Here is a 72,089-nt window from a genome sequence, read left to right on the forward strand (position 1 = left end):
ATGTTTCCTATCCCGACTCACTAAGGTACGTGCAATATACTCAGTGGACGTAGGTAACACTAGTATTGTTGGTGGACACGTTGAAAACTGTGATACGATCAGAAAGTTATCAGACGATGCATGCCTAAATTCTGCAAAGTAGTACGTTAACCACACAATTACAGTAACCCACACTTGTGGATTGAATCCATATGTCACACACTGTGGAATCACTCTCTCGAAGCATTTGACCACTATCATTAAACACCTCCCACCTTAGAAAGAGAGAAGTGCGTAACAACTGCCGGTGCTACAACTTTTTTTCAATAAAATTACCAGGAAATTGCTAATGCTCTAAAGGCGGAAGTACAGAAAATCCTGGTAAGCTAAGAAGTCCTCTCAGACATCACAGAAAGGAACTACCGCATAAATCATACTGAATCGGCATCACCATGTGGTGGAAAATTACAGTTGGCCAGCTATCTCTGTACCTCCTACTTCACAAACTCGACTACACTATCCTTGCTGGATACTGACATACGGGTGACGCAAACGCAAGAAGGGCTGACAACTAGGCGTCCCTGTCACGTTAGGTCTACAACTTCGCTTCTGCCGTTTCTCCTGAAAGTTAGAGACTTCATTGTAAAAGTCGTGCAAAATAATAATAATAATAATAATAATAATAAGATTCAAAGCACTGGGCATCGCTGGCCACTACTTTCTCCCATATTACGAGCAGCATACGAAACCCACGGCGGAAGAATTAGGAGCCTTTTGAGAGAATATATGAATCGATCCACTTGTGCACTTTTTCATACGACCGTAGGTTCTAGTCCAGGCCGGGCGCCATCCATCGAAAATGGCGGTGGTCAGAGGGAGCAATATCTGGCTGTGGTAGGACTCGACGCTTCAGAGTTTCCAAGTAAGTCTTGAAGGGTTTTGCGACGTGGGGTCGAGCTTTGTCACGCAGTACAATCACCTTTTCATATCAAGTTTGACATTCAACGCTCTGCTCAAACGCATCAACTACTTTCGATAACGATATCCTGGTGATTGTTTCCGACGGTTACAGTAGTTTCGAAAACCTTCTCTATTCCACCACCATGCCGGTCTTCGGCTACAAAACCGACGTTCTCGAACATTGAAACCATTCTTTGCACGTTCTTTTACTAATACATATTTCATCATAGGCTTCACCCAGCCTTTCATAAGCCTCAGCCGCAAATTTCTTCGTGTTAAAGTAGAAAATGAAAACTTTCCGCAAATAACTAGAACAGGGCTCCTAAGCTGACATTTTCAGTCGACAACCACTTTATTATGCAATCACTAATCGACTACTGTATTGGTGGCATTATGTTTACAAATGCCTAAGCTTACAGTATAACACTTACGACCTACCGCCTGCACCACCATTTGCCCTGCAGCTATCCATTGCAAAACGGCGGAAGCAAACTTGAAGACCTAGTATCAGTACGATGCTTTCTATACACGGTCGCCATAATAAGTGACTCGTTATGACAGACGAAATAGAAATAAAGCGGATTTCAATAAAATTCATCCGGTTTCACAACAGTACATCTTCAGAGTAATATCTTGGCTTACACATAAAACCCAAAAGTTACAGTTTGACACTATGTAATACTACAGCTGTTATGTTTGCCTGTAAGGGCCTGGCTGCTGCAGCTGTTTTCTGATTCACAAACAGAGGCAGTCCCTGAAAGTCCAAGGTACGGACAGGGACTGCAGCATTGCAGCAACCCAAATGAAAGTTTCTGTACGGACGTAGAGGTGGTTTGCGCTTGAAGACCGCGTGTATCTTGCAAATTATGTCACTGGTTTGTTTATGTAGAAACTATCATCATCAATCATCGTTAGCCATGACAAATTGCATCAGATACCAATAAAACTCACTAAATAACTCATTACAATACGTAACAATAACGTTTGATGCCTGCACTGGCTGCGAAGTTCGCAGCGGAGCGCTCAGAATTATACTGAACGCTTATTGGCTGTCGAAGTATGCCTAAACCCAACCAACTTCGTTCGTGACTCCAGTTGCACTGAAGAGAGAAAGGAACTGGTGCAAATGTATAATATCGTGTAGGGCTCCCGCAAGCACACAGAAGTGCCGCAGCACGACGTGGCATGGACTCGACTAATGTCTGAAGTAGTGCTGGAGGGAACTGACACCATGAATCCTGCAGGGCTGTCCATAAATCCGCAAGAGTACGATGGCGGTGAAGATCACTTCTGAGCAGTGGCGATTGGTGGCCAGCGGAAGTGTTCAAACTCAGAAGAGTGTTCCTGGAGTCACTCTGTAGCTATTATGTGGGGTGTTGCATTCTCCTGCTGGAATTGCCCGAGTCCGTCGGAATGCACAATGGACACGAAAAGATGAAGGTGAACAGATACGATGCTTTCGTACGTGTCATCCGTTACAGTCGTACCTAGATGGGTCAGGGGTCCCACATCACTCCAACGTCACCTGTCCGCAACTCATGCTTTCGCGGTCGCGTTCTCGCTTTCCAGAGCATGGGGACCCGTGTTCGTTTCCCGGCGGGTTCAGGGATTTTCACCGGCCTCGAGATGACTGGGTGTTTGTGTTGACCTCATCATCATTAATGAAAGTGGCGAGATTAGACTGAGCAAGGGTTGGCTCTCATAACCGCGCAGTTGAGCGCCCCACAAACTAATCATCATCATCATCATCATCATCATCATCATCATCATCCATCGTCACCCGTCCCACACTACCAAAGAGCCTCCACCAGCTTGAACATTCCCCTGCTGACATTCAGGGTCCATGGATTCATGAGGTTGTCTCCATCCCCGTACATGTCCATCGGCTCGATACAACTTTTAACGAAACTCGTCCGACCAGGCAGCATGTTTCCAGCCATCAAGAGTCCAATGTCTGTGTTGACGGGCCCAGGCGATACCAAGAGTCTTCTGTCGTCCAATCATCAAGGGTACACGAGTGGTCCTTCGTCCCCGAAAGCCCATATCGATGAGGTTTCTTTGAATGGTTCGCACACTGACACTTGCTGATGGCCCAGCACTGAAATCTGCAGCAATTTGACGAAGGGTTGCACTTCTCTCACGTGGGAAGATTTTCTTCAGTCGTCGTTGGTGCCGTTCTTGAAGGATCTTGCGATGTGGGAGATTTGATTTTTTACCAGATTCCTGATATTCACGGTACACTCGCGATATGGCCGTAAGGGGAAATGCCCACTTCATCGCTACTTCGGAGATGCTCTGTCCCATCGCTCGTGTTCCGACAATAGCACCACGTTCAAACTCACTTACGTCTTGATAACCTGCCATTGTAGCAGCAATAACTGATTTAAAAAGTAGGCTAGACACTTGTTGTCTTCTATTGGCGTTGCCGACCGCAGTGGCATATTCTGTCTGTTTACATATCTGTATTTGAATACGCCTGCCTATACCAGTTTCTATGGTGCGTCAATATATATCTCGCTCGTTCATTGTCGAACGTGTGCAGGGCATACATGGCGATGACACATATGTTTTGCGGTCCTCCTTCCAATAGATGCAATTGGAGGGTCCGGCCTCAAGAATGGATGTCCATAACTTACATAGGCCTCAAAGGTCGTCAGATTCCATCCTGCGCGCGCGCGCTGGTGTGTGTGTGTGTGTGTTTGTCTGAGTGCGTGTGTTTTCTTCATACTTTTTTCCTTGAGATATTGTCTCTTATGGATTCCATCTATGTGCATCCGCTTCCAACATCTTTGAATGAACAGCAAAGCCACATATGTGAATATAGTAATTCCAGAAACGGCCGAAAAAGTGTGGGACGTGTTTGATTGTAGTCTGGAAGTTTAACGTGCCTACAGAGGAGATCACATTGAAAATTTTAGAAAACCAAAGGAAAAAAATTGATCCAATGCGTAACTGTAAGATGCCATTAGATTGCATCTGCATTTTTTAATACTCTGACTGCCATGCAGTTTGCCCGGGTTCGATTCTTTGCCGTGGCAGTGATTTTCTCTGCTCGGAGACTGGGTGCTGACTTGTCTTCATCATCGACACGCAAGTCGCCCAGTTGGCATTAACTGAAATGACTTATATCTGGCGGCTGAAATTCCCCAGTCGTGGAAGGCCGACCATCAATGACTTAACGAACATTTACTTCTTTTTATTTTCAATTCATGTCGCCTTCATAGTACCTTAGTGGTTTGTGCCATTGTGACTCCCGCCGATGTAGTGGTACTAAAATTACCAAATATAGTGTTCTAAATTTACGTAGTGATGAAAATTTTTATTTTATGTTCAGTTTCAGTAAAAACTTCGGATGTCAGGGGACACTATAAATTAATACTCTCATCCTGCATGCAGAAAACATATACTGCACTGAATTAAAAGATTAACAGTTTTTCTTGCTTAACAAAAGCGACAAAGCTTTCAGTCTTCTCCCCCGCCTCTTGATACAAAGACTCTACATGATTCTCTTGGCTGGTGCGATACGCTACGAAAGTTAGAACGACATGAAACAGAGAGGCAATTTTGTGAGTGTAAAGTGTCGTGCTGATCATTGGACTTTCAACAGCGCTGCGACACAGCACAGTGCAAGCCAATGAAACTCGAAGTCCAGCCAGAAGCTGCTTTATCCAGCCATTCGAAACGCCAAGTTCTGTACGGTAATCCACAGATAATGAGAATGCAGTGTGTGAAGCACGATGACAAACAAATTTCAGCTTTTAAAAGGGACTCTAAAAAATAAAGCACCGGCTGTTTTTCCGCAACGAGAGAATCTCTCTGGTGCCTCATTTTTTTCCCCCAAGCTTTCAAAGTGTCAGTGCAGTACAATGCGTCTGCTGTTAGTCGCTCGCATTTCAGTCACTGTCACCCGTAATCGTCTTTCTAGATTGCTGTCTGTTGTGTCATCGCAACGAATACACACGAGTAGGTGGTACATATGTTGAAAAGGATGTTACTCAGTTCTCTACACCGACGCAAAAATTTACTTTCGATCGTATTGTACGCGTGATACAGACAATACAGAAAATATTAACTTGCAGAAGGACCACAAGTATTTCGGATTTTTGTATTTTTTTTATTTATGGTACGTGAAGTTCAGAAATGAATGATACATCTACCAAAACAGTTCTATGCAATTCTCAAAAATTCACGAGAAAATCTACATTGAATCTTTCCAGCTATGTTTATTTAATACACTAAAATAGTTTCCTGCGAGCAGTACGCCTCCGTGGTAGAGTGGTAGAGTGATTGTTTGTTGTGTGGCGACCCGGGTTCGATTCCAATTGCTATCAAATCTTCAGATAAATCTGCATGTTCAATGAGTATTTCCGTGAAACGTAGAACATATAAAGCGCACGAGACCTAATCACTACATCCAGTCTCATTTCTATCATTATTTATTTTCGTTTTTTTCCCTTTCAATTCGATTACGTACAGCAGTTAAATATAAAATTCAACAAATATACGCTAATTAACACGTCTTGCTATCATGTTTATGAAACATGCACTGTCTTCTTATTTCTAATGATATACTGCACACAAAAGTCTAGTTTTCATTGGAATCAAAAATTCATAGTTACTGATCTTTTTAAAAGATGATTAATTAAAGTTTATCATTAAAAAATTACAGATTAAATTTTTCCCATTCTTTTGTATTTTAGATCTTACGTAAATTCTCATAGAAAATACATCTTGTGTAAAAATTTGTTTCCGGTGATATTGGAATACAGGCCCCAACGTATTTGACGAGCACTCTACCACATAGCCACGACGCTTGCAACAAGAACACTAGTTTTCCAAAATAGATTTTCTCGAGTATTTTTGAGAACTGCATCGAACTGCTTTAGAGAAGGTATATTTCAGCACTGAGATTCACAAACCATAATATACAAAATTACGAAAATTCGATTGCCCTGTGACCCCTTGGTATTTTTCCCCACTTTTATTTAACACTTAGTCGTGTCTTACTGGTGCCGGCTGGTCCAAAATAGTCCGGCAATATGTCACCGAATGGACAGGTGTTTTTTTTTACAATGATTTCAAAATGACAAAATTTCAGAATGACAGTGACTTAGATGGCCTTGGGTTAACGAGTAAGATAAGGTTGATTCATATACCTTTGACTGAAAACGTACTGAAGGAGGGAGCTGATATCAGAATCAGTTACGTTCGCTAAACCTAGAGCTACAGCCACACCTATAAAACACAGGGTGTTTCGTAATACCGTGCAAAAATGTAATGGGACATAGAAATGTTCCACTGAACAATCTTAGGTAGCGAACTTCGGATCGAAGAAACCAGCTTAACGTAATATGGAACCCAACTGGTTTTTCACTTTGCCGCCGGCCTCTGTGACCGAGCAGTCCTGGGCGCTTGTCTGGAACTGCGGTGCTGCTACTGTCGCAGGTGGATGTGTGTGATGTCCTTAGGTTGGTTAGGCTTAAGTAGTTCTAAGTCTAGGGGACTGATGACATCAGATGTTAAGTCCCACAGTGCTTAGAGCCATTTTTCCCGCCTTGCCTAGTATTACTGTTTTACTGCTTATTTACAGCTAACAAGTGTACGAGTGTAAACGTACTGTGCTGTTTATTTACATGTGGGAGACAACCTCTTTTCGCCATATTTTCTACCTGGCAGTACTTGAGGTTCGCGCTATTCATGAGAGGATGTGGGCACAACATGACGGCGCACCGCCTCACTTCAGTGTGGATGTCCGCAACCATCTCAGTGCTGTATTTCCAGGTCGCTGAATTGGAAGAGGAGGTCCACGGCCTGCGTCGTCACCTGACCTGAATCCCCTTGATTATTTCCTATGACTATATCTAAAGTCATTTGTGTATTTGAGATCCCAGTTGGTACGCAGATGGAATTAGTTTCCAGAATTGTAGCTGCCTGTGATGTGATTCGAAACAGACCAGGGTGTGTCAGAAACCTGTTCGCCGATGTCATACTTCCATTGAAGTTGATGGCCGTCAGTTTCAACACATTTTGTGAGATATACAAATCCTACCTTCATTGTTTATTTGCAGATAACTGTAACTAATGTAAGTAAAAAAGTACACAGAAATGTGATTTTATTTTTATTGTCTCTTTAAGCTGCCTTCTTCGATACCGTGTTCCCTGTCTCATATCGTTCAGTGGAGCTTCCTCGATGTCCTGTTAAATTCTTCCACGCTCTTACGGAAACAGCCTGTATACTACGAAACGTCTGTCCTACGCCATTCTCGTATAGATCCAGGAAAAAAATGACTATGTGTATGTCCTTGTAAGATAAAGTTTAGCGTTCTGAACGTAGAATGTCGAATCGGGCCAGACCTCTGCCAGTGGCGTCATCGGATGTGGCATGGAGGGATACTTCGTCAGCACACCGTTCTCTCGATCATTGTTAGTCTTCTTCCCCTTGGAACTAATCGGTAGAGTAGCTCCTCAGTTGGACCCACAAGTCTGAGTGCAACCCGCACCCCCACCAGTCAAGCAACCAAGAAAAAAGTATCTAGTAGTACATGGAATCGAACGCGGGTCCACCATTATGGCAATCACTGTCGGTGACAGCTCAGCTACGGGGGTAGTCATCTGTATTTCTACACGTCCTAATATATCCTATCTTCTGTGAATTTCTTCAAATACTGGTTCTCGAAATTTACACAGTAAAGTTTGACGAGTGCAGCGTTGCCTGACCTCCAAAGATAGTATACAAATCCACGTCTCTCCCATGACTATCTGTTTACTGGAATATTATCCCTCCTAAACATTCATGGCAATTATAGGTGACTTAAGACTGGAACAAGATTGGCCACATCCCTGTCATAAAATACCTGCCAATAAATAACACACTGAGCTGCTTACGATATAATAGGCTTAAATCTAGGAAGCAATAACATTCCACCCACCTAAGACTTGAAAGAACATTGGCGATCAGAATGGGTATCTTTTCATAACCAGAACCACACGGTCTAGACAGTTCCCACAGAACCATTTCCAACAATGATTCCACATTGGAAATCACAGAGCCGTTTGCAGGAAAGCTATGTGTTTCTCAAGTGGAAAATGACTGAAAATCTCCAATGCGACTGTGGCGCTCACACATGAAATTCTAAGGGACGTGTGAAGATCAACAAGTGAAGCACTGTTTGGCTGAATCCACTGGATACCACAGCGCAACAAAACTACAACTAAAAATGCTTTTAATTCATTATTGTTTAAATACTGTATTCACAGTAAAACATCCACTAAATTTTACATTTTATTCATAATATGCATTTGTTTCTACTAAAGCAGAATAATTCTAAAAGGATAAATGTTTTATATTTAAATCTATGAAATCGATTACTTCTGTAGACGCCACATGATAAATAAATATAGTTCAAGTTTCCCAAGCAATTCTGTTACACTGTGGAATAAGATGCACCGACCAGTTACACGCTAGCAGCGCACATGTAAGTAAGCCCGATGAGTGTTGTCATGCCTAATTGATAAGGACTTACAGACTCCATACGCTCATTCAGTTCTCTGGAATTAGTGAAACTGGTGGCTTTTTTTATCCTTCAATACTTGGTCCTCAAACTGTTGGTTAATACGCATGTAGCACTGTGGTTGCAGTTAAAAAAAAAAGCAAAAAAACCATTGACAAAGGTTTTGACTAAACTCTGTTAACTCCGTTATTAAAGAACTAGAACAGTGGCTGTTCCTGCTGTATTGTATGGCTGCCAGCCTCAGGGATGAATCCTTGATGTAGCACATCAATAAGGAACTACGTTTTAATTCCCCAATAAAGAAAAGCAGATGAATGGTAAGAGAATGAACCGAAATGATAATTTATCGAACTCGATTTGGAACGCTACCTAGGTTTATGCATAATCAGAAAAATGTAATGGTAGACATCCTTCCTGAACATTAGATCTGTAAGAAGCTGATGATTAGTTGTTGATTATGATGCACACATTGAGTACTTTTAAATGTGTGTGACGCAGACGAGTACTTCGACTGTAATTCAAGAATGTGCGTTTGAAGGGTTAAACATTACAACTGAGAGTGGCTAAAAACCCGAAATGGCGCTGTAGGGAACAGTATAACATCAAATGATAGTTTCATTCTTACAGTAACAGGTAACTTGACAAATTATTGTTACTCAATAAAACTGACTGGAGGAGGCATGACAAGACAAATCGCGGCACTTGAAGATACAGCTGCGTTCGTCGTCACAACATCGCACAGAAAAATGGAATCCTAGAAAAAATCGAGTTAGAATCAAAAATAACACCATTAATAAACAACGCTGAAAGACCGTGAGAGATTTCTAATTGCGCCGTGCAGTTCTGCCCTGTGCGAATTTTAAAAATCCCGACACCTGACGTGCGCGGCGCTGCCTGTCAGTCTGACGCTCCCTGGCGGCCGTTTTCGTGAGCCGTACCCAGGGAGGAAGGCCCTTCTCTTACGGAACTAGAGAGCAGTATGAACCGCCTATTGCAGTCGCGGTGAAGCTTTCCTCGTAGTATCAAATGGTTCAAATGGCTCTGAGCACTATGGGACTTAACTTCTGTGGTCATCAGTCCCCTAGAACTTAGAACTACTTAAACCTAACTAACCTAAGGACATCACACACATCCATGCCCGAGGCAGGATTCGAACCTGCGACCGTCACGGTCGTGCGGTTCCAGACTGTAGCGCCTAGAACCGCTCGGCCACTTCGGCCGGCTCTCGTAGTATCACCGAGGAGTTCAGTGTCGTATTTAGGTGTAGATGTGACACGCTTTCCATCGCACCGTTACGGGCAAAGTCGTGGCGTTTTGTTCTGTTTGCCAATCTTCTAAGAAGATGAAGTGTTCCTAATAGTTTGTCCAGGCGTTCCATCATTGTTACTAATTTTTTCGAATGTTAGAAGAATCGTGTTGGACCTTTTCTTTCTGATAGGTGTTCTAAGTGTTTGTTTTGTATGTTTGTTTTTTTTAACAGACGGGATAGCTGACGTCTTCGTGGTTTCGCGATCACTGTAGTGTGTCCTTGTGTTCCTAATCAACCAGAAATCACGCTGTTTGAATTGCATTTGCTCTCTTGTGAGTGACTTAGAAATAGGAGTATAATTACTGATTAGGAATACGTGATATTTGCGTTGAATTCGAGTTACGAGTAGGTATGATCTTTGACACTTGTGGGTCTCATGTTTTGGACCAATGAGCGTTCCAGCGCGATGTACCATTTCCCATGAGATATTGCCTTTGCCATCCATGAGAAACATCTCGAGGTTTAACCCTTGAAAATTTATTTCCGATGCTTGCTTGGTACTGTCAGCTGTATATTACCTGGCTTGCGCTATCCGATTGAAACGCTGTATTCGGTTTGTACAATACTAATTGCGTCATTCGTGTAGCGAATTCTATCATGTGCAACAAATATGGGTATAGTTAGGGGCCATGTGATACGTCTTTCGAAGCGAGAGTGTTTTTTAATTTTCTTTGGTGTCGTTTTGGTTGATTACTGGGTTGTAAAATGTGCAAGTACTCGTGAGCTTCGGTTATGTTCCATCAGCACCAGGCCATAGACTATTTCCTGCTGTAGGCACCGAAAATCGATGGTCAAAATGTGGTTTTTATAGCGTATGAGTTCTTGATCTAACATGAATCCCGTGTTCTGGAAAAGGCTATAGCTCCATAGTGAGTGGTTCCGCTGGGAATCTGTTCCAGCGTGACGTGTGATCCGTGATTAAGCACACATGACTCATGTGTTTCGCCAATCCCACTATGCAAAAGATCAGTGGGGTTGGGATTGCTTATTTGGGGGAGAAGACTAGACATCGAGGTCATCGCTAGACATAGAGGTCATCGGTTTCATCGGATTAGGGAAGGACGGGGAAGGAAGTCGGCCGTCCCCTTTCAAAGGAACCATCCCGGCATTTGCCTGGAGCGATTTAGGTAAATCACGGAAAACCTAAATCAGGATGGCGAATGCGAGAGAAGGATTGGTGGCTTATGGTGGTCTTTCTGGTGTCTTTTATTACTTGCTGTGTTGAGATCTCGCTGCGTTTGTTGAGATATGATTGATACCGAATGTTGGTGGTATGATACGAGTAGTGTTCATTGATGAGCAAATAACTTAAGCATGGCGTACGGGAGGACGCCCGGAAAGGCTCATGTTTTTTTCTGACAGAATATGGAGTGACTGAATTAAGACAGGAGACATCACTGTGCGTTAGACGGATATCTTGCTGTGTTGTCAGATTACTTTGCGTTAGCAAGAATCGTGTTTTGCAGAGCTTTAAATTTGACTGAAGTGTTTTATTAATTTGTTATGATCATGAACGAGCATAGGGGTGTTGAACTGTGTCGCCGACACGTGCGCTTCATGTGTTCCTCTGTATTTGTTGTCAGTGTTCCCACTGCGATATCGGTATTACTGTCCTGTTTATCGCCGTGTGGCTTCAGTATTGCCGTTGTGAGTTATTTTAAGAACCTAATTCCGAGTGGATGGTTGTATGGTCGTTTTCTATATTGCTCCGTGTTGCTTATTTTACGGACTTGCCCGTATTTGTTAAACTGAGCCCACGCAGTACGTAAGGAAAAACGGACGCGTGTTAGATATCACCGTGGTCCACTTTCACAGCAGCCGTCTTAGTGTCTTACGCTGCTAAGTCCTACACCGGGAATTGTTGTGATTCTGTAGTAATTAATTACCAAAAGGTGTTGCTTATCATGATAGCTACCGCTGTAATGCGGATTTTACTGTTACGCTAGTGCCTGCTTGGTTCTGAAGGCGTTAGATCTTACGAAGGGGTTAGATCCCCACCATTAATTAAAGAGCTAGTTTAAGGTACGGCTAGTGTCGCTCAGCGTAGTGATAATTTATCATAAGGACTTCCTGGCATACTTATAAGTGACGCCAAGCTGTTTAAAGTTAGCTGTTAGTGAGCGATCTACTTAAAGTAGTTTGGGAATAGTTATAGCGGCCGTAACCCTATTTTTAATGTCTGGTGTCCCTTGTACTAATTGACTACATGCAAAGATGATAAATATACCACTGTTTCAGGCTGAAGCTCGTTCCTTACGCACTACCCCTTTAGTGTTCATGTTTAATATTTATTCTTTTAATGTTCCTCTGATTATTTGATGGTAAAGCTGAACCGACTGTTTTTAGTGCGTTTTTAAATTTCGCCGGACAGTGGTGTTGTTGCTTATTCAGACATCTGCTACGGAGCAAGAAAGTTCCACTTTCCATGCGTCTTGCTTTTCTGGCAGTATATGGGGTCGTTGCCACAGACGCCACGCTGGTCCTGCGGGTACAGGTCTTCACTTGTGACCCCTTGCTCGCTCAAGGGACGTCGGCCTTCCCAATACGCGATACCTTCGAGGAACTGTTCATGGAATTTGAGAAAAGGAGAAAGAAATATTTTAAAAGAAGTGTGAAAAATAAGTTGTCAGCCCGAAAGCACCTCAGTCGCAAACATCCAGCGCTCCACTCCCATCCTACGGTCCCTCCAGTTTTACTAATATATTCGGGGATGAGCTACAATATTATGACTCTGCACAATGCAGTGTTGTTCCACCTTTGGAACGCAATAGAGCAGCGATTCTGAGGAGCATGGATTTGCCATGTCATTGGTCGGTTTCGTTAGGTATGTGGCACTAGACTTCTAGTAATAGGTGATGCAATTACTTTAAACTACGGGCAGGTGATTAATGGGCGCAGACCTGGCATCCGATAGCGTCCCAGATGTGTTCCATTGGGTACATATCAGACAAATTTGGTTGCCAAGACAGTAATGTGAGTTCACTCTCATGCTTTGCGAACCATTGTATCACGATTCTGACATTGTGACATGGACAGTTACCCTGCGGGAGGTGTCACTGCAAGGTGTCGGGGAAGATACCAAGCATGAAAGTATGTAAGTCACCCACGGTAAAGTTCACGGTAGCTTCGATTCCAACCACAGGCTCCATGGGAGCCCACATGAACGTCCCTGCCACCACAGTAACCACAGTACACACCCCTCACCCAAACTCACCACCCTGCGTAGGTGGTACGGCGCATGTTTCAAGCAACCGTTTGCTTCGCTTGACAGCTTACCTGAACGTGAACATCTGTACATAGTTTAACAAGAAACATGACTCATCTGACCAGGCTATACATATCCAGTGATCCACGGTGGAACCTCGGTGATCGTGTGCCCACAGCAATTGTATTTTGATGATACTGTTGGGTCAGCATGTGAATGCATGAGGTTCGTCTTCTGAGGAGCCCAGTGTTGAATAGTGTACTCTGAGGCACCAGCATGGCACCAGAATTGTACTCTGCCTTTAGATCTACCACAAACTGATGCCTACCCTGCCTTACAGAATGGAAAACCCTTCGATTTCCTCGTTCTAAAAAGTGGCTCTGAGCGCTATGGGACTCAACTTCTGAGGTCATCAGTCCTCTCGAACTTAGAACTACTTAAACCTAACTAACCTAAGGACATCACACACATCCATGCCCGAGGTAGGATTCGAACCTGCGACCGCAGCGGTCGCGCGGTTCCAGACTGTAGCGCCTAGAGCCGCTCGGCCACCCTGGCTGGCCCTATTGTCACAGTCAACAGCCTATCACAATTAGGTAACAGCCATGTCTGCAGGTATATAAGAAACAAAGTTCTCTCATTCAGCACAAACAAAACTATCCTGAAGGAGGTCATTTGCAACAGTGACAGTAGTTTTATTTACTGACAATACGGGCACAAATCAACAAGAATTTTATTGATTATTTAACATTAACAGTTGAAGATAAACTGAAATGAAGAGATTTATCCGAAGTGAATGCAGTAGGGGTTCGATCACGAACCGCACTGCACGATCGTGTGTGCAGAGCAGCAGTCGCAGCCGTAGCCGCAGCTGCAGCAGCGCACTTGGCGCCCAACGCGGTTTTCGGCGCACATAAATATTCAGGCGCGTCCTTCCGGCGGCAGGCCGTCATAATGCGGCCTCCTTCCGGAGCGCCGGCCGCGCCATCGTCGCGGGCTCAGTTCAGCCACCAACAATAACGCCGCGCGCGACGTCCGCCACAGGCACTGTGCGCCGAGCGGGCTGCCGACTTGCAGGCGCCGCTAACACTACCCGATTTAAGCATTCGCCAGCTAGGCCTGGGCGCTTGGAGCCGACAGTAAAGGAGCACTTAGAGACCTCTACCGGCGCTAGCGTTTTTGAAGCCTTAGTTAAAAACATAAATACAAAATTAGAGCTGCCTGTAATTTGAAACATGGATGGCAAATATGGGTGTCGTACGTCTTGTACTGTAAGAGATTCCCCATAGTTGTCGGTTATACATTAATTCCGTACAGTCCTTGTGCGGGCCACTAAAATTACATTATTTAATATTTTTACTCTACTTTCACTTGTTCGTGTAACTCATTTGGCATTATTTCAGAGTTGTGTCATGTGTCGAAATTACATCAGTGTTATATCTCTCTGCTCCAGGAGTTCCCACGCTTTTCCTCAGACGTAACACTTACACAATTACGATACATTGATGGATACCTTCTTTATTTCTAAGGTTATTAAAATTTTGTAAAACAATGAGAAATACTTTGAAAAGCTACGACGATATTTAACGATGCTTTAAATTAGCCAATACTAAGGGTGCTTCAAACTAACGGCAGTTACCCGTAAGCTGTAGGTATCAATCTTTGACAGTCGCCTGCCGTGGTGGCGGAGCGGTTCTAGGCGCTTCAGTCTGGAACCGCGCGACCGCTACGGTCGCAGTTTCGAATCCGGCCTCGGGCATGGATGTGTGTAATGTCCTTAGGTTAGTTAGGTTTAAGTAGTTCTGAGTTCTAGGGGACTGATAACCTCAGATGTTAAGTCCCATAGTGCTGACACTTAAATCTATAGTCGATGTTAACAAATTTCTCTTCTTCACAAACGCTTTCCTTGCCATTGCCAGTCTACATTTTATATCCTCTCTACTTCGACCATCATCAGTTATTTTGCTCCCCAAATAGCAAAACTCCTTTACTACTTTAAGTGTCTCATTTCCTAATCTAATTCCCTCAGCATCACCCGGCTTAATTCGACTACATTCCATTATCCTCGTTTTGCTTTTGTTGATGTTCATCTTATATCCTCCTTTCAAGACACTGTCCATTCAGTTCAACTGGTCTTCCAAGTCCTTTGCTGTCTCTGATAGAATTACAATGTCATCGGCGAACCTCAAAGTTTTTATTTCTTCTCCATGGATTTTAATACGTACTCCGAATTTTTCTTTTGTTTCCTTTACAGCTTGCTCGATATACAGATTGAATAACATCGGGGAGAGGCTACAACCATGTCTCATTCCTTGTCCAGCCACTGCTTCCCTTTCATATCCCTCGACTCCTTTAACTGCTATCTGGTTTCTGTACAAATTGTAAATAGCCTTTCGCTCCCTGTATTTTTTTACCCTTGCCGCCTTTAGAATTTGAAGGAGAGTATTCCAGTCAATATTGTCAAAAGCTTTCTCTAAGTCTACAAATGCTGGAAACGTAGGTTTGCCTTTCCTTAATCTTTCTTCTAAGATAAGTCGTAAGGTCAGTATTGCCTCACGTGTTCCAACATTTCTACGGAATCCAAACTGATCTTCCCCGAGGTCAGCTTCTATCAGTTTTACCATTCGTCTGTAAAGAATTCGCGTTAGTATTTTGCAGCTGTGACTTATTAAACTGATAGATCGGTAATTTTCACATGTGTCAACACCTGCTTTCTTTGGGATTGGAATTATTATATTCTTCTTGAAGTCTGAGGGTATTTCGCCTGTCTCTTACACCTTGCTCACCAGATGGTAGAGTTTTGTCAGGCCTGACTCTCCCAAGGCCATCAGTAGTTGTAATGGAATGTTGTCTACTCCCGCGGCCTTGTTTCGACTCAGGTCTTTCAGTGCTCTGTCAAACTCTTCACGCAGTATCGTATCTCCCATTTCATCTTCATCTACATCCTCTTCCATTTCAATAATATTGTCCTCAAGTACATCGCCCTTGTATAGACCCTCTATATACTCCTTCCACCTTTCTGCTTTCCTTTCTTTGCTTAGAACTGGGTTTCTATGTGAGCTTTTGATATTTGTACAAGTAGTGCTCTTTTCTCCAAAGGTCTCTTTAATTTTCCTGTAGGCAGTATCTATCTTACCCCTAGTGCGATAAGCCTCTACATTCTTACATTTGTCCTCTAGCCATCCCCGCTTAGCCATTTTGCACTTCCTGTCAATCTCATTTTTGAGACGTCTGTATTCCTTTTTGCCTGCTTCATTTACTACATTTTTGTATTTTCTCCTTTCGTCAATTAAGTTCAATATTTCTTCTGTTACCCAAGGATTTCTACAAGCCCTCGTCTTTTTACCTACTTGATTCTCCCCTGCCTTCACTACTTTATCCCTCAGAGCTACCCATTCTTCTTCTACTGTACTTCTTTCCACCAGTCCTGTCAATTGTTCCCTTATGCTCTCCCTGAAACTCCGTACAACCTCTGGTTCTTTCAGTTTATCACCGAGCGAGGTGGCGCAGTGGTTAGCACACTAGACTCGCATTCGGGAGGACGATGGTTCAATCCCGTCTCCGGCCATCCTGATTTAGGTTTTCCGTGATTTCCCTAAATCGTTTCACGCAAATGTCGGGACGGTTCCTTTGAAAGGGCACGGCCGATTTCCTTCCCACTCCTTCCCTAACCCGAGCTTTCAATGCGTCTCTAATGACCTCGTTGTCGACGGGACGTTAAACACTAACCACCACCACCATCTTTCAGTTTATCCAGGTCCCATCTCCTTAAATTCACACGATTACATTTTTATAATATGGAGTCTTAATTTTGTCGGTCAATACTAAACATATGGGAACCAAATACGTGGAAAGTAGAAAAGAAACGAGAAATACAATGGCGGACAGCGACAAATATCTGGGCTAGGACACCGCCATCGTCAAACCCGGCTATGATCGCAACTGCAGGCCGTAGTGGAAAGGGGTCTGATGCGTAAGAGAAATGCTATCGGCATCCATAACAGATCCGCAAGTCCGTCACTCGCAACCACGGGTATGATAATGGTTTAAACACTTCCGCGTGTTCGTAGCTGAGGTGGTAGGTTTGTGCTCGGCCTCAGTTTTCGTCTACTTACGTCAGTGCTTGAAATTCACATTCCATTGCTACGCAGACAGAGATCGAATATCATCAAGCGTTGACTTTCCGTAAGTTACAGTTTTCTGTAGTAAATACTGAAACAGATTTTGAGAATTTTTGTACAGAACATTTCCTGAAAAATCGATAGTTCGAGGAAAATCATTAAAGCTGATACACTGTCAATTGGATACTGTATATGGTAGCTCATTTACGAAAATTATGTTAATTAAACTCTTCTCAATATATTACTCTTTCCAATGTAATAATCGTTGCAATGTGTTGTTTGCTTGCAAATATATTTCGGAGAAATCTTCATACATTTTGTAATATTGTACTGTATACTATTTACGTCGTTTGTGAGACACAAACGGTAGTTAGAATATAAAGGGTTCGTTTCCTAACTAGAAGTGTCCTAGAACAACCTTCAGTAGCAGTTTTTAATGCAAACGAAACGTCAATGACTAAGAAATAAGCCACGTGCTGGTATGACGGAAAGTCTCAGACATAGTGGCGCTTCACCCCAAAAGGGTAATGATAGTGACTTAAAAGAATCCTTGCAGATGTTGCATAAACCGACGTGACCAGAATACGGGAAACTGTACTGAGATGTCGATTTGTCTTTTGCCGCCGATGGTGTACAACAGAGACCTCCATGACGATGTCCAGGAGTCAAGTGGAATACTGGCTGTGGGGATCAGAGGGCGCAACGAGGTCACAGGAAGTAGCGATTCTTCTGTGACCAACTTGTAGGTAATTGCCGAAGTCAATATGTATGCACGCCAGTGTGTGGCAAGATTGGCAAAGCCTATTGACACGTCCTTAAGGGCCAAGATACCAAATTGTTTGCTATTGCAAGATGGCACATCTAAGTTCGCGTACCAAAGGTCTTGAGGAACTGAAGTATAGTGCCGCATCGGCACCGTAGTGTGTCGTAGCAAGCCCAGTTTTTTCTGAGGCTCTCATCAGATACTAAAATACACACAAAAGAGAAGATCACTTTGTTGAGACTTGAACAATATAAAATACTTAACTTGGAAATAATTCATGTCCACAGGCATTTCCCTGTTCTCGTACTTGTTACTGTCGCCGAACACTGAAACTTATCGCTTGCTAAAGCACAGAATTATAGTCTCATCTCTCTCTGTACAATTGACCATTAACTTCTATACTTGTAGTAGAACTCGCGCTTTTGAACCTGAAGGAAGACGATGCTCTCGTCGTAAGTGATGATTTCAGAGTGGTGTGAGGGCATTGCGCTCAGATGTAAGTGATGATCGACAGTGGCCGCGTGTGGAATCTAGAGAGATCTTGTCTCCACCGATATCTCTCAATCGTTGCGGCTTCATATAGCGACTGTCCTTACTTGTGGTTCCATCGCGAGGTTCCAACTACGACTTGGGACCTCGTTATTCGGGCGACACCGCAATACTGATCCTTGACTTTCCTAGTCCGTCATGTCTGGGATTCGATGCGATGTATATACTTCATACCAGCCTCCAACCTGCAATCACACACATTTGTTTCACGCAGAGCAAAGAATTCCTCAAGATGGGTTTCGCAGGCTTTTTGCCTCCACGGCTCAGTGTATTCACTTGTACTTCACACTGATGTTGTTGGTCGACTTCAGTATCGAACTACATGAAAGTTTACTCACTTAATACGCTATGGGACGAACATCTATGCAGAGGTAACTAACTGAGAGGTCAGGTCCAGAGGACCGCATGGTGCCGATCCACTCCTGTGACATACTCCGTCCTACGATATGGCGTCATGCACCCGTTACGAAGGCTCACGTGGTCAGCACTGGCTTTCCCTGAATTTGTCTGCTTTCCATGTCTTGGTGTCGCTTTTTCTCATTCAACTAGCTCCTCACTCGGCATCACGAGAGTGAATGGACCCCATTCCATTTATTTCACCAAAATAAAATCCATGGTGATACTGGGATCTGAACCCCTAACGTCACTCAGCTACGCCGACCATGCACCTACAGAAATATCTTAACAAAGTTTGGTAAATATAGGACAGGTGGTTCACTGTGTAACCATTTCCACTTACCTCCAATGTATTTGTATTCAGGAAACAGATGCGGAGACAGTGGAGTGCAGCGGAGGCACCATGTAAATGTGGCCAAGAATGCGAGGGCCCCGGCCCTACGACCTGCGTTTGTCGGGCGCGCTGTCCTCGCCGTGGCGAGGCCGCCCGGGGTTGCGTGCGGCTCGTGGGCGCGCGCTTCATTTGCATAAGCCCCGCGGGAGCGCGCAGCGGCGCCGCAGCCAAGTTTTGACAGCGCCACTAGTGTCGCGCCACCAGCGCCACGAATCTCGGCGCCAGCCCGGGGGCACGGCGCGCCCCCGTGACACGCAAAGCCGCCACCCGCGCGACCTTGCCGCTGCCGGCGTCTCCGGGGCTCACCACTCCCCGCCAGTGTTATTGTTTACTCAGCCAATAGCAGATGCGAGCGGCCATGCGCACGTACACGTACACGTGGACGCACGAACGCTAGCGCCCGCGCGCGCGCGCACACACACACACACACACACACACACACACACACACATACAGAAAAAGTAGTTAGGTAAAAGATAATACCTTGACAGGTGTGAGATTGTCAATAAGGAAATGACGGAATGACAAAAGACGCAGTAGTAGAGGACCAGGAGAGGAAAACAAAATACGGAGAGCAAAACTCTCGAAATCTGCGTAAGGGAAGAATGTACCTCCTGTCCCACCGTGTTGAATTGACCACTTCCAGCGTACCATTTCTCGGGAAGTAATAACAATAGAGAACTGAAGATTTTTTCATGTTTATTCACACTTTTTGTTAGCAGATCGACACATTTTCTTGAGAATAATATTTTAAAATTGTAACTTTTAATTTCTTTTCATGCAATGAACCGCTTTTTGCGCAAAGTAAACAGGTCATGGGTCCTTTATAATACAGCTAGAAAGCAAAAAAAGTAATAACATTTTATGTATGTGTAATGAGACAAATGACTTCTAACTTTCATTGCTGGTTTCAGAAAAGGTGTAAGGTATACTAGGGTATACAAAAGAGTTTCTGGGAATTGACTTTAATGTTTTAATGCACGTACAGTGTCCTTATACATCCCTGTTTTTTGCAATTTGAAAAGAACTTCTTGCTTCTGAAACTACATTACTGTCTAGTACTACATTTATGTCCCAGTTTCAGAGTTTTCTGCATCATCACTGTATGTAGAAGGACCGGAAAATATTTTCCTCGTAGAAGAGCTGTAAGCGTAGATACTCCCAATTGGTCAGTATTCACAGGAAAAGAAGTATCACCTAATTCATAATGCACACTGTCATCAATAGATAAAATATTGTCAACGTCTTGTGTATTTATAATGTTTATATCCGCTGTTTTCTTTCTTCCAAGTTCTACAGAAAAATAGCCGCGCGGGATTAACCGAGCGGTCTAAGGCGCTGCAGTCATGGACTGTGCGGCTGGTCCCGGCGGTGGTTCGAGTCCTCCCTAGGGCATGGGTGTGTGTGTTTGTCCTTAGGATAATCTAGGTTAAGTAGTGTGTAAGCTTAGGGACTGATGACCTTAGCAGTTAAGTCCCATAAGATTTCACACACATTTATACAGAACTTTTCTTGGAAACGTTAGTGGTGATCCGGACTTTTTTTGCTCAGAAACATAAAAAACACACGCTACGCTATTACTATAGGAAACAATAGAATGCAAGACAACAGTGTAGCCAATAGCTGAAAGCACAAACGAACGAAAAAAATGTCGGTGAGCTTATGGATTCAAATACAATAGCAATAGAAGACATAGCGCAAAAAATTGACTTGTCTCATTCTGCAAGGCGCCATTTAAGCTGACGATTAGAACCTTCGATAGGGGTTTGATGCAAATTACTTTTATTTTTGCATAAAGCATGCTTCAAACCATCATGATAAACAATAATTTTTTCATATTTTCATGTTTCTCATTTTACTGTCTCCCCTTAAAGCGTGGTATCTTTTAGTGACCCACTATGTAGTTCATTATTAGTATCTTCGTAGTGTTTCACATGATAACAAATAAGGTAGTTCATCGAATAATAGATGAGCAATGTGAAAAACTATAAAGTGAAGGGAAAGTAAATGTGTTAAACTAGCGGAGTGTAAAATCCACGATAGTAAAGCTTTAATTGCAAAAAATTGTGGAGGAAGATATATTCGAATATATCCAATAAATCATCTTTGTCGTTGGATGTAATTATTACTCAGAGAAGAAGAGTTAGCTCAGTAGAAGAATTTGTTGCAGTCTGCATCAAGACACTGACCCCTCCATCCCTTTAGTCTTGTTAGAACGAAATGCAAAGGCAATATAACTGCAGCCAGAGTCATAAAAAATTTCACATAAAATCTCCAGTATATTTCGTCATACCGTCGTAATACTTTAATGGAACTAATAAAACAGTGGATGGCATAAAAACAGCTATTTCATGACAGAACCAATGGTACAAGCCACTCACACATTACAACTTTCGTCCAGTCAAATTGACCAGGAGTCGTGAGGCCCCAAAAATGTCAACAATTTTCTTGCTATTGTTTCGTCCTCTCCAGTCCCCGGTAAACCAAATGCTTCCCTCCTATCGGCATACGTAATAAATCACGTTAAAACATGCTGCATAGTGAGTGTAACGCGCAGTATCATAGAACGGAAAGAGGAAGTGAAGAGAGATCAAATGGCAGATATGACGCTGCGAGAAGAATTTGTTAGTGCACTGAAAAAGTGAAGTCGAAGAAACAATGAAATTGGAGTAGACGACGTTACCTCGTAGTTATTGAGATCCTTGGGAGATCTAGCAAAATAAAATTATTCCACTGGTGTGCAAGATATGTGAGAAAGGCGAAATGACCTCCGACTTCAAGAAGGTAATAATCTAAATTCCACTGAATACAGTTTCTGATGGTAGGAAATACTAACAGTAAGCACTAACTAGTCCTCAGTTTAATAAGTCACGGTTATTTACGGAAGAATGGAAGAAACTAGTAGAAACATACCTTTGGGGAGATCAATTTATGTTTCAGTGAAATGTGGAAAAACACGAGTCAACATTGTCCCTACGACTTAACATACAAGGCAGCTTTTATAAACCGTTGAAGGACATGAAAGGGAAGCAGTGGCTCAGAAAAGACTAAGACAAGTTTGCAGCCTATCCACGATGTGGTTTGCCCTGTACATTGATCAAGCAGCAAAGGAAATCAAAAACATATTTGCCAATCGAATTGAAACTAAGGGACAAGCAAAAAAAATGTTTTAGGACTTTGAAAAGCAGTCGAGCAGAACAGAAAGGTCTTGAAAAAAGGTTGTGTGATGACCATGAAGTGAAAGAACGGTAATGGAGTGTAGTCAAATTAACTCAGATCATGCTGAGGGAATTGCATTACAAAATCAGAAAATAAAAATAGTCGATGAGATCTGCTATTTTGGCAGTAAAATAACTGCATATGGGTGACTTCGGGAGGGTAGTAAATTCAGACAGGGTGTAGCAAGAATATCGCTTCAGAAAAAACGATTTTCTTGCTACACCCAGTCTGAATTAAAACCCTCCAGAAGTCACCTATATTCAGTTATTCGGAAGCGAAATATGGACAGCTAACTGTGTTACAGACGAATGCTGAAGACATGAGTAGATGGAGTAATTAATGAGGAGATAGCTAGTGAAAAGAAATACGAAAAAAGAAATTCATAGCACAAACTGAGTAAATGAGTGGAAGCATCAAAAAATAATAATTTCACGATGGAGGGAGGTGTGCGTGGTAACAATTTTGCAGGGAGACCAAAGTTTGAATACAGTAAGCAGGTTCATATGGGTGTGGGTTACAGTAGTTATTTGGGAATGAAGAGCATAGACCAGTCTTCAAGCCGAAAACCGCAGTAACGACAACAACATTTTTTTACAAAAACACACGGTAAAATAGTTCTGAATATTCTTCAGTATTACTTCTCTTGATGATAGTCTCCTGTTTTTTGGCTAATAATTGTTTTTACAGCTCACCAGCTACTGAGGGCTTCAGCAGTTTATTTCACTTACGATTTTGAGTATCTGCTTTGATGGAACTGTATTTGCTTGTTCGTTACAGCCCAGTACGTCATCGGCATTTGAACACACATTCCGCTACATACATTTTGCTGTTTTACAATCTTTTTATGCGTGTATACAGTGCGTATGTTTACAGCCTGCGCATCCTTCTGTCGACTTTTTTGTGTTTATATGGCTTTAGGGAGCTCTGTTTTCATCTGCTTGAAATTTTGTGTGTGTGTGTGTGTGTGTGTGTGTGTGTGTGTGTGGTAAAATAAAAAAGACATGTAACTTTTTAATAAGGAAGGAATAAGATATGGAGATTAGAAGTGATGTATTTTAGTCCAGAATAACTTTCTCCACATCTCGCCATGTTATTGTTTCAAAGGTGTAGATAACCATGCAGTTACATCTTATGGTAACCGTTATTCAGTACTTTCTTTTCTACACTGGAGAGCCACAGAATCTGTTACAACTGCCAACTGTGTAGAGTCGCAGCGAGCACGCAGAAGTGCCGCCACACAATCTGTCATGGACTCGACTAATGTCTGAAGTAGTGCTGCAGGAATTCAACACCATGATTCTACAGGGCTGTCCATAAATCCGTAAGAGTGCGAGGGGGTGGAGATCTCTTCTGAACAGCACGTTGCAAGGCATGCCAAGGATGCTCAATGATGTTCATGTCTGGGGAGTTTGGTGGCCGCAGAAGTGTTTAAATTCAGAAGAGTTCAACATGGTTCAAATGGCTCTGAGCACTATGGGACTTAACTTCTGCGGTCATCGGTCCCCTAGAACTTACAGCTACTTAAACCTAACTAACCTAAGGACATCACATACAGCCATGCCCGAGGCAGGATTCGAACCTGCGACCGTAGCGGTCGCGCGGATCCAGACTGTAGCGCCTAGAACCGCTCGGCCACCCCGGCCGGCTCTGAAGAGTGTTCCTTAGGCCACTCTGTAGCAATTCTGTGGGGTATCGCATTGTCCTGCTGGAATTGCCCAAGTCCATCGGAATGCACAATAGACGTGAATGGACGCAGATGAGCAGACAGGATTCTTACGTGCGTGTCACCTGTCAGAGTCGTATCTAGACGTACCTGGGGTCCCATATCATTCAAACTGCACACGCTCCACACCATTACAGAGCCTCCTCCTGCTTGAACAGTCCCCTTAGACATGCAGGGTCCGTGGATTCATGAGATTGTTTCCATAACCATACACATCCATCCGCTCTATACAATTTGAAACGAGACTCGTCCGACCAGGCAACATGTTTCCAGTCATCAGCAGCCTAACATCGATGATGACGGACCCAGGAGAGGCGTAAAGCTTTGTGTTGTGCAGTCGTCAAAGGTACACGAGCTTCCCTCCTGCTCCGAAAGCCCACGTCGATGACGTTTCGTTTAATGGCTCGTACGCTCACTCTTGTTGATGAACCAACATTGAAATCTGCCGCAATTTGCGCAAGGGTTTCACTTCTGTCACGTTGAACGATTCTATTCAGTCGTCGTAGGTCCCGTTGTTGCAGGATCTTCTTCCGGCCGCAGCGATGTCGGAGATTTGATGTTTTACCAGATTTCTGCTAATCAAGGCACACTCGTGAAATCGCCGTACGGGAAAATCCCTACTTCATCGCTACCTCGGAGATGCTGTGTCCCAATGCTCGTGAGCGGAATAGAACACCACGTTCAAATTGATTTAAATCTTGATAGCCTGCCATTGTAGTAGCAGTAACCGATCTAACAAGTCTACCAGTCACTTGTATTATATAGGCGTTGTCGACCGCAGCGCCGTGTTCTGTCTGCTTACATATCTCGGTATTTTAAAACGCATGCCTATACCAGTTTCTTTGGAGCTTCAGTGTATATGGGAACTCTCCTAATACGTTAGCAGCTTCATGTTGTATGTACTCATTATGATCATTCATACCTTGTTCCGTACGTGATACTTCTTGATTATGCCTTTTTTAGCAATGACAATTTTCTTACATAGATAAGTCTTTTTGTCCAAATAAATACACCTCAACAGGGCAAAAGTTCCACGAAGCACGCGTCATGTAACACATACTTTCGAGCTTTCTGCCAGATAATTTATTCGCACTGCTACTAGACCGTTACAGGTATTACGTTAAAGATCCCACAAAATTTTAGACACAAATTAGGACAGTACTCTAACAACGCGCAATTGTTACAGGGACTGAGACTAAATTTTAAACCAAAAAACGAAACAAAGTGGTAGTTAGCATACTAGAATGAACGGATGAAACATGTCTCACATGAATAAGTGTCGGTGATGAGGCAACCTCTTCGCTTCTCAGAGAAACTGTACATGCACAGTGTCAGAATCTTGGGATGAGGAAACTGCATGTGAGTGGGGAACTTCAGCGTTATACTGCGAAATGTTTAGTGTGGACCATGCATAATCACAAAAGGGTCAATTTTCCTTCAGCAAAACATCAGTAACAAGAACTTTTTAGAGATATTGTGGCACCACAAATACATGACCCTTAATAAACATACTCCAGCAAGCTAGTACACCACTACATTACGAACTGCATGTTTGCGACTTCCTAAATGAAAGACTTCTTGGTTGGTGGACGGTTAAAACATTTGAAATATATTGATTAATATTAATTAATTTACTATTTTGACAGATTTTGGCTACTGTGGATTGGCAAGGAGTGTCACAGTTCACTGGCTACCTACTTCACCAAGTAGTCTAGTAACGTTATTAGATATGTTGAAGATACATCTAACGAACAAAAGGTGGGGACCGAACTGAAAGCTTTATCGATGATTTTGACACTTCCATATCAGTTTGCTACAGTGATCATGGCAAAATGTAGTAACTAGTAACGTTTAACGTGGCATCTGAACCGATCTGGCAGCAGTGCGGGTAAATTATCTGAGAGAAGGGTCGAAAGCTTATTTTAGGCGATCGGCGTTTTCCACAGATGTTCTAGGCCATCCACTCTTTCCATTACCGAACCCTGTCCCTTTCTCGATAAATTTCTTGGGCCACGCGCAGATTTATGGACGCTATGCTGGACATCTTGCATACTTAGATCTAAAGTTTCTCTCAGTGTGGAAGTCCGATTTTCTTTCAGATAAACAACCTGTGCCTTTACTTTAGCAGCAGATATTTTGTAGAAAGTTCGTTTCACAGTAACTCATCCATCAAAAAAGCACCTATCCGTAACACACAAATAGATTGTGATAAAAAACTCTGATAACAGAGCGCACAGTACAAATAGGACGAACATATCTTGTAAGCATATTGTGATATCGCTGGTTTAGTTGTGGAGTATCTTTGCGGTCAGCCGCGTGTGCGGAGAGTCGAGCACGGGACACGAAACTATTATGATGTGTAGTGTAGCTCTGCATGTAGAAGCATTGTTAGTATTCAGGTTGAAGTGTTGCTACAAGTGGTATTATAGTAAAGTGATGACGTATTGAAATGGTTCAGAGGAAAGTGCGTCAAGAAGTAATTGAGAATGAGCAGTGGCGTTAATAACGTATTTATGTATCCTCTCGTTGCGTGTCGCATAGCATCGATCATCCGCGCCGTGTTCGGTCTCCAAGAATGAAGAAATGTGAATCAGTACTACTATTTAACACAAAAGAGTGCAATCAAGTGCCAGTGATTTGTAGCGAGCGTGAGAACGTGCGTTCAATCATCGCGTTCCGCATCATCAACAATCAGCCGCGCCGCGACGGTTACGCTCACGCTCGTACAATTGAGAACTGAAAAATAAGCTTTACGAACAGAGATATATATCATTACTAGTGACAAGGAGGACTATTACCAGATATCTGTATGTGTGACGAGCCTAAGAACTTCCGCTCGATCATTCGGATTCCGCATCGTCAACAATCACCCGCGTCGTGTCGGTTACGCGTATGCTTGTCTGAATTATATTTTGGACTGTTAAGCATCAAGATTGTTAATTGGGATAAACATTTACGATTTAGAGTGTAAACAGGCAACCTGTGGTTTCCATATCGTCTCAGAATATAGATGTTCATACCAGACATAGGACAGTTTTGTGTTTAAACGTTGAGTGGCTCCCCTAAACCCGCTTGCATTTTTTCGATAGATAATTTCAGGCAAGCCAACAGCCAGCTGTGGAGCAGAACAATACGACCGCCGCGGGATTACCAGGTACGTGGTGTGGACAGGACGCACGGTCAAGAAACGGTCACGAAACGAGAAGTCAGTTTAAAGTACCCCACCCATTCGTACTCCCGGGCGTGTTACAATCTTACCAATTGTTTCTGTAATATTTCTGTTTGAAAATGCCAGGATACTTTATGGACACACTTTTACTTTACCCTGACAAAGGCTCAAGTTACACGGAGAAAGGTTTATAAGGGGGGGGGGGGAGGGGGGATGGATGATGCTCAATGAATTTGAGATCAACTGCTACGCCACCACTGTAAGCTCCTCATCCTCTGGACGGAAGTCAGCCTCGAGCCGAGTGGGTAATTACGTTTCAGTCCCCGATCCAAAATAAATACAGCCGTTTTGTGTGTGGGTGATGAATAATGCAAATTACGTTTCCGAAAGCGGAGCGGGCGAGCACGTACCCCCCTGCCGCGCAGTTAATATATCTGCGGCAGGGTGCGCGACAAAGCCGCGTCCATTTTTCGCCAAACGCGCCGCTCCGGCAGTCGGCAAATAGCCATCTATCAGCGGAACCGTCCGATTTGGCACGTCCCCCGCAGCCGTCGTGTTTGACGGCGGCGGCCAGTGGTCGGTTTGTCTCTCCGTGGGAGGGTGGGGCCGTGTGGGGAGGGGGGCAGGCGGCTGGGTTGGTGCCGGGAACACGGCTGGTGGCGCCGTTGTGGCCAAATCGCCACCGCTCCAATATCGCACTCAATCACGTCGCATGATGACGTCCACAGCGACCAATGTGCCCACTACACTGCGTGTGTGTGTATGTGTGTGTGTTTTCGGCGTTGTCCGCAGGGGACTCGTCAAAATATTTGTACTCGTCGGCAGCCAGCGTCGGCTAAGAGACGTCCTGCAGCCATTGACCACGCTGATCGAGTGCAGGTGTTTGCCAGCCACGAGCTGCCGTGATTAAAGCTGAAATTTTAACGCAGTCCTCGTGTGGGTCTTCTTCAGTTATGAACCGATATTTGGAGCGCGACAAATTTCCTGTCTCTCCCCTATCCACACCAGATATGTCCTGCTCGAGATGCCGAGAATGGAACCAATTATTTTCAACACATACGTCATCTACTCGCGTAACATGTACTAATCAGCAATCTGTTTTAGATGAATGTGAGTATTAGGGGCACAGAGTTTATTCACAATTCTTGTTATATATTGAATTATCCATCTCTTTAATAACCGAAGGATTATAAAATATGCTTAAACCTTGAAACTGTATATATAGGGTGAATATTAATAAAACCGACATGCAGGAACAGATTCCTGACTGGAAATGCAGGAAAAAATGTCCTATGAACATGTGTCCGGAAATGCATGCCATGATAACAAATCGTCCCGGAACATACCGCATAGCTGCATCGAATTCACGTCACAACACATGTTCAAACTGGCCTCCATGGTATTTGGAGGTGACAGGGATAGTAGCGGCTGTCATGTGGGATACAAATACCGTACTTTGGCTTACTCCATGTTGGCGGGGCACTTTCCTGGAGCTTATCTTAAGTTCAAAAATGGCTCTGAACACTATGGGACTTAACATCTGTGGTCATCAGTCCCCTAGAACTTTGAACTACGTAAACCTCATTAACCTAAGGACACCACGGACATCCGTGCCCGAGGCAGGATTCGAACCTGCGACCGTAGCGGTCGTGCGGTTCCAGACTGTAGCGCCTAGAACCGCTCGGTCACTCCGGCCGGCCAACTTGTAACAACTCAGTACAATACCTTTCTTTCAAACTCCTTAGATACAACACACCCCAATAGTTGACCTAGTTTTAATAATTAAAACAAAATTCTCTTTTGAATAAGTTGGTTGCAATGGATTTTATAGTCGAATTGACCAAGGTTTCGACTCCTAAACTAAGGGAGTCCTCATCAGAATTTATTTTACATACGTAAAAAGTTGAGCGTTACAGCTCTCGTCATACAATTTTAACACCAAAATGGCCACGTCACATAATAAAACATGGTACGTAAAAGTTTTACTGTCATTTTTAGTTAAAATTAAGGATTGCCGCTAAGGGTTGCTTGTGTATACTGAAACAGGTGGCATCAGTATATGACGAGAGCTGTAATGGTCAACTTTTTACGTATGTAATATAAATTCCGATGAAGACTCCCTTAATTTAGGAGTCGATACCATGGTCAATTCGACTATAAAATCCATTGCAACCAGTGGGCTGTGTTTACTAAAAAAAAGGATAAAAACCTAAAATCGACCTTAAAATAATTAAAAAAATTAACCAAAATGAGATGTCTCAGGTTGTGTCCTATCAACCGATCCCTTCTTATAATCGTGTTTCAAATTTCTTGTCTCTCCAGTTCGATACAGTACCTCCCTATTAGTTACCCATCTAATCTGCAGCCTCCTTCTGTAGTACCACATTTCAAAAGCCCCTTTTCTATTCTAGTCCAAACTGTTTATCGTTGACATTTCACTTCCACAGATAGCTACACTCTAGACGAATACCTTCGGAAAATATTTCCGAGCACTTAAATCTACATTAAATATTAACAGATTTCTTTTCTTAAGAAACACTTTTCTTGTCATTGCCTATCTACATTTTATATCCTCTCTATTGCGGCCATCATCAGTTATTTTGCTGCCGAAACAGCAAAACTCATGTACTACTTTTAGTGTCTCGTTTTCTAAACTAATTCCCTCAGAGGTGTCTGATTCAGCCGCTTAGGATTAGCCGCGCGGTCTAAGGCACTGCAGTCATGGACTTTGCGGCTGGTCCCGGCGGAGGTTCGACTCCTCCCTCGGGCATGTGTGTGTGTGTGTGTGTGTGTGTGTGTGTGTGTGTGTGTGTGTGTGTGTGTTTTTGTCCTTAGGATAATTTAGGTTAAGCAGTGTGTAAGCTTAGGGACTGATGACCTTAGCAGTTTAAGTCCCATAAGATTTCACACACATTTTTTTGTCTGATTCAATTAAACTACATTTATTATCCTTGCTTTGCTTTTGCAGATTTTTCATGGTATGTCCTCCTTTCAAGACGCTATCCACTCCGTTCAATTAATCTTGCAAGTCCTTTGTTATCTTTCATAGTGTTACACTGTCAGCGGCAAACCCCAAAGTTTTCATTTATTCTCCATGAGCTTTACTTTCTAGTGTACATTTTTCTTGGCTTCTTTTTTTACTACTTGCTCAATATACAGATCGAATAACATCGAAGGTAGGTTTCAATTCTGTCACACTCCCATCTCAGTCATTGTTTCCCTTTGATGTCCCTCGACTCTTATGATCAACGTCTGGTTTCTGTACAATTTGTAAATAGCCTTCCACTCCCTCTATTTTACTCCCAGTATTGTTGTAACTAATATTGATCAGGTTGCCTAGTAGAGGTTCAAGATCGGACTCTTCTTAGAAATGGGATTAAAGTCCTCCTTTGACTGCCAAAGACAGTCAAAGAGATGTTGCGCCCTGTGATAGACTGTCATGTCTTCAGAATCTCAGGTGTTTATGATGTTCCATATGAACGTGAATTAGCTACGTAGGGCAGGCATTCGAAATGTTTGCCAATGCTGTACCATTCACCTGCAGCACATCTGGCACAAGACTCACAAAAAAAGCTGCTGTTGCCACACACATTCTTATGAACAAACAGACTACCTTGTTTTCACCTCAAACTGCTGCACATGAGCATCACTGAAGCTGTGAACATTAGAATGTGTGACAACAGTTGTTGGAGTTTATAGACTAGTACATGTGGGACCGACATAGAAGTATTTGAAACGTTATATATCACTATGGAAACGTAAACGCTGCGGACGACAAGCTTCGGTTGCAGTGCATACAAGTACGTCATTTACATTTGTGTGGTTCTATAGTCTCTCTCACATGACCGTCCTGACGAACAGTAGGTCTGACATTACTGTAAGTTTGAATTTTTGTAGGAAATTAACGAGACAAGTGCTCCGGCAACTGTGACTGCATCGAATTCGCGGCGAGAGACTTGGTTGTCATTGAAGTTTTTAAATACTGAACTAAACCGATGGGTACAGTAGTAGTCGTCGATTAATTTGTACGTTACTTTTATAGTGTAATTTCACTTGAAAAAGATCGAGTAGTAGGATTTCTTCCTACCCGTCGCGAAAGAATCCAAATGGGAAATGGGAAACAGCAGCAACCAACGGATAACTGCCACGTCATGAAATTTCTGTTATGCATCTGTAGCTTGTAACCTTCCCGTATATAAAAGTTTCCGGTTCTAAATTGACTAAGTATTGAAACATAAATTTTGGAGGCCGGCCGAAGTGGCCGTGCGGTTAAAGGCGCTGCAGTCTGGAACCGCAAGACCGCTACGGTCGCAGGTTCGAATCCTGCCTCGGGCATGGATGTTTGTGATGTCGTTAGGTTAGTTAGGTTTAACTAGTTCTAAGTTCTAGGGGACTAATGACCTCAGTAGTTGAGTCCCATAGTGCTCAGAGCCATTTGAACCATAAATTTTGGACGTAAGCAGCGCTACGTCATGGCCCTCTGAAATCAATCTGAACTAACTGAAAAATTCTTACCTCAGAATGCTGTCGCCGAATAACGCAATGCTGGCCTATCTACTACTGCTGCACAACGTTTGTCTGAGAGTTGCATAGCTGGTCCTCCGATTATTAAGTAACACATGACTATGATCTGGGAAAAATTTGTAAAATATTTAAATTCAAGTAAATGACTCGTAAAAATTTATGTTCTGAAGCTCGTTATTATTGAAAGCATTACTACAAACCATTACATAAAAAATTGAACATTACAAGTCTGACTTACTTAGTGCTGACAAATCACAAAAAGATTAAAACAAATTCGTATTAACATCTCAGAGAACAAATGTAAGTACGCGCATGGCGATGAATAAGAAAGTTTACCGTACACTATATGGCAATGATCTGCGCTGCACCAGCGGCGACTGATATTGCTCTTGCATGGCTAGCAACTGTACTGTAGCGGTGAGCTACTACGACTTCTCCGTAACAGCGAGCTATTGCGACTGCTCCATAACAACGAACTATTGCGACTGCTCCATAACAACGAACTATTGCGACTGCCCTGAAGGAGCGAGCGATTATTACAGCTGACGACACTGCTCTGACCCACGATTCTATTGCTGCAGAAATGTTTTACATCGCAGGCAGCGCGTGAGCAATACATCGAAATTACATTTGCTCCAATAGGGTAGTGAACAGTAAACCTCTTACATAATGAACTCCTTACAAGCTTCTTAGCGTGTTGTGTAAGTACACGCATATACATTACAGCAAACCTTTATTATACACTACTGACCACTAAAATTGCTACACCAAAAAGAAATGCAGATGATAAACGGGTATTCATTGGACAAATATATTTTACTAGAACTGACATGTGATTACATTTTCACGCAATTTGGCTGCATAGATCCTGAGAAATCAGTACCCAGGCCAACCACCTATGGCCGTAATAACGGCCTTGATACTGGGCATTGAGTCAAACAGAGCTCGGATGACGTGTACAGTTACAGCTGCCCATGCGGCTTTAACACGATACCACAGCTTATTAAGGGTAGTGCCTAGCGTATTGTGACGAGCCAGTTGCTCGGCCAGCAGTCGAATATTTTCTGTATCCAGAAAGACTCGTTCAGGACCTGCAACATGCGGTCGTGCATCATCCTGCTGAAATGTAGGGTTTCGCATGGATCTAATGGAGGGTAGAGCCATGGGTCGTAACGCATCTGAAATGTAACGTCCACTGTTCAAAGTGCCGTCAATGCGAACAAGAGGTGACCGAGACGTGTAACCAATGGCACCCCATACCATCATGCCGGGTGATACGTCACTATGGCGATGACGAATACACGCTTCCAATGTGCGTTCACCGCGATGTCGCCAAACACGGATGCGACCATCATGATGCTGTAAACAGAACCTGGATTCATCCGAAAAAATGACGTTTTGTCATTCGTGCACCCAGGTTCGTCGTTGAGTAAACCATCGCAGGCGCTCCTGTCTGTGATGCAGCGTCAAGCGTAACCACACCTATGGTCTCCGAGCTGATAGTCCATGCTGCTGCAAACGTCGTCGAACTGTTCGTGCAGATGGTTGTTGTCTTGAAAACGTCCCCATCTGTTGACTCAAGGATCGAGACGTGGCTGCACGATCCGTTACAGCCATGCGGATAAGATGCCTGTCATCTCGACTGCTGGTGATACGAGGTCGTTGGGATACAGGACGGTGTTCCATATTACCCTCCTGAACCCACCGATTCCATATTCGGCTAACAGTCATTGGATCTCGCCAACGCGAGCAGCAATGTCGCGATACGATAAACCGCAATCACAATAGGCTACAATCCGACCTTTATCAAAGTCGGAAACTTTTTGGTACGCATTTCTCCTCCTTACACGAGGCATGACAACAACGTTTCAGCAGGCAACGCCGGTCAACTGCTGTTTGTGTATGAGAAATCGGTGGGAAACATTCCTCATGTCAGCACATTGTAGGTGTCGCCACCGGCGCCAACCTTGTGCACAGATCCCGATTGGAGATTTACAAAGTTGCGGTTGTGCATCGATTCAGATAGTGTCACCTCTACAACTGAGTAATGCCGATCCTGTATGATGTAGAAGTTCATCTTGCAACGCCCTTTTTTTCTTTTTCATTTACTTAGTTGCTAGCTGAGTGCTTGGCGTTTTCCGGGTGTGTATTGATCCCCTTCTTGTATTCCACTTCCTCTACCCCCTCTCTCTGTCCTCCTCCTCCCCCTCATCTGTCCATCACATCCAGCCCCATCTCACTCCACCCCATCCACCCTTCAACACTCTGTCCATCTCCTCGTGCCCCTTTTTCTGTAGACCCTCTCCTTTCCCTCTCTTTATTCTCCTCCCCTTCTCTGACTTTCTCCTCCTCCATCTTCCTGTCCATATCCTCTGATTCCTTTGTCTCTCCATCTCATTTTGTCCCGTCTCTCTGTCCATCTACTCCTCTTCTCTCTCTCTTTGCCATATCCTCCTCCTCCTCCTCCTCCTCCTCAACTACGTGTCGTACAAAGATATAGTTTTCTAAGCACATATGTGGATACTGTCTTCGAAATGTGTTGCGAATAGGGTTAGTAGTAGAGAAGCAAAGAATAAATACGTCGTATATAGTGCTGTAGTATTTCACACATCTATGTACTTAACGTCATAGCTCCTAAATTATGTGTCATACAACGATATATTTTTGTAGGTAGATTCAGCGGCTGGTCTGGATAGTTCTTGCGAAAAATGTTGGGAATGGAGTTACTAGCAACGAAACAGTAAACTTAAACGTCTTACATGGTACGGCAGTTTTTCACGCATCTCAGGTTTTATGAAAAAAGTCCTGAACTATGTGTTGTAGAACGGTATAATTTTTCTGGTACATTCAGTGGTTTATGTGAGTTGCAGCTGTCTGCAAAACGTGTCGCGACTATAGTTAGCAGTGAATAATTTATAAACCAAAATGTCACAATTCATGCAGCAGCTCTCCTGTATGAACAGCGAAAATGTAAGCATTTTTTTTCCATCATACAGCAAATAATTGCGGACGTAGGTTGCAAGTGCTACTCCGTGATGGGAAGGTTAGCACAGGAGTGGAAATCGTGGCGGCCCCTTCGCACACGACAGAGGACGACTGAAGGCCGGCCGCGCGGTTCTAGGCGTTAAAGTCTGAAACCGCGCGACCGCTACGGTTGCAGGTTCGAATCGTGCCTCGGGCATGGATGTGTGTGACGTCCTTAGGTTAGTTAGGTTTAAGTAGTTCTAAGTTCTAGGGGACTGATAACCTCAGAAGTTAAGTCCCATAGTGCTCAGAGCCTTTTGAACCATTTTTGAACGACTGAAAGTAGAATAAAAGGAAGAAAACGTAAACAAGTCTTTAATGTGACAGAAACATCACGAATGCTCGATGAAGGTTGTGATGGTAGAGATGTTCACAGACGTTGTTCAAACAGAGAGATATTGCTTTAAGTATCTTCCGTTTACACCAACACACATTTATTGTCTGCGTTCTAATGATTGTCTGGCACCCCCAGAATAACCAGGAGTTGCATGAACAATGGCTGCGGCTTCCTCCTCATCCTCTGTCTCCTCGTACAAACATATAGTTTTCTAAGCAGATATGCTCCTTTGGCGCGATTATCGCTGTCTGCACACCAAACACTTCATCTCAGCCCACAGAAACAAACTCGTAGGATATCATTAAAAGCTCTGAAACAATATTCTTCACTTGGTAGTTTGAACACCCTATCTGAACATCATCACCTTCTAAACCTTCATGGACACCTGGTGGGGAAACGGTGCAGCTGTGACATTTATTTTAAAGGAAAATGTCTTTCTTTTCCAGTCCGCTAAACACCCTAAATTTTGTATATCTAGTTTTTTAAACTCCATATTTATACGTACTGTACTAATACATGCTAATTCCGTAGACAACGTCGATCTTATAATGTATATATACTGAAGAGCCAAAGAAACTGATACACCTGCCTGACATAGTGTAGGGCACCCTCGAGCACGCGAAGTGCCGACACGACCTTGCATGGACTCCACTAATGTCCAGTAGTGCTGGAGGGAATTGACACCATGAATCCTGCAGGACTGTCCGTCTATCCGTAAATGTACGGGAGACTGGAGATGTCTTCTGAGCAGCAGTTGCAAGGCATCCCAGAGATGCTCAATAACGTTAATGTCCGGAGAATCTGGTGGGCGGCGAAAATGTTTAAACTCAGAAGGGTGCTCCTGGAGACATTCTGTAGCAATTCTGGACGTATGGGCTGTTGAACTGTCCTGGTGGAGTCCATCGGAATGGATAGTGTACATGAAAGGATGTCTGTCACCAGAAAGGAAAATTAGTACGTATCGCTTGACAGAATCGTATCTAGACGTGTCAGTGATCCCACACAACTAGAACTGCACACGCCGCTCGATGCAAATTGTAACGACCAGGCAACATGTTTACAGTCATCAACAGTCCTATGTCGGTGTTGATGTGCCCAGGCGAGGCTTAAGGCTGTGTGTCGTGCAGTCATAGAGGGTTTACGAGTGGGCCTTCGGCTCCGAACGCCCATATCGCTGATGTTTCGTTTAATAGTTAGCACGCTGACACTTGTTGATTCCCCAGCATTGAAATCTCGAGCAATCTGTGGATGGATTACGCTTCTGTCACCTTGAATGATTCTCTTCAGTTGTCATCGGTCCATCTTGCAAGATCTATTTCAGGCGCACCGATGAGGGAGATTTGGTGTTTTATCGAATTCCTGATATTCATGGTACACTCGTGAAATGTCGTACGGAAAAATTCCCAATTCATCGCTATATCGGAGATGCTGTTTCCCGTTGCTCGTGCGCGGCTACCAGCGACCGTCATCTTCTTTGTGGCTGCTTGAATTTCGTAATGTCGAGAAATCAGAAGGAGCGATTACTTGTACTCGGTAAAAACTTTCTAAAGCCAAGATTGCCTAAGTAGTGCTTTATTTATTAAATCCGGTTTTGATATACTTGGTTGTCATCTTCAGGTCTTCAAAAGTTACAGAACATGTTCAATTTGCTAACATTGCAAACTGAGGTGAGGTCCAACTCAAAATAAACATGTTTTATAACAAAAATGTATGAAGACTTCAAGATGATAGTAAAGTCTGTCCAAACTTGTTTTTGGAAATACAGAAATATACATACGATCTTGGCTTTAGAAAGTTTTGGTCTTGTGTTTGCTTTGCTACGTACCAACTTTGCTTTGGGGCTTCGGATGACATCACATTTGATGCAGCTCGCTGTGGTATTTTCTGCTCTGTGCATCCAAAGCAATGTTTTTATACTTCTCGTACCATTCATATAACAGAAAAAAGAGGAAACTTTCATTTTTTCTATTTAATCGCTTGTTTAATGAACATGCTGCATCCTAATATCCAATGTTCTTTGAGTCAGTTGTAACAAGATGTAAGATGTTGCTAACTATTTATATGTTCTTTCAAATAGGGCCCTCACTCTATTGTATAGGTACGTATTGGTACGTAAGATAATACCCTGTCTGTGACTATATGGGAACACTTATTTCACATCCAATAACAGGTATGTGAGTGTTGAGAATCCGCTGCGCGCTTGTTTCGGTTGCTGCCTCCCACTCCCTCATTATGAACGAGAGTATCCTATTACTCTTTTGGCATCTCGTTTGCATAATGAACGGGTGTATTAAACTTCTTACGCGGGAAGGTAAATTGCGAGTTTGGATTACTGTTATAGGCGTTCGCGTGGGAACATAATCTGGAGCTATGTAAACGGCATGGAAAATTTTCTGGGGTTTGCTGCACATACTATACGATTACTTACTGTTATATTTTATCGGCAGCCCTTTTAATTAATAACTTAATTACTTGCCCACAGGTAGTCGTACTGATTTACGTAACTTCATCAACCATGTCACTGCCCCTTTTTTTCAGTCACGAGCCCTTACTGAATGATGTAACAATATGCAACGAAAGAAAACTGTAAGAAGATTGTAGGTAGGTACGATGTAACTGGAAGTGTTACGAATACTGATTTAATTTTTGAAAGACGCACTTGGAGGACATGATATATTCCTCTTCAAACTAATTCTCAGCTCACTCGACTAGATTACTGCCAGCCGGTATGGCCGTGCGGTTCTAGGCGCTTCAGCCTGGAACCGCGCGGCCGCTACGGTCGCAGGTTCAAATCCTGCCTCGGGCATGGATGTGTGTGATGTCCTTAGGTTAGATAGGTTTAAGTAGTTCTAAGTTCTAGGGGACTGATGACCACAGTCCTATAGTTCTCAGAGCCATTTAACCATTTTTGTTTTACTAGATTACTTATTCTCTGAGAAATAATGCCATTTGTGGGAAAGTGTAGCGTCCATGAAATCGAATCCTCAATTTTAGGATCCACGGATCACGATGGTGACACTGTATAAATTTTAGCACAGTAATTGAAGTTCCAAATTCTTCTGGCAAAAAACCGTTGCTCATTTGCTTCATTTTGATTTTGATAAAATCTTCTCGGGTCGTCAGCCGAGTCATGGCTTCGTGTTGTCTCAATGCTTCAGCGAGTTCCCTAGTAGTAACGTTCTAGCGAAGTGTCGAATTCATGCCCAGTTCACTGAGTACCAGAGCATTCGTGACGGGTTTTTGCCAGTGACTAGCTGAGTTGGAGATTTGAAAATCACTGTCCCGGTTGACAAGTCCATCATTTACTATTATATCCACTGCTTCTTTGACGACGGGATCCGCTAACTCTTTGGCGTGGCAGAACTCTCCTGTATGTTCAGAAACAGTTTCCTTCATCGATGCTGTGCTGTGCCACAACAGGTTGTCGATTTGGCCTTGCAAACCCTGAACAACACTGTAAAATGCAATGCTGCCTCTGGCAGACGTACTGCATACAACACTGCCAACTCGTGGTGCAGGCGCAAGGTGCCCCAAGCTCTGGTAGGTGTTTGCTTGCTCCAAGCATGTTTTTAAGCGGAAAATCGATTTTATGTTGTGGTTGTTTATTATCGTGGCAATCTTCGCTATGGGCGGTCCTGCGTACGGAAGGAACACCAGGTGTATGGTTTCTTCTTCTGGAGTCTTACTGTCTTCGTCCTTTTAGTCTGGAGAGCGCTCTCTATCTATAGTTTCCAATAGCCGTTCTTGCGAAATGTATCACGCAGACGCTGTAGCTCGGTTGCACGACGTTCCTTCATCTACATCTACATCTACATTTATACTCCGCAAGCCACCCAACGGTGTGTGGCGGAGGGCACTTTACGTGCCGCTGTGATTACCTCCCTTTCCTGTTCCAGTCGCGTATGGTTCGCGGGAAGAACGACTGTCTGAAAGCCTCCGTGCGCGCTCTAATCTCTCTAATTTTACATTCGTGATCTCCTCGGGAGGTATAAGTAGGGGGAAGCAATATATTCGATACCTCATACAGAAACGCACCCTCTCGAAACCTGGACAGCAAGCTACACCGCGATGCAGAGCGCCTCTCTTGCAGAGTCTGCCACTTGAGTCTGTTAAACATCTCCGTAACGCTATCACGGTTACCAAATAACCCTGTGACGAAACGCGCAGCTCTTCTTTGGATCTTCTCTATCTCCTCCGTCAACCCGATCTGGTACGGATCCCACACTGATGAGCAATACTCAAGTATAGGTCGAACGAGTGTTTTGTAAGCCAACTCCTTTGTTGATGGACTATATTTTCTAAGGACTCTCCCAATGAATCTTAACCTCGTACCCGCCTTACCAACAATTAATTTTATATTATCATTCCACTTCAAATCGTTCCGAACGCATACTCCCAGATATTTTACAGAAGTAACTGCTACCAATGTTTGTTCCGCTATCATATAATCATACAATAAAGGATCCTTCTTTCTATGTATTCCCAATACATTACATTTGTCTATGTTAAGGGTCAGTTGCCACTCCCTGCACCAAGTGCCTATCCGCTGCAGATCTTCCTGCATTTCGCTACAATTTTCTAATGCTGCAACTTCTCTGTATACTACAGCATCATCCGCGAAAAGCCGCATGGGACTTCCGACACTATCTACTAGGTCATTTATATATATCGTGAAAAGCAATGGTCCAATAACACTCCCCTGTGGCACGCCAGAGGTTACTTTAACGTCTGTAGACGTCTCTCCATTGATAACAACATGCTGTGTTCTGTTTGCTAAAAACTCTTCAATCTAGCCACACAGCTGGTCTGATATTCCGTAGGCTCTTACTTTGTTTATAAGGCGACAGTGCGGAACTGTATCGAAGGCCTTCCGGAAGTCAAGAAAAATAGCATCTACCTGGGAGCCTGTATCTAATATTTTCTGGGTCTCATGAACAATTAAAGCGAGTTGGGTCTCACACGATCGCTGTTTCCGGATTCCATGTTGATTCCTACATAGTAGTTCTGGGTTTCCAAAAACGACATGATACTCGAGCAAAAAAAACATGTTCTAAAATTCCTTGTCGCATTAATGTGACCACCGCCTATGTTCGACGTCTGTGTGCAATAACCACTCACAGGCGGCAGGTGGCAGCCCGTCGGCGGCACGCTGAAAATAGTAGTCATTGTCGTAATGCGGAAACAAAGAGATTGGCCCATCCGCTTAGGTCTCGGAAAAGTGCGTGGTCGAGCAGCTACAAAGGAACCACCTGTACATGATTACGCTGCCTCACCTGAAGATGACGAGTAGGAAACTCGTCGAAACGTTGCCACGCCACGAGTCGGCTGGTGACCTGAGATACCTTCATAAATGTTATACATAAATGACACATGTGAAGATAGTAACTGCTCTCGAAAGAACAGATACCATTGATGACCGTGCCGCTTCTCTAGAAAAAATGATAATTGAAACCCTCAGATGCCGTAGGTTTTGCTGATATACCTCGATGGGGAGAGCTGAAAAAGTATGCCCCGACGGGACTCGAACCCGGGATCTCCTGCTCACATGGCAGACGCTCTATCCATCTTTTTTTTTTTCATTTTGTTCGGCGTTGTTCGTTGTGTTTGGTCTGCGAGGACGTCACAAGACATCCGTTCGAGTTGATAGTTGATTCTTTGACTCAACCTTTTTTTATTACAGAGAGCACGCAGCCCTCTGACCGAACACGCTCAGCTACCGTGCCGGCTATGTTATACATAAATCCATCCGAGCCACCGAGGACACAGATGAATAGCGCGACTGCAGGGACTTATCCGTTGCACGCTTCCCGTCAGACCCACATTCCCAACTGTCCACAATCTACATACGTAATGTACCTAATAGATATTTGCCCATCTGCCATGGTCATTAACGGTATCTTTTCTTTCTACTATCTTCATATACATAGTTAAAGGCTACACAGCCATTGACCCTCGTCTGTGAGAATGCGCACAGGTTGCCCGAATTCTTACGGGAATCGTCACCTTAGTATGCGCGAGTAATGAGTGGATGGGCAAATATCTATCAGGTACATTACGTATGTACATTGTGAATATCTCTCCTCAGTGCAGCACTCCGTGAAGAACGGGCTGTCATTCCCCAAGAAACCTCCCAGCACCTGACTGAACGTATGCCTGCGAGAGTGGAAACTGTCATCAATGCTAAGAGTGGGCCACCAACATATTGAATTGCAGCATTGTCGATAGAGGGCGCCACCAACTTGTAAGTCATTTTCAGACAGGTGTCCGGATACTTTTGATCACATAGTGTATCGTCCCCTCCGCTGCCGTGATAAAGAGCACTTACGTAATGCTTGCTATTAATTGGAGGCAGCTAATTTTTTCTTCGTTATCTGAGAAGAGTTACTACTCTATGCCGATTCGTTCCTCAATCGATCTTGGGTTAGGGTTTGGCAGAGTATCATTTTACTTCAGTGACGTTCATTTTACAATATGACACGATCCCATTTCTATGAAACTTCAACTAAAAGAATAAGTCCTATGTGTCAAAATATTGGTTTAAAGAAAAAAACAGATTTGATATGATGTATACCTTGTTCGTATGGTAGTGAAAAGTTTCTGAGAACAGAAGAACCGAAATGTTTCAGGGCACGTACCAACAGAAAATAGAGAAAATGTTGCTGGATCATTGTCTGGGAACCTTCCGGCGCACACAGCAGCGGTGCATAAAAAGACCCTTCAGGCCGGGAAGCGAGGCAGCCGCAGTGGCTCGCTCGACAGGCGGCGGCAGAGGGTGTCGGGAGCATTCAAATCAAAACACGTGTCGCCAGAGAACGCGCCTGCGTGGCAGCCGCGCTGTCGGTTTTATCGCCGACGTGTGTCCCCGGCAGGTCGGCGCGCAGCCTCCGCGCCTCGTAGTACCTGCCAGGCAGTTGGTGGAGGTGGCGGGCGGGGGAGATGCGCCGCGATTATCGCGCCGACGACACCTGCCGACGCGACGTGGCATATCGGGCTGGGGGAGCTAGCCGCAGAATGTAACGGCCATTGTAGCGGATGCCCGCCGATCCGCTTTACTGCGTGATCTTTTTGCCTTCGCCGCTGCTGCTATACCGACAACAATCGATATCACACTTCCTGCCAGAGGGAGCCCCGAGACGCGCAGTCTGGCTGATGGGTTTCTGTTCATTCTCCTGAGGGTGTGAAACTAATGCCGAAACTGTAGTAGCATCACATTTTTGTGGTGAAAAACTTCGTTAACAGCTTGATCAGCGCAACATAAGTTCATTCCAAACTACATGGAATAGTTAGACGTTTAAATTCCCTATCTAACCTGCTAGTACTCTAAAATAATAACGTATTTTATTTATTTATACTTTTATTTCACTTGCCAATGTTACGGCCTCCGGGGCCCCTCACAAATCTTAACAGACGTCCTCGGTGAGTAAACATTGCATTTCCTATGGCGCATCACCAATAAATATAGTAAACCAGATTTCCACTGGAAAAATTTAGGGAGCTCTTCAGGGATATTTTCTCAGTATCAGGTACCGTGGTCTTCGGTGGTTCGTTACAGGGTACATGCACTTCTGTTGAGTTCTTTTCCTCTTTTATCTTTGTATCGGCACTGCACTGAAAATAGTTGCCTAGCACTGTAAATGTCGACGGTAAGGGCTGTGTATCTTGTGTGGAAGCAGTTGTCCTAGTACCTGGTGACAGCTGTAAAGTCCACTTTACATTTCGACCTCAAGATTTCCTTCAGTGCTGTTCGGGACTGTCTCGGCTTTTTTACCGGTTGAGTACACAACAGTTTGGATAGGTTTAGTGTTCAAGTGTTCGCCGAACTGTACGTCATGTATGGGTTCACTAAATGCACCTGAAGGATGGCACAACGACGTCTTGTAGGTACGTTTCCTCTTCCACGGAAACCCCGTTATACTACTTCTGCATTGTTTGAGGGTTGTTGCTTTCCCCTGTTTTCTATGTTGTCGTACTGAGACTTTCTCACTATTGTCAAGCTATTTTCTCATAAATAAAGGTAACTGGGGTGACAATCTCAATAAATCATAATTACGTTACTTCTCTCTGATGATCACAGGCCCATAAACAAAACTAATCAGAAAATAGCCATGAACAACCTTCTAAAGTGCAGAAGGAATCAATGTGGATAATAAGTTGACTAGTCAGAGGAAGATTGAGAAATAATAAGATAAGATCAGCAGGTGAGGTGGAAAGACGAAATGAGAAATAAAAGGAGGTGGCAGAAACAGGTGCGACTTATAAACAGTTTCCCCGGTGGATAGAAAATAAAAGTCGGAATATGCCAAAAGAGGCGCTTTAACCTCCCTTTGAATGCAGAGTGGTTTTGTGTAAGACGCGTCTTTCAGGCTAATCTGTTCCACAGCCGTACGTCTGAAATGGAGGAGGAGACGAGTGAGGTTCTGTGTTACGCATAGTTTGCAAGGAAGTTAGTTACGACTGACTTGGATGCCACGCAGACATGTCATTCAGCACGTTTCGTTATGTCCTGGAAGTGGATGTCAGCAATAAGATTCCACATTTGTGAAAGTATGAGTACATATTACATTATGGGCATATTATGTAAAATTAGTATTGGTATTTTATTTGACGCTTTTATCCAAAGCGTTTAAATGCCCACTATGTTTGTGACCATTTATTTTATATAACTGACCACTTTTTTAACATGATTGTAATTCATAACAATATATAACTGCTTATTTTATAACTGACCATGTATCAAATATTCACTGTCTTGCAAGAATGTACTACTACGTATCATAAATTATGATGGTGTCAGTCGCGTCTTCACATGGGCACTAGGAAGTTCGCTCTTCACGCCATATAATGTAAACACTAGCATCTTCTGCTCACTTCAAAGACAAAAAAAATGGTTCAAATGGCTCTGAACACCATGCGACTTAACTTCTGAGGTCATCAGTCGCCTAGAACTTAGAACTAATTAAACCTAATTAAGCTAAGGACATCACACCCATCCATGCCCGAGGCAGGATTCGAACCTGCGACCGTAGCGGTCGCTCGGTTCCAGACTGTAGCGCCTAGAACCGCACGGCCACTTCGGCCGACTTCAAAGACAATGTAACCAGCTTGCATAATAAAGAGTCCTACTGCCTGTTCCCATGACATACCACAGATCACATGGTACAAACTGGGTTGTCTTTGTGATGGTCTTTGACGATCGCTTCATTTACGTTTGTGTCAGTGGCTGCTTAAACGTAGTGAATGAAGTTTAAAACATGTGATATGGTCATCTATTTTATCCCACAATAATATCAAACGAATAAGTTATGCTCATTGTCAGTAAATCAGCCTATTACGTAAATGTTCTCGCATTTACTTATGACGAAATAGGTTCATATAATTGAAGGTACATATTTTGACGTTGATTTATGTTTTACCCAAGTCTAATGATTTTTGATATCTAGTAAGAGAACAAATCATACAGTCAATGAATTAATTTATCAGTTTGCCCTGCGGTATTTCTAATACTTGTAGTTCTATTGTGCTCCAATGTGTTGCGGTTGTTAACAGTTGAAAATCGCCTAAGGTCGAAATCTAGGTTGTGGAATAAACCCTGTTGTACAGTCAAATGGCGTGTATGTCTCTCCAAAAGTATATTATTTCCCTTTAGCTTAATTCAACTCTAAAAACTTGTTGCACTGCTACCGAAAAGGCTCTGAATCTTTTACCTTGCAACTTCACGAAATTTTTCATGACCCCACACTCAGCTTTGTAAGAAGCATTGATATAATAACTTCGTCACGCTCAACGAGCTGCTCATGAAGGGCGTTTCTACTTCCTGGCTCAATTTTGTCTCTGATTGCCCATTTCTTTCTCTATCTGCTTCTGCTTTCCTTTCCCCATTTAATACGACAATAATTTTGCGACTTGTCCGCATTTCAATCATATCAGTAATTACGTTCCGATCGTCACAGATACGCTAACTGTTCTGGTGACAGCGTAGATTCTCAAGAAACAGAGATAAGCTTCTGTATCAATCTTTCAAGTGGGTGGGATATTCACTCGGTGCTGGTACATATCTGTGTCCATTGTGCAATATTAATGTCTTACGTCTCTCTAGAGCAGCCTGTTCAGTCAATCCAGCTCCTGTCACAGTCATGGAGTGTGAAGTCTGAAGACGATCTAAGTACAATAAATCGAAACCGGTTACCAGCTTAAATAAAATACTTATGCGACCAAGACAGTTTTAGCAAAAATTTTTGATATACCTTAGCTCTCTGTTTCCTAGGACAATGGTCCAGAAAATTTTTAGTCTTAGACTGCCCGATGAATAGACACCAACCCTCATTCGATGGGGAGCACAGCGTTGACAGTCATTAAGCTGAAAATACATATGCGTAGTTATCTCGACCAGACACGGGTTAATATAAATGTTTGCTTAGGTGTATGTTGTGCTCCAGACTGAAATTCAGAGTTCAGAAAAAGTGGTGAATTTTGATTACCATTTGGCGAAATATGAAATGAACTCGGCGGATTTTCAGTATAACCTGCACCCCAACGAACTTTCTTGACAGCGAAAATATACCAGCAATCAATGTGCAACGTATAAAATGTAATTTTAAACGAGAACAGACGTTTGACGGTGCATCTGACACTTCGAAACAGTTAAAATGGCTATACTTTCATAATAAATACCATTATTTACAGTGCCTGACTGCTGCTTTTCCTTTATTGTAAGTATAAAACTGTATTTTCAGACAGTCACAATCCCACCACGTAAATTTTCGACAGAGTAGCAAATATTATACGTTTTATGCAGGGCATTAGAAAACGAATACGGCGAGATCGGCCCATTAGAACCGCTTACTCTGTAATTTAATTTAAAAGAGCTTTGGAGAACTTAAGATCAAACAAGGCAGAAGGGATAGACAACATTCCATCAGAATTATGGGGAAGTGGCAACAAAACGACTATTCACGTTGGTGTGCAGAATGTATGAGTCTGGCGACATACCATCTCACTTTTGGAAAAATAATATCCACACAGTTCACAAAAATGCAAGATTGGACAAGTTCGGGAATTATCGCACAGTCAGCTTAACAGCTCATGCATCCCAGTTTCTGACAAAAATAATATACAGAAGAATCGAAAGGAAAATTGGGGATGTGTTAGATGACGGTCAGTTTCGCCTTACGAAAGGCACCACAGAAGCAATTCTGACGTTGTTGTTGATAATGGAAGCAAGACTAAAGAAAAATCAAGATGTGTACATAGGATTTTTCGATCTGGAAAAAGTGTTCGACAATGTAAAATGGTGCAAGATGTTCGAAATTTTGACGAAAATAGGGGTAAGCTATAGGGGGAGATGGGTATTATACAATATGTACAAGAGCCAAGAGCAAATAATAAGAGTGGACGACCAAGGACGAAGTGATAGGAATAGAAAGGGTGTAAGACAGGGATGTAATCTTTCGCCCCTACTGTTCAATCTGAGCATCGAAGAAGCATTGGTGGAAACAAAAGAAAGGTTCAGGATTGGCATTAAAATTCAAGGTGAAAGGGTACCAACGAAACGATTCGCTGATGACATTGGTATTCTGAATGAAAGTGAAGAAGAATTACGTGATCTCCTGAATGAAATGAACAGTCTAATCAGTACAGAATATTGATTGAGAGTAAATCGAGGGAAGACGAAAGTAATGACAAGCAGCAGAAATGAGAACTGTGGGAATCTTAACATCAGGATTGATGGTTACGAAGTAGATGAAGCTAAGGAATTCTGCTACCTTTTCAGCAAAATAACCAATGACGGGCGGAGCGAGGAGAACATCAAAAGCAGACTAGAATTGTCAAAAAGGGCGCTCATTGCCAAGAGAACTTTACTAGCTTCCAACATAGGTCTTCATTTGAGGACCAGTTTCTGACATTGTACGTTTGGAGCACAGCATTGTATGGTAGTGAAACATGGACTGCGGGAAAACCGCATTTGAGATGCGGTGCTACAGACCAGCGTTGAAGTTAGGTGGACCAACGTTGAAATTAGGTGGACTGATAAGGTGAGGCATGAGGAGGTTCTGCGCAGAATCGTAGTGGAAAGAAATATGTGGAAAACAAGAAGGGAAGGGATGATTGGACGTGTATTAAGACATGAGGGAATGACTTCCATGGCACTACAGGGAGCTGTTGAGGGCAAAATCTATGGAGGAATACATATATTCTAATATATCTATCAAGTAATTGCGGAGGTAGGTTGCAAATGCTACTCTGAGAGGAAGAGGTTGGCACAGGAAAAGAATTCGTGGTGAGCTTCACCAAACCAGTCAGGAGACTAATGACTAAAAATAAAAGAATTTCGTAATTACGAGCTATGATCAGAAAATGGTTTACATTAAGCGACACTGGTGATTTTGAAATATAATAGCGATAGAAAGCCTAATTTGGAATGGTTAATGTCTTGAAAAGAGGTAAAAAGATGAACATTAACAGTGGTAATGGATTGAAGTCCAATTACATCATGCGATGTTGAGGGAATTACATTACGAAATTTTGGAAATTTGTACCAAGGTCTTATGGGACCAAACTTCTGAGGTCATCGGTCCCAAAGCTTACACGCTACTTAATCTAACTTAAATTAACTTACACTAAGGTCAACACACACACCCATGCCCGAGGGAGGATTCGAACCTCCGACGGGGGAAGCCGTTCGAACCGTGACAAGACGCCGTAGACAATGCTGCTACACCGTGCGACGAATTACATTAGGGAATGAGTCATTAAAAGTAATAGATGAGTTTTGCTCGTTGGACAGCAAAATAATAGACGATGGTCGACGTTGAGGGGATATGTAATGGAGACTGGCAATAGCAAGAAAAGCGATTCTTAGAAAAGGAAATATGTTAACATCAGACAGGGTTTATTATTTTATATTTTGCAAGTAACACGTTTCACCTCGTTTAAGGTATCTTTATATGGGGTGGCGTAACAGGTGCTAAGACAAAACGTAAAATAGCAAAGCTTTCTTGCAGCCAAGACTGTTTATCTCTTTGAAACCTTAATAACTGTTTCAAAATGGTTCAAATGGCTCTGAGAACTATGGGACTTATGGTCATCAGTCCCCTAGAACTTAGAACTACTTAAACCTAACTAACCTAAGGACATCACACAACACCCAGTTATCACGAGGCAGAGAAAATCCCTGACCCCGCCGGGAATCGAACCCGGGAACCCGGGCGCGTGAAGCGCGAACGCTACCGCACGACCACGAGCTGCGGACAATAAATGTTTCCGGTACCGTACAGCAATGAACTGGAATAAATCGACATGAACTGGAAAAAGTTCTATGGGAAGTGAATTCGCAATTGCTAATATGAACCACCATCGCCTGTGTAATGGGATAACGACTATGAAATTTTGTGCCGTACCTGGTCTCAAAGACGTATTACCCGCTTTACAAGATCGGTCGCCTTAATCGCTTTGGCTATCCGTGCGCGAATCACAGCCAGACACAAATTCCATACATCGTCCTCCACGTGTCACAACCTGCACTCATATGTTGCGTATATTCCCGTCCACGAAGGACATATTTATTGAGACGCGAGGTCCTAATTTTGGCGAATAAGTACGAAGCAGCAGTGTCTGAGTTATTAACAAGTGCGATACAATGTTCCCTGGGACACGCATCATATCCGAAGGAACAGTCACTACAGCGCTATTCTGTAGTTAGAGTTTGATATTTTATAGCATAAGTAGCTGAACTCAAACGTTTCAACACACTGAGGATCTGCTGAAACGTTTGAGCTCAGCTACTTTTGCTATTAGGGTCATCGCAAATTTTGGCGATATACATCTCAGTAAATTAGCTTACCACGCCTATTTCTATTCTCTGCTTTCGTATGGCATTATATTCTGGGGTAGCTCATCATTGAGTAAAAGAGTGTTCATTGCACAAAAGCGTGTAATCAGAATAACGGCTGGAGCTCATCCTGCAGACAATTATTTAAAGAGCTAGAGATCTTCACTGTAGCCTCACTATATATATATATTCACTTACGAAATTTGTTATTAACAATCCGAACGAATTCAAAAGTAGTAGCAGCGTACATGGCTACAACACTAGGAGAAAGAATGATCTTCACTACTCAAATCTAACTTTGGCTCAGAAGGGGGTAAATTATGCTGCCACAAAGGTCTTTGGTCACTTATCTAATAGCATCAAAAGTCTGACAGATAGCCATATAGCATTTAAAAGGAAATCAAAAGAATTTCTTAACGGCAACTCCTACTCATTAGATGAATTTTTGGATATAGTAAGTGGGTAATTTCCCCAAACCCGTCAAAAAAAAAATTAAAAATATTAAGTGTCATGTAATATTTTGTGTAATGTAATATGTTGTATAGACACCTTTTATTAACCTGACGCGTTCCATATCATTACGAAGTGTCTTGTTCATGATCTATGGAACCAGTACTAATCTAATCTAATCTAAACGGTTGGCCAGCTGTAGCTCCCACCTCTGTCTCATTTCTGGCCAAGCCCTGCACATACCATAAATTTGGAGGATATCGGTGACGACGAGTAACCACGTTCCACATGTGAGTCAAATTGGGAAGAAAAGAAGTGTATATCTAAAGGAAGGGAGCGATTGATAGGACAGATTCTGAAGCATGAGGAAATCGCCATTTTGGCAGTAGAGGGAACTGTAGGGGGTAAAAACTGCAGACGCAAATCAATGGATGGAAACATTTAGCAGGTTCAGTTGTATGCAGTAGTTCCTCGGAGATGGAGAGCACAGTATGAGGTAGTGCGGAGTGTTGCATCAAACCAGGCTTCAGAATGCAGACCACAACACCGAAAACCGTGTGTAGTCGCTGTATTCATTTTTAATTTCCCCTGCAGTACTACATCGCGGCCATAGGGCAGGTGATGGGAGTGTGGGACAGTAACACAACAAAAGACGTAGAGGGAGACAGTCCAGGTGCGACGAAGACGAGAGTGAGGAAGGGAAACCGAGGGGAAGGCGAAGGAGAAGAATGGGGAGCGCTCGCAGGGACGGAGCGGGGTGATCGCCGCAGCAACATCTCATCTCCTGGGAAATGCAGACAACGCACGGCACGGCGCAGGGCGCTGTGGGCGGCCCGCTGTAGAACGCCTCTGTAATGACTTTGATTCAGCAGGCGGGCAGGCGGCGCCGGGAGAGAAGGGTGGGTGTGCGCGCGGCACAAGGCGAGGAATTCAGCTGGCAGCCGCGGGCCGGCAGCGGGATTCCTCAGGGGCCGCTGGCTGTCTGGAGGCGGAAGCGGAGGCGGAGGCGGGGGCGGCCCTGGGCCGGCGCGGGACACCGGCCGGGCGGGGCGGCGGCAGGCCTCCACTGTGCAAACTTCCTACGTCACTGAAGTCTCCAACGTCGAGAGGGAAATATACATCTACGCGGCTACTATCCGCTTTACACGTGTTTGAAAGACTGTTCGTACACGATTTCTCAGCCCTTCTGTGAGAAATAAGAACACGTAATAACGGAAGCACCGCCTTAGAAAAGATAAGTTCATAAAACATACAGGATGACAATGAAACGCCCCCTTAGAAAAATTTATGAGCTACTGTGCTGGTAAACCCCTTACGTTATTTCATGTTCAAACAGCTGAGCAGAACTGAACGTACTCGGACATTTGTATCTTTACTTATTCTGATCAACACTACACTGACACACAACATTTTTACCGCAACGCAGTCTGACTTTCAATAATCCCTACAAAAGAATGGCCCCGAAAACCAATAACCTACACCTTTCATGAATCACGTATCTCACAAAAAACCTTCGTTACTCAAACTATTGCAATACAGCGAGCACCAATACTGCCAGCTATATAAAAGATTCTAACTACTGAAGGCACTAACTACTGATAGGCATAGTTAGCAAATGAAAGATTTTGACAGAGAAAACAATATATTTACCTTAATAATATTGAAAAGTCATCATATATATATATATATATATATATATATATATATATATAAAATCAGTTCATGATATACAGTATTACAAATTTACTCTTTCTGATTGAAACACGTCCAGATCATCCGCTTTCAAAACTCCGCCATCTCTCTCCCCACATCCACCACTGCTGGCGGCTCACCTCTATCTGCGCAACGCTACGCGCTGTTCACATCCAACTGCCCAATACTACAATAGCAAATATTCCAATAATGCCAACCAGCCACAGACTTCACACAGCACAGTCAGTGATTTTCATATAGAGCGCTACGTGTCTTTACCAACATAAAAACCTAAACAGCCGACTTACAACAATAATTGAACAATATGAAATAAAGACCTCAGAACTGAACTGTTTGCTTTAGGACATTCAAACTGCACGATTGGCCGCGGAGCGTAACGGGAATTATGGTTTGGTTTAGCGACGAAGCCCACTTGCATTTGGATGGGTTCGTCGGTGAGCACAATCGACCCATTTGGGGGACTGAGAATCCGCATTTCGCGATCGAGAAGTCTCTTTACTCCCCAACGGGTGACTGTGTGGTGTTCAATGTCCAGTCGGTGCGATATTCCTTGATGTCACGGTAACTGCGGAAAGTTACGTGAAGATATTGGAAGATGACTTCATCTTCGTTATCCATAGTTACCCAGATTTCGAAAATATTTGGTTCACACAAAGCTGAGCTCGACCCCATCGAAGCAGGAGAGTGTTCCACGTACTGGAGGAGCACTTTGGAAACCGGATTCTGGCTCTAGGGTATCTAGAGGCCTCTGGCATGGCCCTTGTGACTGCCCTTTTCTCCAGATCAGAAGACATGCGACTCCGTTTTGTGGGGCTATATTAAAGACAAGCTGAGCTGGAAACAGCCATTGAGGAAATCATCGACGGCATCAGTCTTTGGACACGTCAGTGGGTCCTATGTTGAATAATGTATGTGCATGCCGTAGTTTGTAACTAATTTACTTTTCTGTTCCATATAGTTCAATAGTTGTCACTCCGTATCACTGTGGAAAAACCGTCCGACAATATAAAATGGAGTAAAAATTCTGAGAGACGTAGGAGTAACGTGTACAGAAAGGCTGGTAATATACACTACAGGCCATTAAAATTGCTACACCATGAAGATGACGTGCTACAGACGCGAAATTTAACCGACAGGAAGAAGATGCTGTCATATGCAAATGATCAGATTTTCAGAGCACTCACACAAGGTTGACGCCGGTGGCGACACATACAACGTGCTGACATGAGGAAAGTTTACGACCGACTTCTCATGCACAAACAGCAGTTGACCGGCGTTGCCTGGTGAAACGTTGTTGTGATGCCTCGTGTAAGGAGGAGAAATGCGTGCCATCACGTTTCCGACTTTCATAAATGTCAGACCGTAGCCTATCGAGATTGCGGTTTATCGTATCGCGACATTGCTGCTCGCGTTGGTCGAGATCCAATTACTGTTACCAGAATATGGAATCGGTGGGTTCAGGAGGGTAATACGGAGCGCCGTGCTGGATCCCAACGGCCTCGTATCACTAGCAGTTGAGATGACAGGCATTTTATCCGCATGGCTGTAACGGATCGTGCAGCCACGTCTCGATCCCTGAGTCAACAGATGGGGACGTTTGCAAGACAACAACCATCTGCACGAACAGTTCGACGACGTTTGCAGCAGCATGGACTATCAGCTCGGGGACCATGGTTGCGGTTACCCTTGACGCTGCATCACAGACAGGAGCGCCTGCGATGGTGTAGTCAACGACGTACCTGGGTGCACGAATGGCAAAACGTCATTTTTTCGGATGAATCCAGGTTCTGTTTACAGCATCATGATGGTCGCATCCGTGTTTGGTGACATCGCGGTGAACGCACATTGTATTCGTCATCGCCATATTGGCGTATCACCCGGCGTGTGGTGTGGGGTGCCATTGGTTACACGTCTCTGTCACCTCTTGTTCGCATTGACGGCACTTGAACAGTGAACGCTACATCTCAGATGTGTTACGACCCGTGGCCCTACCCTTCATTTGATCCCTGCGAAACCCTACATTTCAGCAGTATAATGGACGACCGCATATTGCAGGTCCTGTTCGGGCCTCTCTGCATGTTGCAGGTCCTGTACGGGCCTCTCTGGATACAGAAAATTTTCGACTGCTGCCCTGGCCAGCATATTCTCCAGATCTCTCACCAACTGAAAACGTCTGGTCAATGTTGGCCGACCAACTGGCTCGTCACAATACGCCAATCACTACTCTTAATGAACTGTGGTATCATGTTGAAGCTGCATGGGCAGCTGTACCTGTACACGCTCTGTTTGACTCAATGCCCAGGCGTTTCAAGGCCGTTGTTACGGCCAGAGGTGGTTGTTCTGGGTACTGATTTCTCAAGATCTATGCACCCAAATTGCTTCAAAATGTAATCACATGTCAGTTCTAGTATAATATATTTGTATAATGAATACCCGTTTATCATCTGCATTTCTTCTTGGTGTAGCAATTTTAATGGCCAGTAGTGTATAACATTCACAAGAAACAAAAGATAAATATAAGAACAGAAAGCCCCGAGAGAAGTGTTCCACGAGAAGAGTGCTAGTGTTAGAAAGGGTGTACGATAGGAAATTTGAAAATTTGCGATAAGGTCTTATGGGACTAAACTGCTGAGGTGATCGGTCCCTAGGCATACACACTACTTAATGTAACTTAAACTACCTTACACTAAGAACGACAAACTCACCCATGCCCGAGGGAGGACTCGAACCTCCGACGGGGGGAGCCGTGCGATAGGATGGCGGTCTTTCATCCCTTCAGTCTACACTGAGGTGATAGAAGTCATTGGATACCTCCTAGTATCGTGTCGGACCTCCTTTTACCCGGTGTATTGCAGCAACTCGGCGTGGCATGGATTCAACCAAGTAGTTGGAAGTCCTCTACAAAAATATTGAGCCATGCTCCCTCTGCAGCTGTCAGTAATGGCGAAACAATGTCGCCGGTGCACGATTTTGTCCACGAACTGACCTCTCGATTACGTCCTATAAATGTTCAACGGGATTCACGTTGTGCAATCTGGGTGAGAAGATCATTCGCTGGAACTGTCCGGAATGCTCTTCGAACCAATCGCGAATCACTGTGGCCCGGTGACAAGGCGCACTGTTGTTTATAGAAGTTACATAGTCATTTGGGAAAATGAAGTCCATGACTGGCTGCAAATGGTCTTCAAGCAGCCGAACATAATAATTTCCAGTCAATAATCAGTTCATTTGAACAAGTGCATCTAATCCATTCAGTGCAATCACAGCCCACAACATTATGTAGCCACCACCAGATTGCACAATGCCTTGTTGACAACCTGGGTATATAGCTTTGTGGGGTCTGCGCCACACTCGAACCCTACCACCAGTTCCTACCTGCTGAAATCGGGATTCGTATGATAAGGCCACGACTTTCCAGTCGTCTGCCGTTCAGCCGATATGGTCACGAGCCCAGGAGAGGTGCTGCAGACGATGTGTTGTAAGCAAAGACACTCACGTCGGTCTTCTGCTGCCAAAACCCATTCAAGCCGAATTTCGCCGCACCGTCTCTTCGTCGTACGTACCACATTGACTTCTGCGGTGGTTTCACACATTGTCTCTCAGCACTGAAAACTCTAAGTAGACGCCGCTGCTCTCGGTCGTTAAGTGAATGCCGTCGGTGACTGCGTTACGTGTAAAATTTTGTACTCTCGGCACACTCTTGACACTGTTGATCTCGGAATATTGATTTCTCTAATGACTTCCGTAATGGAATTATCCCATGCATCTAGCTCCAACTACCATTCCACGTTCAAAGTTAGTTAATGTCCGCCGCACGGACATAATACATCGGAAACCATTTCATACGAATCACTTGAGTACAACTGACATCTCCGCCATTCCACTGCCCTTTTATACCTTGATTACTCGATACTACTGTCATCTGTACATATGCAAATCTCTATCCCATGACTTTTGTCACAGTGTGCATCGGACTAATATCACCATAGAAAGCGTAACAAAAGTAACCTACAAATGTCTTGAATCTGAATAGCAGGAATAATATACATTCTACGTAACTCAGTCGTATAATTAGTGAATTATGTGCTGCTAAATCTGATTCGGTTGCTTCACACGAAACGTCACCAGGTATGCGGTGTTTGCTTCTCGTGGCAAACAGTATGGAACGGGAAATTATCAAATGGTTACAGAATTAATATTTGTCGTGTGCACAAGACGCCTGAAAATAAATAGTTTCGGAATTACAAAACACGTATCGCTTTTAAGTGATTTCTTGTGTGATCGGTGCCATTTCATCTACAATCTACAAATTTAGCTGATGTAACTACAATACGTCCCTACATATATCATACGGACTTCCTGACATGCGTTTTAACGGAGAAACGTTGAAAACATTATGATTTATGTAGGCACTACCGCATTATTACACGCAAGTGATACACGTAAGATTCATCGCAACATTATGAAAATAAATGCGTTTCGTTTTAGGGTAATATCTCATCCGAGCGTTCCCGAATAATAAAAGTTTTTGATGAATTTAGTATCCAGTGTGAACTCCTAACACCCTTTGTCCTCACCGTAATTTCATCATCATCGTTGACGCGCAAGTCACCGAAATGGCGTCAAATAAAAACATTTTCACTGATTTCCACAGAAGGGTATTCCCAGCCAACAGTGCTACGTGCGCATTTTATGACATTTGAAGGAGGACATGAGGAGGAAAGTCCATGGAACTGGCGGATCAGCTACTGGGTACTCAACGCACAACGCACGGCCGCCTACGCCTTTATATTTCAGTACTTTTTGTTACTGAAAACAAGTTTTTTCTCATCCTTTTTACTTACCAGACAGCTCTGACTTCTTCCTCTTCCTCAAAGCGAAAATAAAACTGAAGGGACGAAATTTGGCGAAGTGTGGTAGATTCAAGTGGAACGATAGAGCAAACAAAAACTTCCACGATACCTTGAAGTCTATAAGATCTAGGAAAGATGAAACGATATTAGTATATTTCACGTTCTTTTGGATATCGCCTCGGTCTGATGAAAATCGAACTTCTCTTTGAACGTACACTTTACTCACCGCTCCACCCCGATCCATCTAAACAGCCCGACGTGTCGCCCTACAGCGTTTTAAGCAAAGAAGTTGGACGACCGCTGGTTTACAAGGACATGTGTACAAGAACACGTGTCACGGTAGGGTGGTGCCGAGTTCAGAGATCCCACCCGGAGCCGTTTTGCTGTAGAGCGCGCACCATCTACTCCGGCCGCCTCTGTGCGCTGCCCTCTAGGAGAAGGCCTCGGCTGGCCATTAGGTAATGAGCCGCCCAGTTGCCGACTGCTTCTACCGGCCCGTGCCCTTGCGCGCTTCCGCAACCCACGCTGCCGCGCCAGCTGCGGCTTCTGGAAGCAGAACCGTCTTCTTAGCTACCTTCTCCCGCTCTATTACACGACGCAAGCGCGACACAAGCACTCTGTTTCTGTGCTACTCATTTAATTACGTTCTTCCTTCTGCTCCCAGGTCCCCAGAGACGTACCTTCGTAGTAGCTGTTTATTCGACTGAGTTACGTGCGTTGCCCAACAGACTCGGTCGACGCCAGGTTTTTAAAATCCTTTTTACGCGATGAACGAAAGTCTTCAAGAGAGATTATAGTCTACAGAAGCGCTCCGAGCGTACTCGGCCCGAACTATAAACTCGTACAAGATCTTGTAGCAGCGTGTTTAAATGATAAACGTAAACACAGCATACCGCTACTAGGGTAACAGTGCCAAGGTCGTGATTTCACATTAGCGTTTCATTAATTATTTAAGAAATTCACAAAGATTTCAAAAGTTCCGTTAAAATGTTTACGAAAAGTGCACTATACTCACTTGCTCAGAGAGTTCCTTGCGGTAACGAAACGACCGTAAACAGAAACAAAACTGAACATACGGTAAGTGCATCAGAAAGCAATATGGCAGATTCAGCGCTCACCTGAGACGTGACCACAGCAGATAGCTACTACTAGCACGCACTTACACAGTAAGGCCACCATTACTGGATTTAGAAGTGGATCTATTCCTTTATACCTAGAATTATCGCGCGTCGCTACTAATGCTATGATAACAGTGAGCCCGTTCACACGATAGACGGCCACCATTCACGCAACTGGTCGTCAATCGATTACAAGTTCTTTCATCGTGTGAAATGGACATAAATCGACTGTCTTCCTGCTAGTTCGATACCATCTCTTTCAGTCTCGTACTAACCTTTCTACCTTCCCGTACATATCACACCCTCACTATTTTTTTCGTACATTATGTCCTTTGTAATTTTTGTTACCATTGTTTCTCCCGGCGTCACATAACCTAATCCTGGATACCGTAGCCGATACCTCACTAAGATGCATCTCTTGTCGACAAGGGATTGCCAAACATTCGATTCTCGGCTTATTCCTGTTACAAGGAACTCCTTTAGTGCGAGGTCGCAAAAGGTCAGTGATGCTTATGGCGTCCGACGCTGTCTAGCAACAACAATATTGGCTGCTAATGGCAACACGGGGTGGGACTGAAGATATCCAGTGGTGCGGACAGCATAAAGCTACAGAGCGTATTTGAACTGCTGAGTCGACGAGTGACTCACAACAGTGCTACAGTGCTAGTGGTGTTGATACAAAGCGGAGCAATGGCAACGATAAACAAAGGAAGTTAACAGTTCATCAGAAAAGAATGCAAGGAAATTCGCAGAGTCGGAATGAAGTGGTAGATAAAAAAATATTAGCGTTCCTGCAAGATGAGTCAGTGGAAAGTGTGGTGTTGTATACTCTCAACTGTGCGGACAATGAACATGAAGAGCACAATGATGACGATACGTGCTTAACAAGTGAAAGTGATACTGAAACAGGTGCCGAGAAATATAGGTCATCGTCTTTTTTGAACAGGGACCCACAAATCCCGTCTCCAGTGAAACGTCGTGAAGAACGGTCGCTGTCCAAGGAGTGGCTACTAAGTTCATCCACAGCACAACTGAAACATTATTATCAACACATTTCGAATACGCCCGCAGTAATATGGCTGTGTAGTGTATAAGAAAAAAAAATGGCTCTGAGCACTATGGGACTCAACTGCTGTGGTCATAAGTCCCCTAGAACTTAGAACTACTTAAACCTAACTAACCTAAGGACAGCACACAACACCCAGCCATCACGAGGCAGAGAAAATCCCTGACCCCGCCGGGAATCGAACCCGGGAACCCGGGCGCGGGAAGCGAGAACGCTACCGCACGACCACGAGATGCGGGCTAGTGTATAAGAAAAATTACGGATATTTAATGGAGGGCAAGGTGCACTTGATACAAAAACTGGTGTTTACACCTTTCAGAGATGCTTTACACAGTTTACAGGACATGCATGACAGTGGCATCAAACAGCAAGTTACATAAATTACAGCAATTTCAAGGGAAACAGTGGATGACTAAATAACTTCAAACAGTGCTACGGAATTGGAAGACTTGAGATAACAACATTTCAAACAAAGCAACAACTAGGCGATGCACAGCAAATTTCGGAATCAGCTAGAAAATTTGTAGATGACATAAACAAACTTATCCCATCGTTCCGTAAGGAATGTGTTTTTAACTGCGATCAATCGGGATTTGAAGAGAAAATGCATGTGAAAGGAACACTGGAATATAGGGATACCGAGAGAGCTGTATCAATATCAACTAACATCAACGCCTTAAGGCATTCGTATACAGTTATGCCGACTGTTAATCTGGATGCTAAATTGGCTGGGAAGTTATTTATTGCTCTGCCTGCATGATTTTTTATCGTGTGCGTGATTTTGCAAGGGCAGTAGGGAATATTTGCGTCACAGCAAGCAAGACAGGGAAAATATGCATAAGAGAAGTTCAACTATGGTATGAGTACTCCCTTTGGGCAACAGCTCGTCAAAATAACTTGCGGTTGCTTGATTCCTGGTCTCCGTATAAAAATCATACTACAATACAGTAGGGCAAACTATCCTTCCTGAACAGCGTGGCACTTCACTTCATTCCACCCGCAACCAGTGGACAAATTCAGCCTCTGGATGTTTGTCTTTTCCGTGCCTATAAAACATATTATCACACTATCTGTAGCTACGCCTTCTGCAGCTAAACCTTAAAGGATAGCCAATTTCATGATAAGCTCCATGACAAACTGTTTCACATTCGTTTGCAAGCCATTACATTCCACTAGCCCTCAACACCTCGTTACACCAATATGATTCTATATGAATCCCTTATGAGTGGTTACCTAGCTAAACGTTCGGCACGGTTTTTAACACTCAAGGAGTTCGTCTTCGATCTTGATGGTGCGAACCTTTGTGATTACTGTGGAGCGCTATTTTTCACTCGATGTGGATGGTGCAAGTTAATGTTTTTGTTTTGAAGGTATCTTGAATGTCGACGATTGCACCTCGAACATTCATTTTCCGGCGCATTCCTGATGCACATGGTGGGTCATTAGCAGCTAATAAAATGAGGCTTACTAAAGACTGAACTTGTGAACTCGCACTCAATGTCCTCCACGTTAGTACTTTTTCATTTCGCGCCGTTTTTAATATTCATACAAAGCACCATATTTCAACTGCTTCAAGTTTCTTCTTTTCTCGTGAACCCATCGACCAAGTTCACTTCACTAAAATGATGTGCAGCAGATGGTGAAATTCTAGAACATAGTAGTCAGTTTAGAATTAGTTCTTAATGGTAAGAGTAGCACTGTTGTATTGGAAAACACTTTCTGCAATTGCGTTATTTTCAACTGTTGCTTTAATCAAGTCTTTTTGTTGCCAAAGAGCACCTACACTTGGCTTTACAATTCAGTCATGATCTGTGTAAATTAAGCTGTTTATCCCATTGAAAGTGTTTAATGAAATTTCATTAAAAAGAAAAAGAAAATAATCATAAGCATAATCAACAGTTACCTTTTCTTTAAATATTTGTTTTTTAGTTAATTTACCTTTCTTTCCTTCTGTACGTACGAACTTTGTTGTAAGACCTCTTATTTACGTGTGGTAATAAAAATTCATTTACGCAGAATTAAGTACATTTAAAATTACGTGAATTCATATTAACTGATTAAGAATATTTAGTTGAGAATTAAATCCTTTATATAATTCGGCCTTGACACACATTTTCTAAATGAAGTGGTTTTTTTTTTTTTATAGATATTTACTGAATTCTTTCCCGGCGTTAGCTATGGAACACAAGACTGTCTCTATTAGCAGAAAATGGTTAAATATTGCCAAGTCGACGTTTAATTATCACTGATAAAACACACTTCACTATACATTTAATTTATTTGAAAGAACCAAAATTGTTAAATTTCAACGTTAACTATCCGCCTATGAATGCACAAATGTGAAACTAGTAATAAATTCCGTCAGTCTCAGGATCGCTGTAAAAGAAAAACATTTTCTTAAATGCAGTGCTAATTTTTATCTGCTCCCGATTTAAGGGTTTGGTTAATTTTTCCTAGCGGGACAATTTTTTAAATGTGCCGCCGCTGCAAATCGTTCGGTCGCGGCACAGCCCAGCAACACCGCTAAAAATGCTGAAAATTCTTTAAAGAAATATTATAGATGACATGGGCAAGCTAATTTACATTAATAATACACACTTTTGATAAATTATAATGTATTTAGACCACAACAATAATTCAACTTACGTTAGTTTGTAATTTCTCCTCTAATGGCGGCTAAATCTAGATACAGACAAAAGAAGTCTACCCATTCATAAAATGCTACGTCACAGCTTGCTCTCACTTTCAGCTCTCCAGGAGGACGACAAAGAATACACACTACGTGGTGCTTTTATACTACTGCTGACCATTAACATCTCTTTGTAATCTTACAACATTATTTTCCTCTGTGGCTGAATTTTACATTTTTGTTATCGCAGATATTGACCCATTTCGCAATTACATTATGAGTATAGAAATATTACCATTCTAAATACATCGAGAATATTACTACAGAAAATATTACAATAATAACGAATGTCCCTTACACAAAATTAAATAATAATTTTTTGTTAAATAATTACAGTATATACAAATTGCTTCATAGCGGCGTATATGGTACAATTAAATTTTAGTTTATCAATAGTGCGAGTTTGCCAGGGAATGTTACAAGTGTCTATGTGTTCCTGACTTTTTGAGCAGGAATGTTGCCTGCAAACCTCAACACTGTTTTTTCTACGTTTATTGTGAATGGTGTAAGGGGTACACGTGCAGATATTTTCACTGGTGACTGGTGTACTGAATATACTACGTGTGTACTTGCATCATTTACAGACTAATAATAATAGCTATTACAAGTGGAAAGTTTATAGGTTGTTAAGTACCTCCAAGTACATGTGGCAAGAGCAAGCTATTAATGCTTATTTTCCCCTAGGCAACAGGTCTGGTGCTGAAACCTTGATGTGTGGACCAAAAACGATTATTCTCTACTGAGAGCTGTTGTCGAATTAATGGTGCAGTTACAACCATGCAGATAACATCAGGTAATGAATTACGAATCAGGTGAAAATTGTGTTTGCGGGAATAACATTAGAAGTAGAGAAAAAACAACCAACACACTAAAGTAGGTACATATTAAGGTACCCATGATTACAATATCTGCATTTGTACCCCCTTACGCTCTGTATATCTCAGCCACAGGTCAGAAAGTTGCATATGATACGGGGAACAATATTTACCATGGTAGCAACTATGTGGAGCAGCGAGCGATAGGCACTGGGCACAAGTAGAGTAGTTTTAATACAATAATTTCGATTTATTTGCCAGAGATCTACACTAATTTGGCACAATCATGTAAAAGACAGATGGTAGTTACCTTAAAACAGTTTCAGCGAAGAGATCTGTATCGACTGTCAAATTAAGCTACATTTAAAAAATAGTTATTTCAAGAATTGTGATCATTGGAACTATAGCGTGAACTAAGCAATCACAATTATCAAAGCAACTTTAAAACCCATACAGGGATAAAGTAACTCGCTTCATTCGCAGTTTAAGTAACTGGTTACTAGCAGAAATGATAGACAGGATTCAAACGCAATAATTGATAATCAGCTGCACCTAACCAGAACACCAAATGAGCTCTGCTCCACATAGGCGATGTGTGTGCCGTACAACAACAACACCACCACCGACAAGGGGCCACTTGATTGCAACATACAGAGAAAAAGTTACGTACATGCGAAGCACTTGGTTACATGAGAAATATAACCACCCAATGGACATTTAAACATGAAATTCGTCTCAAGAATAATTGCTGTAGAGACCGTCACGAAAATAGGCAGCTCTAGGTCATCTCATCGTCCTACAGCATTGTCAGTTAGTGATAATATCAGAGAGTAAAAATTCCTAAAAATAATAGAGTTCTGTTTTTAGTGTAAAATATGATGGGGTACTTTACAAAAGAAGAATCTTGCCAGCTGCTAAGGAAAAATAAAAACTGATCTTAAGGGAAATTGAAAAAATATATTTTTACTTTACCCTGTGAAAAAACAACAGCTGACATATTTGGACTGAAAATAATACATGAACATTTTCAAAGCTTATGGATGCATTTAATATATATTTTTTCGTGAAAACGCGCAAGTTCGAAGATAAAAATAAAATACCGTAATGGCAGTGAAACTATTCTGACTGAGTAACGAAAAATGTCGCCACTGTTGAATCTGAGTTCTGTTGGACCTTACAGAAACTTCCAGCGGGAAAGTTGTTAAAAATATATGAAATTAATTTTGGTAACATCTGAGGCATCATCATCGTATCGTGTCACGTATGAACGCATCTTATTTACGACAGACTCTGCGTGCAAAAACTTGTGTGCTGCCGTCACGATTGAAATTCCGAAATCTTACCGTGATAGGACCAAGGATATTCTTCAGCTGCCGAAAATTTATTTGCGGCTCTTACTGACCCTTTGTCACTGCACGCATCCCCAAACCACCGATATACACTATACAACTGTAGCTGTACGTACTTTAAGACCAATATTTCCGTTGAAATCGAGAAAACTACACTCTTGTGTCTGCTTTTGTGAAACTCAACTTTTATCGAAGTACACTGCAAGAATATTGTACTGAGAACGCAGCTACGTTCTTGATGCTGCAATGTCTCTGCACTCTATTAAAAAAAATTTCTGTCATTATTTTCTGAATGAAAACCAAAGTGAGCGGAGAAGACAAAGAACGGAGGTTTGTGAGCCGTAAAAATTAATCTCTTCGCCTAGTTCACTTAGGGAATTTGTAGTATGTTCCTATGGGACCAAACTGTTGAGGTCATCGGACCCTAGGCTTAAACACTACTTTATGTAACTGAGGACAACACATACACCAATGTCCGAGGGGGGGGGGGGAGGGGGGGGGGACTCGGGGACTCGAACCTCCAGCGGGGCGAGCCGCGCGAACCGTGGCAAGGAATCCAAGACCGTGCGGCAACCCCGCGCATTACGGACACCACTCTGTATTTCCCTAGCCGCCAGATTCTATCCTGGATCATAGTATCAAAGTATAGTTCTATAGTTCTATACACTAGCTTTTTGTCAAATTCGTCGAATTAATTTCCGTTTTCATTTACATCCCTTTCTTGAAGAACTAAAACGCTTGCCCTTGTATAGAGAGGCTGCCAATGTTGCTACACTAATACGGAATACAGTCGAGGCGTTTCACCCTTTATTAACACCAAGTGGTGTTATTGGGCCCTTCTTCCTACATTTCACTTACTACTCAACACACGTCAATGCACAATTCCACGGAAGACTTAAACCGTACGTGAACACACGATATTGCACAGAAACACAGAACGTACTGATGGCGCAGACCTAATTCACGGTCAATAGTGTACATGCGTCAAGGAAGCTATGAGGTGAGCAAATCATAGTGCTCAACGCCGGCTGACTAAACAGAGCGCGTGTGACTTTGTGGTGAGTCACTTTACCAAAATGAATGCTCACCAGATCCAACACAGTCCTGCTACACAGAGAGATGGTCGTTAATCTTTGCGTTCGTGCACCAGCAAGCTGCAGCCAAGTATAAGCCTTGTGTGGGCAAAAATCTTCAATGCAAGCGACGCACAAGCTGCCGGACGACATTGCTCGGTGACACCGTTTCACGGTGCACCACACTCCGATAAACAGCCATTGTAACGTGTCCACTGCAATGCGCCTCTGCACTCTTTCCACACCAGACGGCGTGCCAAACATTAGCTCTAGCACGAGACGTGGTGAGCAAGACGTCTCTCCCTCTCCCTCTCTCTCTCTCTCTCTCTCTCTCTCTCTCTCTCTCTCTACACCTCCCCTCTCCTCAATGCGGTGTCAAATTCTGAGTTTTCATCTTTGCGTGCTTTCTATCGGTCCGCGGCGAAGTCCATGACGCCGCCCTCATCAGGCACCGACAGGAAGAGGCGCAAGGCTCAGTATATAATCACCTGTCATTATCAAATCATATTTAAGAAGAACGAAAAAATGAATGGTAAAATACTTGTAAACTAGATTACAAAGGACAAGAAACTACCGTATGTAGATGTGCTGGTCACAAAGGATGGTGAGAGCCTGGGACACACCGTGTATCGAAAACCGACACATATGGACCGATACCTGCACAAACAGTCAAATCATCACCCGAGACAGAAAAGAGGAATGTTTAGCAGGCTCGTAACGCGAGGAAGAAGAACATGTGAACCGCAAAAAGTCAGACGCGAAATACATCACTTGGAAAGTGTTCTGGGGAGCAATGATTACTCCACAAGTTATATTAGACGTATAACTGAGCCAAACACTCGACGAAGTGACAAATCAGAAAATGAAATGTCGGATGCGGCCTTTCTGTCATACATTCCCAGATTGGCGGATAGAATCGGCCCTATATTGCACAAACACAGACTATTTGCAAAGTGACAAAGAAGATCAAGAGTGTCTCAGATCAGCAAAGGATTAAAGGAACCCACTTGCAATGTCGAGAATATACCGCATACGATGCACATGTGGAAAGATTTATGTTTGATCTTCCAGTCATTCCATCATCACCATGATCACAGAACATAACCGACATTGCAATTTGGGGCAAGTGGAGAAATTGGGCGTGGTAGAGCACGCAATGTGTCAGACGGATCACGTAGTAAAATTCGCTGACAAGGTAGTTCTGGCTGTAGAGAAGAACTATCACACCCGCTTGTTCAGAGAAGCCATAGAAAGACGAGGATAGCTGTAACAAAAAAGACGAAAGCCTCAAGGTAAACGGATCCAGGCTTCCCGTGCTGCAGCGAATAACCGTCACAGGTAACAAGAGAACCGCACCGGAAATAATCGCGGAGAAGACCTTGGACGTTGGAGCACCAGGTACATAGAGTTTGCGGCTGCGAGCTTGGTTCCAGTCCACCACCAGCAATGGAGGGTGAAACTTCTAAAATGCCAAACACTTGTGCTGGCGAAACGTCAGAGAAATCATCAGACGGAGGTCGGCCAAAGAACCAGAGACAGAAGCCAAAAGGCAGTTTGTCAACAAGTGGCCACGGAAGCCTTAAAGCCTTAACAATTTTGCAGTAAAAAACTACTTTATAACTAGGCAAAAACCTTTCTTTACTTTTGCTATTTTCTCTATTTTTTGGGATTCCAATTTAACAGCTTTAAAATAACGCACGTGCGTGTTCAAATATTATAGTTAATTTAGGCCCCTGTATGGTGTAAACGGATAACGATTTTACCTTGGATTAACAATACATAGGCACACAGGCTTCTTCTGAAGAGAACACCGTTGGGCGGTACAATACTGATCATGTCACGAGAAAGGAGTGTTCTTCACCGAGAATGCTATTTCTGTTTTTTGTTACGTCTCAGTGCTTTCAGAGGAAACATGGGGACGGACCTCTTGGCTGGAGTGACATAGTTCATACAAAAAATTAATGTTGGTTCTGATTTAATTTAATGCTTTTAGAACCTTCTCATATCACAAGTAACTATTACAAGCCGCCCTATGAAGACATTAATTCAGTTAATAAGGGATGAACAGTAGCTCAATTAGGAGGGAAAATGATCTAGAACAAATTAATCCACAACATACGTAACTAACATAAATGGTACTAAATCAATCCCGGGGGTATACGGAAATCATTAGGAGGAACCACCAGTGCATGATGAAACAGTGTCCGAAATTACTGGGAAGCTGTGTATACTGGGAAATATTACGCATAATGAGAAGAGTTTGGAAGCCATTATTGGTTAGCAAACAAGCAGGTATGTGAGTCTTCATCTTAGTCGAATTTACTATGATGGCTTCCACAAACAAACAGAAAGGAATCCATAATGATGATTTCCGCCCTATCTGGTCATCACAACGAAATCAGAGAAAATCCCACAAAATACCTATTCAAGATTTTGCACGGTTGCTACATCCCATTCTGCCAAATAGATAACTGAGAACTTACAGCAGTGAGATGAGCTAACACTCATTACGCGCTCCTAGTGGTGGATGGCCACGCAGAGTACCAGATACAAATCTGGGCAACAGTATTCAGTTAATCTACATACGCAATGGGATCGTCTCTCCTTTGATGCCTTATTTTAGAGCTCGCCGTTACACAGAGAGACAGCTACGGAGACCGATACTTATTACAATGATGAGCCAAAAAAACTGGTATAGGCATGCGTATTCAAATACAGAGATATGTAAACAGGAAGAATACGGAGCTGCGGTCGGCAACGCTTAAATAAGACAACAAGTGTCTGGCTCAGTTGTTAGATCGGTTACTGCTGCTACAATTGGAGCTTATCAAGCTTTAAGTGAGATTTAACGTGGTGTTACAGTCAGAGCAAGAGCGATGGGACACAGCATCTCCGAGGTGGCGACGAAGTGGGGATTTTCCCAAACGACCATTTCACGAGTGTATCGTGAATATCAGGAAACCGGTAAAACATCAAATCTCTGACATCGCTGCGGCCGGAAGAAGATCCTGCAAGAACAGGACCTACTACGACTGAAGAGAATCGTTCAACGTGACGGAAGTGCAACCCTTCCGCAAATTCCTGCAAATTTCAATGCTGGGTCATCAACAAGTGTCAGCGTGCGGATCATTCAACGTAACATCATTAATATGGGGTTCCGGAATCGAAGTCCCACTCGTGTACGCTTGATGACTGCACGACACAAAGCCTTACGCCTCGCCTGGGCCCATCAACAGTGGTACTAGACTATTGATGACTGAGAACATGTTGCGTGGTCGGATGCGTCTCTTTTCAAATTGTCTCGAGCCGATGGACGTGTAAGGGTATGGAGACAACAACATGAATCCATATGACCCTACATGTCAGCAGAGGCTGTTCAAGCTGACGGAGGCTCTGTAATGGTGTGGGGCGTGTGCAGTTGGAATGATATGGGCTCCTCATATGTCTAGATACGACTCTGACATAACACACTTCTGTAAGCATCCTGTCCGATCACCTGCTCCATTCATGACTATGGTGCATCGACGGACGTGGGCAATTCCAGCAGAACGATGCGACACCCCATACGTCCATAATGGCTGCAGAGTGGCTTCAGGAACACTCGCCTGTGATTAAACAGTTCCGTTGGCCACCACACTGCGTGTTCTCGGGGGCCCTACACGATATTAGGTAGGTGTACCAGTTTCTTTGGCTTTTCGGTGGTGGCGACGGGCCACGTAAGTTACCGGAATTTCATTCGAACAGCTGACTGATTGTAATTTAAAATAACTCATTGAACGGTATGTTCGTCTCAGTCTGCTGCTTGTTTAGTTACTCACCACACCTTCTGAGATGAACCAGGAACGAATTAGTTACACACGTGGTAGCGGTTGGCCGCCGAACTTGTAAAACACGTTTTAATCTATTCCACTCTATATGACTTAGAACAACATATCCTTTTACATCGCATCTGATGTAGCTATTTCCTGAAAGAGGGAACAAGATGAATCAAGTCCAAAGTTCTTTCAAGTCCTAAGTGGCCCAACGGTCGTCATTGTGAAGAAAGCGATGTACCTAAGGACACCATAATTTATTTAAAATCAATATAAGAACGCGAACCAGATTAACTGAATCAGAAACCACGCGCCTTGCCAAGCAAGCATCTCACCTCCAGCGTCCGCTCCGTTCCTTCGCTTGTGGAGCGAGACTGGGCGGAAGTTCGTAATTGTAGTCAACCCTGACTCGCCGTTCATGTTGATGCCGCGTTTCTAGTTCCTCCCAGGCAAATGAATCTACCATGTCGGTACCGAAGTCCAAGAGCATTCTGTCTCTGCCTAAGAAGGAGTGACTTTTAAGTATTCGTACTTACTCATTCGGACAGTTCTCCCGTACCACAGGCCAGTATGTCAAACTACATCAGCAGAAAATGTACAAGACGCTGGTAATGGCTTTATACGGAAATGGCTCTGAACATAAATGGTAGTGGGTTTAATTGACCACATTTACTAATAACAAAAGAAAAGATTTAAAAGGAAATCACAGTGTTTCCATAGGATAATCGGCTTAGTCTTTAAGTTGGCACTTTTTCTTCTTGAAATTTCTTTTTCCCTCGAAAATTTCGTCTCCTTTCCATCTTTGCTTCTTCAACGTAGGCCTACATACTAAAACCAACGGTGATAAGCTACAATGCTACCTTACACCTTTCGTAACATACGTTATCTACTAGAAATTGGATTTCTCCTGTAATTTGTACGTTAGTTCTTGCGTAGCTGTATCTTAATCGATTTTAAATTGTCGAAGGCTTCAATATCTCTGCGTAAAATCTGAAGCCCGCTATTCCTGAATTCCAGTACACTTCCTCATCTAGTCGGTCAACTCTATCGGAGCCGATTACAATCTGACTGGATTGAACTGGTTGGTAACATGTGAATGTGGTAGGTGGGACCTTGTTCAAGTTATCCGATTATCGGTAAGAACCAGCCGTAAGTGAGTTATTTTCGATTTTTGGAGATCTTATTTCTGTAAGTTTACTATTACATTTCGTCACTTCGTCGGTACAACAGTAAGTCGATTAATCGCAAATGTTCGTCGCAGTCTTTGAGATACATGAGACACTCGAAACAACATTTTACTGAGGATTTTCTCAAATACCACACGTTCCAAGTTTATGATAAAAGTAGGCGTAAACATAAGTCAATAGCTCGTAACATTTCCTTGCAATACAAAAAGCTGTATACTGCCACGTCTCTTCTGCTAATGGTATCCCAGAATCATACCCCACCTGCTGAATACCAGTGCTCTGTAAAATTTTTGGAGTTGGTTATCCATGTTGTCCAGTTAGTCTGTTTTCAATAAAGAATCTCGAGCCAAACAATAGGTGCAAATCGCCATTCTGTTTGTTAGCAGACAAGGGGTTGTGGGACGCAAACAGGGACGTTCCTTTTTAGTACAACGTGTCCCACTCGCAATGGGCCCTAAGAAAATTACTATACAAATTTTAATAAAAAAGAAAATGAAACCAAATTTGTACATGACATACTTCCATCGTTGAGAAATGGAGGTACATTATAAGAGAAGCTAAAGTGACCTCCCACCACTTGTACGCACAGTTCAACACGGCCTGCATGTTCCTGAATGTTCGTGACAGAGTATTGGATTTATCGGCGGATATTCTCAAGTAACTCGTCTGTGCGTCAGCAACTGCGAAATGTGGGAACAATGAGGTTCTGCGAGCTGAGTTTAGGTATCCTGTTTCAGCGCAGCGTATATTATGCCTATTGTTCATGGTGTTCCGTACGATTTGCATGTTGCGGTACTGTTTGTTTCTGACGATGTATCATTTTCTGTGGAAAAGTGAACGTTTATTGTGAAACAGTCAGTAAGTGGTTGCTTTAAGACATGTCAGCAACTGTTTTTAGAAAGTTTCGGTGATCGACGCAATCCACCTTAAAACGACATTCAAGGCTCGTTGACGAAGCTGGAGACAAAGGGAACATTGCTAAATCTGCACGCCAGGAAGCACCTGCAGTTATCGGATGAAAGTGTGGCCGCGGCGAAGACACGATTTTTCGCGTCGCCCGCAAGCTCTCTTCGCCATTCATCGCAGGAATCTGGACTATTACACGGCACAGGTCCTTGAGTTGCTAAGAAAGCAGGGCTGTAACCGTACAAGTTAACAGTTTTTCATGAACTGATACAGGCTGATTATGATAAACGCCTAACACATTGCCATTTCGCCGGCCGGGGTGGCCCAGCTGTTCTAGCCACTACAGTCTCGAGCCGCACGACCGCTACGGTCGCAGGTTCGAATCCGGCTCGGGCATGGATGTTTGTGACGTCCTTAGGTTAGTTAGGTTTAATTAGTTCTAAGCTCTAGGGGACTGATGACCTGAGAAGTTAAGTCCCATAGTCCTCAGAGCCATTTTGAACATTGCCATTACTTTCAGAAATATATCGCTGAAACGCCAAGAATGTTACAGTTCACGTATTACAGTGACGAAGCGCGGTTCTGCTTGTCAGTATACGTGAACTCACAAAACACACGTTTAAGGGGCAGTGACAACCATCATGCAGTCATTGACGAACAGGGGAACAGAAGACCGGATCATAGAACAGACTGGACTGAAAGATGTAGCTGCCTTAAATAATACATGTGCCAACAAATGAGAGAAGCAAGTTTTGGATAACCAACTGCCAATGGTGCGTGGAACATGTAGTTAGGCTGACGGGTGGAAGAAGACCTGACGAAGACCTTTGCTAAATTCCAGATGATAAGGATAACTGCTGGAGGGTGCGCGGATGAAAAAGAGAGTCGCTTGTATGAATATCAAGAGCTCAGATGGAAACCCAGTTCTAAGCAAAGAGGGGAAAGCAGAAAGGTGGAAGGAGTATATAGAGGGTCTATACAAGGGCGATGTACTTGAGGACAATATTGTGGAAATGGAAGAGGATGTAGATGAAGATGAAATGGGAGGTACGATACTGCGTGAAAAGTTTGACTGAGCACTGAAAGACCTGAGTCGAAACAAGGCCCCGGGAGTAGACAACATTCCATTAGAACTACTGACGGCCTTGGGAGAGCCAGTCCTGACAAAACTCTACCATCTGGTGAGCAAGATGTACGAGACAGGCGAAATTCCCTCAGACTTCAAGAAGAATATAATAATTCCAATCCCAAAGAAAGGAGGTGTTGACAGATGTGAAAAAATGGCTCTGAGCACTATGGGACTCACCTTCTGAGGTCATTAGTCCCTAGAACTTAGAACTAGTTAAACCTAACTAACCTAAGGACATCACAAACATCCATGCCCGAGGCAGGATTCGAACCTGCGACCGTAGCGGTCTTGCGGTTCCAGACTGCAGCGCCTTTAACCGCACGGCCACTTCGGCCGGCGACAGATGTGAAAATTACCGAACTATCAGTTTAATAAGTCACAGCTACAAAATACTAACGCGAATTACACTCCTGGAAATTGAAATAAGAACACCGTGAATTCATTGTCCCAGGAAGGGGAAACTTTATTGACACATTCCTGGGGTCAGATACATCACATGATCACACTGACAGAACCACAGGCACATGGACACAGGCAACAGAGCATGCACAATGTCGGCACTAGTACAGTGTGTATCCACCTTTCGCAGCAATGCAGGCTGCTATTCTCCCATGGAGACGATCGTAGAGATGCTGGATGTAGTCCTGTGGAACGGCTTGCCATGCCATTTCCACCTGGCGCCTCAGTTGGACCAGCGTTCGTGCTGGACGTGCAGACCGCGTGAGACGACGCTTCATCCAGTCCCAAACATGCTCAATGGGGGACGGATCCGGAGATCTTGCTGGCCAGGGTAGTTGACTTACACCTTCTAGAGCACGTTGGGTGGCACGGGATACATGCGGACGTGCATTGTCCTGTTGGAACAGCAAGTTCCCTTGCCGGTATAGGAATGGTAGAACGATGGGTTCGATGACGGTT

The 72,089-nt window shown here is 43.3% G+C and overlaps 1 protein-coding gene across 1 annotated transcript; it reads left to right on the forward strand.

Annotated features, from left to right (window-relative positions):
- The first annotated feature begins 19,214 nt into the window (after window positions 1–19,214).
- Window positions 19,215–50,616, forward strand: LOC124776044. Its single transcript, XM_047250884.1, has 3 exons — window positions 19,215–19,553; window positions 50,056–50,285; window positions 50,334–50,616. The coding sequence occupies exons 1-3, from the start codon at window positions 19,215–19,217 to the stop codon at window positions 50,614–50,616; spliced, it is 852 nt and encodes a 283-aa protein (XP_047106840.1).
- The last annotated feature ends 21,473 nt before the right edge of the window (window positions 50,617–72,089 follow it).

The sequence above is a fragment of the Schistocerca piceifrons genome, chromosome 2 (assembly GCF_021461385.2).
Source record: "Schistocerca piceifrons isolate TAMUIC-IGC-003096 chromosome 2, iqSchPice1.1, whole genome shotgun sequence".
NCBI classification, from domain to species: Eukaryota; Metazoa; Arthropoda; class Insecta; order Orthoptera; family Acrididae; genus Schistocerca; species Schistocerca piceifrons.

Bases quoted from the DNA above. Each gene is read 5' to 3' on its own strand.
- LOC124776044 (XM_047250884.1), top strand. From the start codon at position 19,215: ATGCGAGGGCCCCGGCCCTACGACCTGCGTTTGTCGGGCGCGCTGTCC. The intron at 19,554-50,055 runs GTACACGTACAC...TTTCCCCTGCAG, and splicing joins ATGCGAGCGGCCATGCGCAC to TACTACATCGCGGCCATAGG. The intron at 50,286-50,333 runs GTGGGCGGCCCG...TTGATTCAGCAG, and splicing joins ACGGCACGGCGCAGGGCGCT to GCGGGCAGGCGGCGCCGGGA.